General features: G+C 45.3%; 5 protein-coding genes across 5 annotated transcripts; 3 read left to right on the forward strand and 2 right to left on the reverse strand.

Moving 5' to 3' along the window:
- Positions 1-31924: 31924 nt before the first annotated feature.
- On the reverse strand, positions 31925-32992 carry PtA15_9A265 (uncharacterized protein; the record flags this gene model as incomplete). The annotated part of the gene is made up of 3 exons (XM_053172456.1): positions 31925-32698; positions 32796-32908; positions 32983-32992. 3 exons carry the CDS (start codon positions 32990-32992, stop codon positions 31925-31927), a joined length of 897 nt encoding a protein of 298 aa, XP_053023695.1.
- A 491-nt stretch (positions 32993-33483) lies between these two features.
- PtA15_9A266 (uncharacterized protein) lies at positions 33484-39579 on the forward strand (the record flags this gene model as incomplete). The annotated part of the gene is made up of 26 exons (XM_053172457.1): positions 33484-33627; positions 33705-33968; positions 34051-34199; positions 34323-34349; positions 34450-34564; positions 34631-34859; positions 34920-35098; positions 35192-35362; positions 35440-35544; positions 35616-35929; positions 36019-36108; positions 36167-36294; positions 36380-36470; positions 36545-36677; positions 36804-37013; positions 37105-37310; positions 37384-37585; positions 37701-37870; positions 37961-38282; positions 38355-38477; positions 38568-38706; positions 38793-38860; positions 38934-39130; positions 39253-39301; positions 39384-39442; positions 39522-39579. The coding sequence occupies 26 exons, from the start codon at positions 33484-33486 to the stop codon at positions 39577-39579; spliced, it is 3942 nt and encodes a 1313-aa protein (XP_053023696.1).
- Positions 39580-40939: 1360 nt separating this feature from the next.
- Positions 40940-42891, forward strand: PtA15_9A267 (uncharacterized protein; the record flags this gene model as incomplete). Its single annotated transcript, XM_053172458.1, has 10 exons — positions 40940-41001; positions 41082-41374; positions 41449-41562; positions 41656-41744; positions 41837-41930; positions 42012-42056; positions 42136-42244; positions 42314-42463; positions 42546-42675; positions 42844-42891. The coding sequence occupies 10 exons, from the start codon at positions 40940-40942 to the stop codon at positions 42889-42891; spliced, it is 1134 nt and encodes a 377-aa protein (XP_053023697.1).
- A 17069-nt stretch (positions 42892-59960) lies between these two features.
- On the forward strand, positions 59961-62719 carry PtA15_9A268 (uncharacterized protein; the record flags this gene model as incomplete). The annotated part of the gene is made up of 12 exons (XM_053172459.1): positions 59961-60011; positions 60089-60208; positions 60283-60296; positions 60323-60753; positions 60845-60865; positions 60938-61103; positions 61235-61550; positions 61664-61711; positions 61828-61901; positions 62015-62201; positions 62298-62573; positions 62642-62719. 12 exons carry the CDS (start codon positions 59961-59963, stop codon positions 62717-62719), a joined length of 1782 nt encoding a protein of 593 aa, XP_053023698.1.
- Positions 62720-66180: 3461 nt separating this feature from the next.
- PtA15_9A269 (uncharacterized protein) lies at positions 66181-66567 on the reverse strand (the record flags this gene model as incomplete). The annotated part of the gene is made up of 3 exons (XM_053172460.1): positions 66181-66205; positions 66266-66288; positions 66454-66567. The coding sequence occupies 3 exons, from the start codon at positions 66565-66567 to the stop codon at positions 66181-66183; spliced, it is 162 nt and encodes a 53-aa protein (XP_053023699.1).
- Positions 66568-71411: the final 4844 nt, after the last annotated feature.

The following is a 71411-nucleotide window of genomic DNA, read 5'->3' on the forward strand; positions in this document are numbered from 1 at the left end:
TCTATCCAAGCCGTCTCCAATCGTCTATCGTCTGCACACGTTCCGGGGAGACCCTCGCTGCGGCCGCAGCTGCCGACAGGTCTCCCCGTAGGCTCCGGTGGTCCCTACCTGTCAGTAGGTTTTCACCGGTGCCAGTGTTCGGGTCTCGGTGAAGAGCGCCGAGCCTGCTGAGCTTCCTCATACCCGTGGAGTCTCTCCACCTGGAAGGTAGGAGCTCTTGGGTGAGAGCCAGTATGTCTCGATGGCTCTCCTCCTGAAGCAGAGAGAGAAGAGAGGGAGTGGCTGCCGTTGGCAGGTGTGGAAAAGGGGTTTGGGCTACACCCTCAACTCTGGGAGAAGCCTGAGCCTATCCGAACCCCCACACTTCGACCTCTCTTACTTGCCCGAAACATATAAATTGATGGACTATCACACATTAATTGACGTCGAGGGACTCCAAAGCCGCGATAGTAGCCGACATTTCATCAGGTGAGTAATGCCTTATATACAGTTTGTAACACGAAGATTTCCATCGACCTAGAGTGCAAATAGTTGCAATGTCCACGCCAATCGCATTTCTAATTGACGCGCCTCCTACCCTAAAGGAGTGACCTGATATCCCCGTCCTGCCCACGGAAGCCCAAGCCTGAGTCAGCCGTGCGCGTGCCGCGTTCTTGGTTAGATTGACACGGCCGGTCGGTGATTGAAAACCGAACAGGGATCCGGATGCAGCTCCGCCACTATTAAGCCTCCTGTTGATAGCCCTAATCGGGCATAAGATGTTGTTCGTCGCCATCAACCGTAGATATTGGACGTCGCCTGGTCGTGCTGTCTTGGCGAACCGAAGGGATATGGTAGCAGAGGCTCCGTCTGCGGACGACCGCACGTCGGATTTCCGAATCCCTTCGTTTAAGGCCGGTTCTCCAGACCGGTGCGGGTATGTCACTTCGCCTAGCCTGGCCAAACCCCAAAACGATACGACGCACAGATCCAAGAGAGCCAAATCAAAAGCGTCGCCATGCAAGAGTTCGTCGGCCAAAGCAATGAGATCGTAAATCATCACGGCCGCCTTCTTAGCCCGTTTTGGTCTGAGTGAGTCCGTCTTCGCCAATGCCTTCAGGATTAATGCTACTTTCTTTTCGCAACCCAGTGGGTACCTCTCGTCGTGATACACGTGCCAAGCCTTTAGCCCGTGTAGGTATTTCTTCAGGGTACTTGAGGAGATCTCGTGAGTGTCTTCCTTGTCCAACTTCCTGCCAGCCCACTTGCAGAACTGGTAAATGTCTTGTTTTGCGGCCGGGAGGTTAAAGGTCTTATCACCGACCGCCCGTTTGAACGTGAGGAACTTCTTTACTGCGGTATTATAACTACGTAGGGTGCCAATTTACCAGCCGCGTAAGGTCAAGACATCTAAATCTGAGGGTTGTTTGAGTGTATAACCGGTGGAAGTGAAATCTTTAATTGAATAGAACACAGATGGGTTCATGATGTGGATAAGAGGTGAGACAATGAGAATCGATTCCGCAAAGAGATAAACAACAAATCAAATCAAAAAGACCACCTGAGACAGCAGGTGTTTCAGGTCTTCAGGGATGGGGACAAGTAGTTGATGTTTCACGTCTTGACCCGAACGAATACCCCTTGATAATTTGTCAGCTTTGTTCTCCTTGGAGGTCACCCTCTTTGCGACCAGATTAACACCCTCCTTGATCAAGAGCCCCTGAATCATCATCCACTCTTTATTCGCATCCTTGTCTCTCGACTTTTTGTTATTTACTCCGTTCTCGGTAGTTGTATTGTCGGTCCAAACAACCAAAGACTTGCCGCGTTGGTTGCGAAGCTGAAGGACCATCAGAAAACCCAGGCGAATCGCAACTGTTTTGAGGTAGGAGATGCGTGCCGCGGCGTCTCCAGGGTTGTGTAGCCGGAATTGGGCCCAGTTCCTGCCAATCAGCACACCAATCCCAAAGGAGGTTGATGCATCACCAACCCAACCTATATCTACCGGGGGTCCGTAGTTGATAATCCTAGTATGTTCAAAAGTCTCTAGCGTCGTCTTCCATACCTGTAAGTCGACAAGAACGTCTGCCGGAGTCGGGCGCAAAGCCCTCCTGTACTGCCAGGACATAAGCCACCTATATAGCGAGTTGAGGTGACACTTGAGATGTGGTAATATGTACGAGACGTGGTTGAGTCTCCCCACCAGCACCTCCACGTCTTTGTGGTCAAAACGTGCTCCTACTTCTAGATAAGGTTGGATTTGTCCTAGTCTCTTCTGAATCTTCCCCTCCGGTAGGCGTACTGTTTTGTCGACACCGTTCCATATAAAACCAATAAATTTCTGCTTGTTACCGAAAGGAGAATATTTTGTTTTGTTCGTAAGGACTCCTAGTTTAGTTGATTTATCGACTATTTCTTCCATAGTAACTGAGCCACCTTGACGTCTCACAAATAGATTATCATCGACCCATCTAAATATAGTTACTAAATCAAAGTGATTCTTCATGATTAGCTTCCACGCGTCCGCAGGTCGTCCGAAGGATCCGCATCCGGCAACTCCGCCAAAAGTTATCCTTGTATCAACAAGGAAATTCCCGTCAAAATCCTTCACAGTTAAGTATTTCCATTGACTAAGGCCGCAATTATAAACACGTATTTGAGATATTTTTGAAAAGTATTTGAACTTGCCCCAAAGTTCGATCCAACATTTTCTGAAATGTATTTTGTTTCAAAAATACTACAAAATATCTCAAGACCTGCACAAGGGGCGTTTGAAATTTTAAATTCCCAAAAGTCATTTATGAGTACAGGTCAACTGTACATCTGTACCGTGGGCAGGCAGGTCATTGGGAATATCATGTATTGCAACGGCGGAGGTTGGCACTATGTAGATGAAAAGGAACCGCCCACCAAAGCTATCTCCACGCTGCTCCCCCATCCACCATCCACCAGGCCATCTACGCTCTGCTCCACCATCCAACAACCACTGTGCACCCCCAACTACCATGTCCAATCAGCATCATCATGAGATTGAAGGGTCTGCCGCTTATGGCCTTGATCCTGCCCTATTATCAGGAGGCTCCCCTCTTGAGAATCCAAACTCTCCTCAGGACGGCGATCAGAATTTGCCAAACCGTGGTCAGCACACGCCACTCAATCCCCATTCCCCGTTCGTATTGCACCAGATGCCGGGATCTTTGGCGGCCTCAATCAACAACCCCGTTAGGCAATCTGCGCAGGCGTCCTCGGGTTTGCGACCTGGTATCAGCCCCACCAATTCTTTTGTACGTGGGCACGGAACCGGAACCCGTGGAAGGGGATCTAGAGCCAAAGCCCGGGTGGTATCAACGTCGACTCACCGGCCAACTCGCCGGCAGAACCGCACCCGGGTGGAAATCGACACGGCTGAGGCCCTCAAGGCTCAAAAGCAGGCCGATCGGGCCAGGATCACGGCTGAGCGGCTGGAAGCGGTGCGCCTCAAGAACCTACACAAGGGAGCTCGCGCGGCCGTCATAGCGGCAGATACGCCGCCGCCCACGCCTTGGGTTCTGTGGACGGAGGAGGCAACTTTGGAACTATTGCAGTGGTACAACAAGGTCAAAACCGAGTTTGACGAGCTCGAGCGTGTCCGTCCCGGCTACATGAACTGGGTCACCTACTACAATCAATCCACTCCGGCCCGCAACGCTTATCCCTTGATAGCCGACCGGGTTAAGGACAGCCTGGTCCGGCATTACCGTGTTGTTATGGGAGTTTGGAAAGTAAGTTGGCAGCTCTGTTATCCGTGTAGATGGATGCTGATGGTCTCTTGGCCGGGTGGCACTTTTAGGAAGTGTACGACCTTCTCTCCCATTCGGGCAGTGGAGGACTCTATGTAGTCCTTACTCTCAAGAGCTTTCCTGAATCGGTAAGTCTTTGGGGTGCTCAAGAATTGTATGGTATGCGTGGCCAATCAAACCATTCTTTCCAGTATTGGCGCTACATCTCCGCAATGCATGGGGACAACGCGGCCACAGTCGCTTACGGCCATGAAGAGATCAACAGCAACATGGCGGGGTTGGTCGCTGACATAGGCCCTGAGGGGGCTGGGGAGGAACCAAACAACCACTCCGATGCCGTGGACGCCGCCCGGGACCGCCCAGGCGAGGCAGGGTTGACCAAGGCGGAATTGGCCCTCGACCCGCCTTCCGACGCAGATTGTGACGCCCCAAATCCAACTGTGTCTCCGGCATTGAATCACCCTGCGGGGATGATCCCGCCAATCCCTTTGACTCAGCCGCCGACCCGCACCCCAACAAGCTTCCCAATGCCGCCGGCTCCGCAGCCCCCAAGATTGGTTGAATTATCCGCACGACGCCGCGGGCGCACCGAGGTAGTCAAGCCAGATGATACTACTTCAGCCGGGGTGCTCATGATGATGCAGAAGTCACAGGAGACCACGAGTCTATGGATGATGGAGGATTGACGACAACAGGACGAGGATCGCCGCCGACAGGACGAGTTGCGGGCCGATGAACGTGCACACGCCAAGAAGCGCGAGGATCAGAAGGAAGCCACACGGGCGGCGGCTCTCCAGGATACACAGGCCGCACGGGCGATCGCTGAGGGCCATCTGATGTTGGAACGCGAGCTCGCCAAACAACGAGCTCAGGCCCAAGAAGACAATTGTCGTGCGCGTGAGGATGCACGCAGGTATGAGGCCGCTTAGGAGCGTATGGCAGCCGATCGGGCTGCACAGGAGAAATCCCGCCAGCTCTTTGAGACTGCGATGTTGACAATGCTTGGCAATCTCAACAAAAATAACTAGATCTTACTGTTCTGCTCTGAAGCCCTCTTAGTGTCCCCCTCTGAAGCGCATCCTTTCTCTCCTTATATTGTTTCTTAGTGTCCCGCTCTGAAGCGCATGCTTTCTCTCATTATATTGTTCACCAAAGTGATTGGCTTCTTGGCTTCATTACTATGTTTGGACCAAGTCTCTATTCATATTACGTTGGCTCAAATAACATATGTGATTTCCTTTTAACTGGCTTGGACTATGTCTCTATTCAGAATATATGGTAAAAATATATGGTATCGATTATGTGACTCAATCCTCAATTAAGATGGCCTCGTATGGTGCCAAGATTGGGTCAAGTCGGGTCCAGTGCTTGCAAATGCGCCGGGTGTGAGCTGTGTAGACGGTGAGAGGCATAGTCAGGAAACAAGGTGCACAAGTATATATGATATCTGCCAAGATCAGTCGCAATCAATTACCATCAACGGAGAATCGCCTTCCTAACGGATCAATGCCCCAAAGGGAGCCTGCTGAAGCCCAGCGGAAAGCGGCGGCTTCCTTGTAGGATTTCTCGAGGAAGAATATCCAAAGGCATATCTCTACATTGGGGGTTAGTGCGTCAGCGGAGGAAGATGCAAATGAACAGATAACTCGGAGGGCTGACCTGTTGCCTTGCAATTGTTAATCCCGTAGACGGCCATCTCGCTGAGGATCTCCTTGGACACCGCGCGTTTGGCAGCCTGCAATTCTAATCTGTGTCAGCGCCGATAATTGTCTCCCGTGGACATCCAATCAAGGAGTATGGTCATTGAAGGAGGCCCACCGTTGACCCCGTCAGAGCTCCACGAGGTTCCTCAAACTGTTGTCATTTTATGGCTTGTTCCAGTTGATGTGTTGTGTGGGTGAAAAATTGCAGACTATTGACCGGAGGGATGGGAATAGGTGGATGAGGGAGATCCCGGATGAGGCCTTCTAGCTTGGGGAGTCCGGATCCACCCGAACTGTGGGCCACGTGTCATCCCGAGTTTCATCCGATTCTACTAGGATTGACGCCCAGCCGCTAAACTCACAAGGACGCCGCAAAGGGATCATCCACAGGCATGGGCGACACAAAGGACACCACTGGTCCTTCCCAGGCCTCTAGCTCCCAGCCATTTGACCCGGCCAACGACCCTAGCATCCCAGATTCCAATGAGCAGGAGACGATAGCACTTCACATGCAAGTCCTGGTCACAACCGAGCTAGCCACATCAGTAGATGTTGGCGAAGGTCCCCGTCGCCAACAGGGGGATGATAATGGGACCATATTTGAACAGGTTAGCAACAATATTCTGGCGCTGGGCACCAAGGATGCTATAACTGACCATGGTAAACATGGCTAGAATAACCAACCTGTCAGCAGCCCCGTCCTGGTCTCTTCGGAGGGGAATGAAGAGTCCACCGCGGTATACTCCTCTGAAACAGCATGGGGCATCAGTGAGCCCATGTCATCCTGCCATTCCACGGTCTCATTGGACGATTACAACAGCCCAGATGACGTGCAGAGGGCATCACGTCTTGCGATGTGCCGTATCCGCCTTGCCATGGACGCCGCGGGGGCATGGCAAACAGGAGATGCATTAGCCGAAGCCGAGGCTTGGGAAGCCGCGGAGGCATTGGACGCAGCGGCTCAGCAGCCACATCAAGAATAGCAATATTACTTAATACTATCTCCTGATTTATAAGCTAGGTCAAATTAAACAAGCTAGCTACACTAAATGACTCCGGAGCCTATCCCGGATTGAGTTCATGTGTTCAACTTGAGGAATTGGGTTATTCCCAGGTCGGTCCCCTGCGTGGGCATTGGCCGCCGGGACCTTGTTAAAAAACCCTTCATTACTGCTCCTTTGGTCCCAAATTTGAAGATAGAGGGATCCCCTCTTTTGAAGGAGGTTGTGAAGGACCATACACACAAAGGTGTTGTTCCTTGCTTGGAGGGGCCTGGCCTTCTGCGCGGTTAAGAGGATCCGGAATCGATTCTTCAGCTGCCCAAAGGCACGTTCCACGACCATCCTTGTTGAAGAGTGGATGAAATTGAATTTGACATTGTCTGCGCGCGCGAGAGAAGGATACGGTACCAGTATCCTTACGTTGGAAGGATAGCCGGCGTCCCCTATGAGATAAGAGCCGTCCGGTATCATTGGCCTGGCCGGCGAAGCTGGTGATAGACTGTGTCCCAGTTGTGAACGCCGAAAAAGCCGGCTATCGTGCATCGATCCTGGGGCCCCACCGCTCACCTGATTCCACGGGATCATAAAGTGAGCCAATCGGAACGGACGAAGTGGAAGGAAACTATGTAGTAGATGTACATTACGGAAGTTGCCATCTCCGTCTACGACACATTGGAAGACAATGGACAACCAACTCTTCCTGTTGATGTAACCCTTCCAACAATCCTCCGCGGGCATTGCCAAAGGGATGTGGGTCCCGTCAATTGCGCCAACTATGTCGGGGATGCCATGCCTCTCTTCAAATGAAGCCTTGATCTCATCCCATTGTGCATTGTTGTTCAGATCAGGAAAGCTACAATTCAAGCTGTCAGCCAGTCAGGAAAAACCCAATGGAGAGGAGTAGTAGAGTTGAACACACCAGACAGTAGTCAAACGGAAGTTCTCAAGCACGGCAATCACAAACCGCAAAGAAGCTTTATTGGCGGTTTCCTTGCCAATGCTAAAAACATGGCCAATTGTCACATAACTGGCGCCGTGGCCAAGCCAATAAAGCCCAACAGCCACCTGAGCCTCCACAGATAGAGGATCTCCTCGCCGCATGCAATCGAGCTGCAATGAATCTCGTAAGCTATCGGCCAGCCATTGGAAATCTGCCAACGGCATGCGGAAGTATTCGACGAATCGTGTGTGAGGCATGAGAGGATCGTTCCAAGGCTCCCATCGGGGGGGTCGCTTATACGCCTGCCGGGCTGCTCGTGTATAAATCTCCTCGTGCGGTCGCTGATTCAATAACCAGATGGCCATCAGTTGATTTGTTGGGTTCATAAGCGGTAGGGGTATCATTGTGGCGTGGCGTTGGCGATCGAGCCAGAAGGTCATCTGTTCTCAGCAGGAAGAGTCTGGCACTGCCGAGGCCCCGAAGCCCCAAGAGTTAGCAGATGTATGGCTGTATTTGAGCCTGTACAGTATGACCGGCGCAACAATTCAGCCATGTCCTTTCCAATAACGGGCATGGCACGCGTGCATGGAACACTGGCTAGGGCCTCTGACCCGCTTCATGGCCGCGATGCATGGGGAGTTTATACCTGCACCCATTGGTTTGAAATTAATATTAAATGATTTTGAAAAAAAAAAAATGAAATTTCTTTTAATATATATTTTCAAAATGTTTTCAGTTGTTTTTCAAAAATATCTCAGAAATATGTTTATAATTGCGGCCTAATCTTAGTGGGAATTTGGCGGTACGCCTTTTCCCAATCAAATAACGCCAATTCCAGTGGCCCAGCTTCAGCCGCGAAGAATTCCGATACTAGATTAAAGTCATCCCAGGTGGTCTCGAAATCTGACTTATCTACGAAAGAATTCACTGATTGGATAATTGGATCGTTCCTAGGAAACGAAAGATCATTTATTGGTCGAATTGCTCCGTCTCCGTTCACAACCGCTCCCAACGGATTTGACCAGAAAAAACCAAATTTCTCTAGTAGTTGCTCGCGCTTGAAGGGGCCAAATATTCGTTTCGCCGCCAACTCTTTTGCAATTGATTCCTCAATTTTCGGTCTTGCTTTTTCTGACGATCTGTGGTTGTCCGGAGTGAAACAATCCAAATTTCCCAGGCTATGTTCTGGAATCCCCTGATCAAAACCGAATTCGAAGCCGTGCAATACATCTGTGTATTTGGGGAGCAGGCCATTCTCCTCTAGCGCTGCTTTCCATTCATCTAAATTCATTTCACACTTAATTGATGTCGGCCAGATGGCCTCTCCTAGACCCTCGATTCCAATAGGATTAACCTCATGGTCTAAATTTTCCATTGAAACCATATTAAAGTTGTTGGAGCTCAATATTTCCGACCAACTGTTCCACAAACATGAGATAACAAAAAGAACAAGTGGAAATTTAAAATGAAAGATTCATCAGGACCTGCCATGCAACCAACAACCAGAATTATTTCTACACTGAGGTTTGATATTAAAACAAAAAACATCTTCCTCGCACCAAGTGCCGCGTGAAAATCAAAGAGAAGGGAAGAAGCCCACTAAGAATCTTTCTCTTTCGCAGCAGAAGAGTTATCTTTCTTCTTGAAGCTTCTAGAGTGACCTTGATCTCTCCCATAACCGCCTCTTTCTCGATTGTAACCGCCACGGGTACTCCCACCAAAATCGTTACTCCTATAGTAATCGTTATCCGAATAGCCTTGATCCCTTGGTCTTTTATTGTACCCCTCCTCGTTTTGCTGATAGTCTTGATAACCCCCATAGTCGGAATTGCGACGATCTTGACCCCATCGATCCCCTGAACCTCGTCCTCGATAGCCTCCTCTACCACGGCCAGAACTAGAATCTCGCTTGGCCACGTCCCCGACTCCTCCTTTAGAACTATTCGGTCGAGGTTTGCCCGTATTCGGATCAAAACCAAACTTCTCACCGCCTATCGCGTAAGGATTGTCGGTCTCGTCATTCTCATTGAGAGTCAAAGTAATCCTCCATCCTTCCCTCTTGACATCATCCCTAAAAATTGAAATGTCTACCGCTGAAACTTCTCCGGAATCCGTCGTGACTTGGTAAGAGAAAGCGTTCTGTCTAATGATCATATCATATCGAAATGCAGTCATGAAACCTTCGGCCGAGATAATCTTGTCAACATTTTCCTTGTGTAATAAGATCCATTCAGCGAACTCTGGATAGTTATAGAGGTCTCTGAATGTGAGATAGAAGTTCCTGTGATTAGTCGTCCATTTACTAAATGTCTGTGACCATTCGTTCGGATATTTGTAACCGATATAATTCCCATCTTTCTCATCTCCCCGCGTCCTCCTATTTGTATAGAACTGAATGGCATCTCTTTGCCAGTTTTTGTCGAAGATTGTCAATGGGATGGGACCTCTGAACTCCCTGATATTGCGATCGAAATAAGGTGTAAAACCGACATCAAAATGTTTTGGGAGTGATCCCTTGATGAAAACAATAGTCGTCTTATCGACCGCCCGCCTAGCCGCATTCAAAGCTGGATTGACAGCATCGCTTGAGCTTGATCTGAGAATATCTGGCCTATCTGGCGCGTCTAAGGATGAATCGTCCTTCATTCTGGCGTAGATCCTCAAAAACAAATCGGCGGACTTCTTATCGCCTTTCGCGAGAGCCTCCGTCGCCTTATCCCAGATAGCTTGCTTGTCTGACTTCTCGGAAGAGAGTTCTGGCGTAGCGAGAGCGACTGACGAATTTGTAACCTGAAGAGTACCCTCCGGCTCGATTATTTCAGGTACACCAGACAATGAGCTGCGATATCTGGCCGCAGTATCTTGGCCTTGAGCTCCCTTAGTAGGGTTAGGATTAGGTATTTCTAAGAATGATATCGAGCAAATTACGATTCATGAGTATTGTTTCTCAACTACATCTCAGCAACTTAGAGAGTAGTAATGCATCTCATCAACTTAGAGAGCTGTACTAACCTTTAAAGCTGTCATCGCTATCAGTATCGTGAGAGTGGTCTTTATCTTTATCAACCGCGCTTGACTTTCCATCTATTATAGATAGGATCGAACAGATTCAACGTCATCAGATAACCATCCACTTAGGTATCAATGCGGAAGCAATCCTGCGGAAGCAATCCAAACGGTGAGAACTAACAACTTAAGTTCTCCCGCCCTGCTTCTCTCGATTCCATCATATTTTCCGAAGCCAATCTGGTCGGTTCGCCAATCGCCGTACCACCGGTAGTATCTACGTCCTCTACGCCTCCTTGCGGCGTCATGACTGCGGTCTCAGGCGCCTTAGTGAGTTTCTTCGCTGCTCGTTTCACCATTTCATCTACCATGACCTTTGCGTTAATTGACTTTCAGTTTATTCGTGAGGAGACTTTTAGTTGAAAAGATACTGAAAGAACCAAAAACACTCGAAAAAAGATCTGTCGGCGATAGGCGTGGAGAACTGATGAAGGTGGTGCGAGATGAGTAGCGGTATGGGGCAAGGGGAGTCTGGTGCTGGGTTATGAGGGTTCTTGTGGTGGGCGCATGAGCCCAGTCTCAAACCTAATCTCTCATAATCAGACTCCCGATCTTTGGCCCAGTCTGGGCTTCCTCATTCGCGTGCTTGGACCTCGGCAACCTACCCCTGCGGGTCCGGTCACTGTCTAACACACAAACACCATACTCAGATCATGTCATCCATTACATGGACCACTCTGACAGCCTGTCTACCCTTTACATATACCTTACCTCATCAGCTGCACTCATTAAATTGTGCTATGCACATGTCATGCAGTGTCATGCAGTGTTATGCACACTTGATTCAGGCTTATGCCATCTAATGCAGTCTTATGCAGGTGCATGCAGACTAATTTAATACACCACAGGTGAAGTTTTAAAGTTTGAATCCAGTAAAAATACTGGAGGGCAAGAAAAACGGAAAAGCAATTGGAATGCTTCCGGTGTGGTCGAAGGACCAGAATCATTCCAATTGCAATTCAGGTTAAACCCAAACCTGAAAAGATGGGTCTGCACCGGAATGAAGTTGGAATTCCTTTGACTTCATTTCAGGAAACAGACTGGAATCTCATTCCGGTTTCTTTCCTGGATTTTCCCCGGAATAGTTTTGTATACGACCGGGCAAGCCCCACAAATGCAGCCTTATATCCACTCATCACACACCTGACTGCATGGTGTGTCTAGCAGCTCCTGTGGGGTGGATCAGCCAGATGGTGCTGGTTTGATCCCCCTTTTGTTTGACCAGTTGCCCGCTCACATTTTCAAGCCTTCAGCAGCCCGCGCCAACCCGTCACCATTCCAAATAGCCATCAAAAGTGGGGTTGGCAATCCAAAATAAATTTGGAATCCCATCCAGTAAACTGCTGGATTCCTTTCTGGAGAATTGCCAACCGTCAATAGACAGTCCGCCCTTGCAGGCGGGCCAACCAAAAGCATTTTGGTGGGTGATCGAAATAATTTCAATGCGCTTCACCCATGGTGTAGGGTCTGCAGTCTGACAGCTGACAGATGACATCATGCAAGTGTCTAGCCATCAAAAACCCCTCATGTGGCTTGCACATGCCATCATTTGACAGCAGATGACAGACAGGGCAGTACAAATGATCAGATAACCCAATGACATCATAGTTCCAACTCAAACCTCTCACCTTCTCTTTCTCACCAGCTAAATTCCCTCATCATTACATCATGTGACCTGTAAATTGGGCTGAATTCCCTCATCTAAACTGTACCACCAGCCAAAACCCCTCATCTGTAGCCTCAGGGCAGCTAAAATCCCTCATTTCTTGGTGCCCCTGGAGCTCAAATCCCTCACTCTTCTCTATTTAAGGACCAGTTGTAATTTCTTGCAGCAAACTACTTGCACTCCGCTTACCCCTTAAAAGTACAACACTTCCTCACTCGACAGTATTAGCCCCACTCTATATTGTGGTTTTACCCCCCTTACATACAAATTAAAACCTCATTACAACCCTTACACATCAGCTACATCACCATAACACTTGAGCCACCTGCTCAAGAGTCAAAGTAGGCTATCTTTTGATACACCTCCACTATCACTACATTAAATGACAGCTCTGTTTATGAAGCTTAGGGCAAAAACACGTCAAAATAAGGGTTTTTGGGCCCTAGCACTATAACTGTGCTGATGTAAACACTAGTAATGTAAATTACTAAACTTGTTACGTGGTAATTTGGCCACTACAAAGGTTTTAAACACTCTTTAAAAAGAGGAAGATTTATTATGTAATTAATAATGTATAATTATTAATTACAGGGAATAAATTTGGCGTATAAAAGTAGGTGGTAAGCGCTTAAACTGATTGGCTACTTGTCAGAGGCGGAGGTCTTACGGCAACTACTTTTAAGGATAAAGCTTGTAAATATGCTAATAAGGGATTTTTGATATTTTAAAGGTTTAATCCAGTGGATTTTACATGCTGGGGATGGTTTAAAAGGGAAAAGAGGCTACAACAGTAGCAGGGGAGAATATTCACGGCAAACTTACAGTTTATGGGTGGTGAATGGTCTGGGGGATCTTTTCTTGAGGGCCAAATAGGCCTCTATTTATAGAGGGGACTTCAGTGGGCGTAAACACTGAGTCCTTTTCTCCCTATGGGAGTATCCAGGGCTGTAGCCGTGAAAAGGGCTTGGCTGTGGGTATTTTAATTTAAAATAGACTAATTTCCCTGACTCTGTCACATGACATGTTTATAACCAATTGTCATGTGAAAGAGCTTCAGTAGAAGTCTACATAATATTTTCACGGGGTATTTTTACACGAGTAATATTACTCATTATTGTACAACAGTTTAATTTTATGTACTTTAATTGTTTTACTAATTCTTTGTATGTAATACTATTTTTGGGCGCTTTCTGTGGCCAATTCTTATTTATACAATTAGTACATGAAGGAATAGGAATAAGGGGGTAATTTAAGTGGGTGACCCCCCTTAATTTACGATGAGGAATCTGATTCTGAAATAAAATTTTAATAATTATTATTATTTACTGAGTTATTGCAGTCTTTTGGATACTTGATGTATCTCTAAGGCTGACACTCACCCCCTCTAAAAAAGGTTAAATTCTGAAATAATTTAATCTTTATGTTTAGAGTTCTTGAATCTTCTTAGATATTTATCCGCATCTTTAATGTCTTTTTCTGGTAGCCATTCATCTTCATGAATTGGGTTCCTGTATCTTACAAGATATAATTTATCTTTCTCTCCTCTGATCTTCTTGTCTTTCAAGATCTTATGAATTTTCTTCTCCTCTGACTCTTCAAGTGGAGGTACTTCTGCTTCAGGTATTTCCTTGCGTAAAGGGAATAATTCAGCATCTGATTCATTATAGTGTTTGAGTAAGCTTACTGGGAATGTAGGATGTTTCTTTTCTAATTCTCCATATAGTTCCACTTCTACTGCATTTGGTCCATGTAATGCCTTGACTACAAATGGGCCAACAAATGCATTCCTAAGCTTCTTAGGTCCTTTAATATTAGTAAAGTTTGTAGTTGATATTAATACTAAATCTCCTATTTTGAAGCTGGGTACTTTGTACTTTTTGTCCCATTTTTCTTTGCTGTATTCAAATGCATTATCCATGCTTTGTTGAGCGTGTTTTCTGGCTTTGTCCAGCATGTTCTTGAAGCTTGCTGCTGTGGGATGTACTTCTACCAAGTCCTTTTTCAAGCTGTCTTGTGGTAGTCTGGGGTTCCATCCTTTCTCTAGAATAGCTGGTGTTTTTCCTGTTGATGCATGGGTTGATGTTCTGTAGGCTAGTTCTAGGGCTGGTAATAGTGTAACCCAGTCATGAGTAAATCCATCAGAGTCTTTAAATTCTAATCCATAGGCACAGAATCTCCTTATCATGTCTTCCAAGGTTTGAATCATTCTCTCTGCTAGTCCATCAGTTTGTGGATGGTAGGCTGTTGAGAAAGAGAGTTTAGTGCCAAATAGGCGGTACAGTCCTCTCCGTAGATCTGATGTAAACTTGGGATCTCTGTCACTGATGATATTTTTGAATAGTCCTGTCCATTAAATCACTTGTTGCCAAATCATTATAGCTGTGTCCATAGCTGTATCATCTTTGTGACATGGTAAGAATATAGGTGTTTTACTAAATCTGTCTACGATAACTAGACATGCATTATAGTTTTTCTTTCCTCCAGGTGGTAATCCTGTAACCCAGTCCATGTTAACTGTTTCCCATGGTCTAGTGGGTTCTTCTATTTTCATCATATGTCCAAACCTTTTGCCTGTTGCCTTATTTGCTCTCTGGCATCTTTCACATGTAGTGCAGTATGTTTCTACATCTTGTTGCCATGTTGGCCACCATGCTAGGTTTCTTACTCTGTCTTCTGTTCTGTCTGAAGATAGATGGCCAGATGATGTACTGTCATGGCATTCATGTAGTAGTGTATTGATCAATACTCTGTCCATTACTGTTAGTACACATGTGTGTTTGGATCTGTGGTAGATGATGCCGTCAAATAGTTGAAATCTTCCTTCTTGGTATGATTTCTTCCATGCTGTATCTAATGCTGCAATCAGGTCATCATCCTTTGAATCTGTTTTGGACAATATTTGTACTAGTAATGTACAGTTCTTGTCTTGTTTGTAACTATTTCTGATTTCGTCAAAGAATTCATCTTCTAGTTCAGTAATGCTAATTCCCATAATTGGCAGTTCCTCTGGGTCTTCAGGCGCCCAGGCTGGATTATCTGGTGTGTTTGGTAGGGACCATCTAGAGAGTCCATCTGCATTTTTATGCAATCTCCCTTCTTTATGAATTATTGTCATGTTACCTCTGTACACTTGAATGGATATCTGCCATCTAAGCATATGTCTGTTAGAGGTTTTCATATTGATGAGTGATTTTAGTGCAATACAGTCTGTGATGACATCAAATACACTTCCATCTAGATAGTAGTGGAGTTTCTCTAGGGCCCAGACTAAACATAAGCATTCTAGTTGGCTTGCTCCATATCTTGCTTCAGTTTTCTTGAGTTGTCTGGATATGAAACAAATGGGACCTTCCACTGGTTTATCATTGATGATTTGTAATTGATGGAGTGCTGCTCCTAGTCCTTCCATTGAGGCATCAACATATAATACAAAAGGTTTCTTGAAATCTGGCATTAATAATAGAGGTGCTCTAGTCAGATGTTCTCTTATTTTATTAAATGCCATATGTCTTTCTGTGGTCATTTCAAAGGCAGTATCATTAGAAGCTATCTCATACAAGCTTCTGGCCATGGCTGCATAGCCTTCTAGGTGTTGTCTATAGTAGCTGGCAAACCCAAGAAAGCTTTGCATTTCTTTTTTGTTTGTAGGTGCTGGTTTTTGTAACACTGCTGCTACTTTATTCTGGTCTATGCATAATGCTAGTCCTGAAACTACGTGTCCTAGTGCTTTAATTTCTGCAAATCCAAATGCACATTTCTTCAGGGAAATTTTCATATTGACATTAAATATCTTTGTAAGAACCAGTTCTATTCTGCTCATGTGGTCTCCCCAAGTCTCAGAGCATATAATTATGTCATCTATGTATATAATTAGCCATCCCAGTCCAAGTTCTTCACAGAAGATGGTATTCATCATTCTTTGGAAATGTGATGGGGCATTTTTGATTCCAAAAGGCATTCTAAGGTACTCATAAACTCCTTTATGTGTTATAATTCTCAGGTATTTTCTTGCACGTTCTGTTACTACATTCTGATGAAATCCTTTCAAAGCATCCATACTTGTAATGTATTTTGCTTTAGCTAGGTTAGTCAGAGTCTCCTGTATCCTTGGTATAGGATATCTGTCTGGGACTGTGTAGGTGTTCAGTGCACGGAAATCTCCTACCATGCGTGATTTACCATTGTGGTAGGTTATAATTACTGGTGTGGTTATTTCCACTTCTTCATTATGCCCTACTTTTCTAAGGACATTAAGCCTTACCAGCTCATCCAAGTGTTTTGCAAGCTCTTCTCTTGCTCTGGGGCTTGCTGGGTAGGCTGGTCTCCTTAGCAAAGGTGGGTAGGGGCGCTCTATGTTTAATGTAATGTCCACTTCGTGGCCTATGACTGCCCCTAGTGGCTCCTTGTCTGATGCAAATACAGTCTTGTTCCTATACAGCATGTTGCGTAACTGTAGTAGTTGATCTACGCTCAGTTTATCATTAAAATTAGCTTCTGCTAGTTGTTCTCTTCCAAATCTTCCTATTTCTTCATCCTGTATTTCTACTTGTTCCACAGGTAAAGGCTCTTTGGATTTAAATAGGAATTTCTTCTTTTTATTGTCATTCCCAATAGTGAAGTATCTTTCTCTGCTATTGGTTATGTCAAAGCCATAGATATTTAAGTAGTCATTTCCTAGTATGAAGTGTTTACTCACTGCATCCTCTATTACAATGAATTCCACTGTCATTCTGACTGATCCTGTTGGGTGAGGAATTATTATGGGGCATTCAAATACTCCTATTGGTTTCATGGTACTACTGGCACTGTTTATTCTTACTTTTCCTAGTGGTAGAAGAATATCCTTGTAGTCTGGGCATAATTTTCTCAAGTATGTCTCAGGTACTACTGAGCAATATGCACCACTGTCAAGTAGCATTTCTGCTTCTCTACCATTAAATAGTATATGTGTAATGTTGGTTTTACCAGCTGTGTAGCCTTTCCCTCTTGTAGGTTTAGTTTTCATCAGTCTGGCTTCTTGGATATTTCCTATAGGTTGTCCAGGCTGCCATGCTTGTGGTAAATTGTGCTCTGTTTCAGCTTCAGCCACTTCTATGTCTATGTTAATCATGTTACAAGACCCTGATGAGACTGAAGACCCATCATCATGTGTTTCCTCTGTGTCTGATTGAGTTTTCTCTTCTGCTGTTTCCTCTGCCTCTATTTCAACATTGTTAATGTTTTTCTTTGGCTGGGGGCAGTTTGGTGAAGTATGTCCCATTTTACCACAGTTGTAGCATTTCTTATCTTTCTGATAACTCTGGTCTTTTGAAGAGGATGGTTTTTTCTCCTCTGTTTTCTCAGTCTTATCTCCTTGGTATTTGGGCTTATATCTTCTGCCAATGCGTGTACGTGTAGTTATGTCTTCTAAAGTGTTAACAATATCTTCAGTACTTGCATTATAGGGTAGTCTACTTTTAATGGCGTGCTCTAGATCTCCTCCACATTTCTTGAGGATTATTAGGTGGACTTCATTGTCTGTTAAATTGGGCCAAATGGCTTTCAATCTATCTTTCTGAGTTATTACCCATTTAAGTGGATTATCCTTTTCAATATCAAAGGTGCTCTCATCAAATTTATTTTCAATTTTGAAGCGCCATGCTGGGCTTCCCCATTTACTATTAATTTGTTCTTTCCACCATTCCCAAGATTGTTTGCCATTTGCTGAGCGTAGGTCTGTGAACCAGCGCTTGGCACAACCCTTGAAAAGACTGTTAAGTCTTCCAGTAATTGAGGAATCACTCAATTCAAAATCTTCTTGGTACAGATCAATTGTTTTAATGAAGTCTAAGTGATCGTATTCTCCTTCTCCTCTAAATGATGGCCAATCTTTAATTCTAGGTACATCTTTAGAGTTGTCTCTCATAGTTTGAATACTAGGATTATATGATTGTTCTTTGAAGAATGGTGTTGGTGGGACTGTGTACTCCTTTCTCAAGGGTGTTTCCTCTCCTGCCATTCTTCTGAAAGGATTGCTAGATTGATGTGGTGGTACTTCTTTCATTCCTTGTTTGTATGGTGTCTGAACTTGGGGTTGCACTTGTATATTGTTGCCAATTTTTTGTGCTATGTTATCCATGCTGGCCAAAAGTTTACTCTGCATTTCATCAAACTTATTGTTAATTTTGATGATTTCATCTGCCATACTGTCACTGTTGTGTATAATAAGCTGTTCCATTTTATCAACTTTGTCCATTATTTCAAGTATGTTTTCATCTTGAGTTTCACGGTTTTCTGACTCGTGCTCACTATCTATTTTTAATTGGTCCAATTTACTGGTAATGTCCAATCTGTTAATATCAGTATGTATTGCATTTAATTTGGCAATTACTGTAGTTTCTTTAGCATTTGTCTGAATTTCTGTTGTAACTTTTTGTAATTTATTATTATAATCCACAAGTCCTAATTTAATATTGCTGATTTGTTGTATTATTCCTGTAGTTTTCTTGACTTCTGGTACAATATTTTTGATATCTTTAGCGCTTTCTACCACATTTTCTGCTAAGTTTTCAATTTTAAAAGCGCTATCATGTACATTAAGGTGGATAGCATTGATTTTACTATCAATGTGCTCAATGTTCTTAATCAGAATTTGATTAAAAAAGTCTTCTACACGTGCTAGAGGCTCATTTGGATCTATGAGCTCCTCTAATTTTTCTGCTTTATTTCTTTTGTTTATTTCTTTTTGTGGCTTATTAGTTTGTCCCTGCTTATTCAAGCGTTGGATTTCTTGGCGCACAGTTTTTGTTTTTTGTTTAGGAATAGTGTTCATTTCTTTGTCAGTAGCATTGTATGTTGTAGCGTTATGGTCTACAATTTGTTTATCCTCAGAGTTACTCTTATCTCTCATTATATTAGGGTTCTCTGAAATGGGATTGGATTCAATATTTGCTATGACAGGCTCTTTAATAGGAAAGGGTTTCTCTCGCACAATACTAGGTTTATCGGTCAAAGTAGATATATGGACAGAGGACGATGTGACAGGCTTGGTGTTAGTGGAAAAATAATCGCTCATACTATTGGGTTTAAGTGAAGATAATATCTCTCGCTCGGATTGGTTAGTGATTTGAACTACTCCTCAATGGCGTCCTTCACTTCCATCAATACGCGAGCCATTCGGAAAGTTTCTTTCCATTTGTTCTCGCCTTTCTTTGGTTTTTTCTTGTATGGTTTCGAGCCCGATGCTTTTGGTTTGGAACGGTCGAGCTTTGGAATCTTGTAGGGTTTCTTCTTCTTGTTCTCGTTGTTTACCTTTACCTCTTTCTTGTTGTTCTCAAGGACTTTGATATGTTTGCGCTCCGTGTACGGGTTTCACCCGTCCGAGTGCTTCGTTAAGATTTCCTTCCACGGGAGGAATTTCTGAACTACCCGGAACGACAAGATTACCTGTTCCAAGTACAACTTGAGGAGATCCATCTCGTCGTAATTCTTTGCGTTCAGATAAGCGGCCTTCGTCGCTTTGAAGATCGCTATTGCGTCCTCCTGCGCTTTGTTCAGGACTGGGGCCGAGCAATGTTAGTATGGAGTCGTCGATATTAATGTTTTTAGAAGGTGTGTCCACTAACCTCGAGGGGGTTCCTCGGTTATGATCTCGAGCTCGTCCTCCTCGGGCTGTTCCCCTTCTTCTACCTCTTTTGGTGGGGGGAGGGTTCGATGCGTGGTCCTTTCCTGATCTGGTTCCAACCATGGTCAAGGTCTTTTGTTAGTATAGGAAGTTGGAAGTTATCAACGGTTACTTTTAACTCGTACTCACCTTCAAGCAGTTTGAGCACCGCAGCCTTTGGGTCGAATTGTTTTTCGATAATCCGAGCGGGTAACATCGCCGGGTGCGGTCGCTTCTTGTCCTGGTATGGGCTAAGGAAGAAGCCTGGCGGGAGGGAGGCTGTGCGTTCGCCGTTTTTCGCTGGCTTGTCTCCGGTCGCGGTCTTCGGATCAGCGGATTTCTTTGTATCCGGGTAGTTGTCGACTAATTTAGCGGCTGGCACGGGAGCAGACACTAAAGTTGGGGTGAAGAGATAAAAAATGGCAGAAATATAGGTTTTTGACGTTTTTAGTTTATGTACTTTTTATATGTATTTTATTGGTTTTATCTCTACTGCGCAATAAGTCAAAAACAAGGAAAATACTCGTACTTGTTTAGTGGTTTTAATGGGTTTTTATGTAAAATCTGAAGTACTGACGGCAAAAATCCGTGGATAATTGCTAAAAATAAGGAAAAAACTCAAGAAAAAATCAGTTTTTATCCTTGGCAGGTACTTTGGGTAAAAAACACGATGAGGCCCCCAAAAGATAGCTCTGTTTATGAAGCTTAGGGCAAAAACCCGTCAAAATAAGGGTTTTTGGGCCCTAGCACTATAACTGTGCTGATGTAAACACTAGTAATGTAAATTACTAAACTTGTTACGTGGTAATTTGGCCACTACAAGGGTTTTAAACACTCTTTAAAAAGAGGAAGATTTATTATGTAATTAATAATGTATAATTATTAATTACAGGGAATAAATTTGGCGTATAAAAGTAGGTGGTAAGCGCTTAAACTGATTGGCTACTTGTCAGAGGCGGAGGTCTTACGGCAACTACTTTTAAGGATAAAGCTTGTAAATATGCTAATAAGGGATTTTTGATATTTTAAAGGTTTAATCCAGTGGATTTTACGTGCTGGGGATGGTTTAAAAGGGAAAAGAGGCTACAATAGTAGCAGGGGAGAATATTCACGGCAAACTTACAGTTTATGGGCGGTGAATGGTCTGGGGGATCTTTTCTTGAGGGCCAAATAGGCCTCTATTTATAGAGGGGACTTCAGTGGGCGTAAACACTGATTCCTTTTCTCCCTATGGGAGTATCCAGGGCTGTAGCCGTGAAAAGGGCTTGGCTGTGGGTATTTTAATTTAAAATAGACTAATTTCCCTGACTCTGTCACATGACATGTTTATAACCAATTGTCATGTGAAAGAGCTTCAGTAGAAGTCTACATAATATTTTCACGGGGTATTTTTACACGAGTAATATTACTCATTATTGTACAACAGTTTAATTTTATGTACTTTAATTGTTTTACTAATTTTTTGTATGTAATACTATTTTTGGGCGCTTTCTGTGGCCAATTCTTATTTATACAATTAGTACATGAAGGAATAGGAATAAGGGGGTACTTTGAGTGGGTGACCCCCCTTAATTTATGATGAGGAATCTGATTCTGCAATAATAATTTAATAATTATTATTATTTACTGAGTTATTGCAGTCTTTTGGATACTTGATGTATCTCTAAGGCTGACATTAAACCTTCCAATCCAAGATTGGGGGGCTTGTTTTACTGTCTAGTTACCCAGGAAAGGTAGAGGTTCCCTCATTCATCCCTTTCCGCACTCAGAAAAGGTTCTCAGTAACACTTTTGAGCTTTACACCACAGCTGGTTTGGTTCCCAGTATTGTACTCAATTTATGAGTCAGCTACTGTTCACTTGGCCCTGTATTCTCACACCCTCCAGGCGGGGTCCCCCAGACCCTCCTTTCAATAGGTTTAGGCTGTGGTGGGCTGGTATCATACACCAACACTCTGATAATGAGAGGAATCTTGGCAAGTTGGTTTATTACCACCTTGCCAAGATATATATACATATACCATCACTCTTGGCGTAAGCTACAAAGCCATGCCACACATTCCTACTTTTGGCCAAAAGCAAGTGTGAAATAATGAATCCAAGGGGAAATGGGGGTTTTCCAGGGCCCAGGCTTGTCAGCTTCCATGCCAGAATCAGCCGCTTGGGGGAAAGCCTCTCTGTGAGACAGAGATACTGCAGAGCCCTCCTTCAGAGAGGCTTTGTCAGATTATGTATCCACTTAGAGCATTCTTATTTTTTTCCTAAATTCTTGGGTCAAGACAGCCTGATTTTGTGGGCAGGTTAGCTGAACAAGGCTATTGCTAGCGGGTAGCCGCATTTGTTGGTCAGCTTCAGGATAGATGACATGAGAAATGCTCCTTAGGCTAATTTTCAGGTTCATGCTCGCTAAATATACCAAACATAAAACTGATTTCAAGCCTGGGGTCTATTGACCCGTGATTTAGACCAGACCAAAGTGATTGCCAGCTGGGTCAAGTTTCCAGAAATCAGCAATTTAATCTGACAAATGCAAATGCTCTTACCTGCTTTCCAGGAAGTACATGCCCCAACATATAAAGAGTGGCCAACACCTGGCATCATTTTTGAACTAAGAGCATCACCAATGGTCTAAGGGTCAGTTGGCCTGTGTTCCCCGGCCCAAAAACACATTTCACAGCAGTCGCAACTCAGCTCCAATTATGGACTGGCAGTTCAAGCCACAATCCAAGTGACAGATCACTCTTCCAGAACCACCCACCATCTTCTGAAAGCCTCTTCTGTTCATCAAGTGGAGTAGAACATAATCCCCTTGATGACCGGAATGCTCTGGTCATTGGGACACATGCATCTCCATGACCAGAGCAAACCCAGTCATCAAGAGGAGGAAAACTACTCTTGATGAACCAAGCAGACTGTTATGAGCCATGGAATGGGCTCTGAATTACAGGCTTCAATGTACATAGCTTACACATAAATGTCACAGAAGGCACTCTCAAGGTTTGAGAGACCGGAGATCCCAGACTGCTTACTCATCCTGCAATCTACCATACTAGGATCCTGAACCCCAGAATTCCGCTTTCTCTCCCAATACTAGACCATAAAACAGCCCAGTCATTGAGAGGATTTATTTTATACTATACTTTTCTCAATGACCAGTGTGGTAACCCTGTTCCCACTCATATCACCATTCTCATATCATACATATCCTTCACATACCCATCATTATTATTCCAGATTCAGATTCTAAACCTCATTTTACCCCTATTCACTCACTCATACCACCCTGATATTTCCTTTGGATCAGAAGTTATTAGCATACACAGTCTAATTGGTATTTTCCCGCTTCTTACATTTCATCTACATTACATATTCCAGTCATCATCACCATAGCTACATATATTACACATTACATAACTCAGTCATTACACATAGACATTACATAGTGCTCATCATTACTTCACTTCATCATTACATTTCATCATTGCTCATCTTCAGACCTTGTTACATTGTGCTCATCATGATTTCCCCCTTGTTGTGTTTTCTCACATGTATACTCCCCTCTAGATGTTGTATCCAGGCATACACATGCATTTTCTACCCCATAGTATGACCTTTTCACCACACCATTAGATTCACCTTCATCAGTACATATTTCACCACACCATTAGATAACATTGCCATTCACACATCTTATACACTTTCATACATACCAGAAATATATCCCCCTGCATATATCATTTGCACATCACCTTTCATATTTTCCCCCACTACTCCTCCTCTCCTCCTCATACCCTACAGGTACAAGTAGTCAGCTCATAGTATTAGTCAGTCTAATATTAGAGTAGAAAAGCCACACCTTTCTTCTTTTTCTTAGTGTTACACTTATCCCCAGTTAGTCAGGAAGGCAGCTCTTATATCAGCATCCTTGGTATAGCTTACATTAGTACTAGTGTAGTTATACATTTCCCTTCCCAGCTCTATTCTCCCATTTGAGTAGTTCCACACCGGAATGGACCCAGTCATTGAGGGGAGGGAAAATGCTCCTCTCAATGACTGGAACAGACCTTGGTGAGATGCAAATAGGAGTTGGTACATGTGTTCATGATACCGTTGTGTCCATCTTTGTGGGGTATGAAGTTGAGTGGATGGAAGGGTGTGTGGTCAATTGTGGGTGGGAGCAAGGGTGAAAGCGCTGCGCTTCAAAAAGCGCAGCGCAGCGGTTTTGGTGGCCGCTGCACTGCGCTACTGCTTTTTGGGTCTGGCAAGAAGCTAAAAGACAAGTGACTGGATGCCAAGGATGAGGCGAGAGAAGGGATGAAGAAGACAAGAGCACAAGATGCTCAGGGACTCAGAACAAAAGATCAGAAGTCTCCAAAGGAGCAGGTCTGTCTGATATGGGCCCAGAACTGAGTGAGTGTGTATTTCATGAGGGAACAGAAGAAATACACTGTGACAAGGGGCCTAGTTGGCTATGGAACCCTCTGGAAAGGAAAAGAACAACAATAGGAATAAGTCCTCTTCTGGGCATGGGGCAGAATTCTAACAGAAGCGGGGACCTGCTACTTTCAGCGGTAGCGCAGCGGAACCATTGCTGTGCTACCGCTTTTTGAGCTGGCCACGTAGCGCTCCCCCTCTGCCAGCCAAAAAAGCGCAGCGCAGCTAGCTGCTTTGGTGGCCGCTGCGCGGTGCTGAAAGTAGCAGCCCCGCCCGCTGTGCTACCGCTTTTTGGGTCTGGGCAAAAGCGGGGGCCGCTATTTGCAGTGGTGGCGCTGCGCTACCACTTTTTTGGGCTGACCACGCGGCGGTTCCCCGCTGCACTGCGCTAAAAGACCGCTTTTTTGTAGCGCAGCGCAGCGTTTCAGCCTTTCTGGGAGACAACCTGCATAAGAGCATCTCTAATGGAGCCGCAATTGGGCGCTTGGGGGCAAACTTTGGCAGCCCGGGTTCCTTTTTAGCCCCGCAAAACAACCCTGGGAACATTGAGAGTGACATTCAAACCTGAAATCACCTTCTGACTTCTGCGGGTTGCCTCCCAGCCACAATTGACCAGACTAGGGTTGATATTGCCACCGCTAGGTACTGGGTATAGGAGTATGTGAGTGGTAAACGGTATGGATTGCTCCCAGTTGGGCCCGGAGGAGGCTGATGTACACTCCTCCAGGTTGCTGAGCCGCAGCCAAGTACAAACCTGTGACCTTGGTCACAACACCCACCCCCTCGGCAAGGCTCCAAGACACCTGCAGGGGAGGTGAAAACTACATATAAGTTGAATGAGAGCTGAAAGTTGAGTGAAAATAGAGAACCGGATTCAAGAAAATGAAGATTTTAAGGATTTTGATGTCTTGGAATCAAATGGGGACTGATGGTTGTTGAATGAAGGGATTTCTGCAGAGGCTAATAGTAATCCACGCCATAATCAAAACCTCCACCACCATCATCAAAACCTCAGCTGCCATCTTCAAAATTGTTGTTGAAAGCACCGTCTTCAAGACCACTGTTGACAAAACCTTCAAAATTTTCACCAAAAACACAGCTGCCATCATCAAAACCACCACTGTGATCAAAAACACTACCATCATTGAAATTGCCCCCATCATCAAAACCACTGCTTTCAATGAATCCACCACTATCATCAAATATGCTAGAACCGGCGTCATTGTTGTATCTGCAGGCTTCATATTCAAGTTCACGTTGATTTTGATGCGGATTGTGATAGTCAGGGCCTGATGAGTGCAAGTGAGGAGACATGGCTTGTTTGTTAGGTAATATTATTGGCTCATGATGCAAATGTGGTGTCAGCCTTAGAGATACATCAAGTATCCAAAAGACTGCAATAACTTAGTAAATAATAATGATTATTAAATTATTATTGCAGAATCAGATTCCTCATCATAAATTAAGGGGGGTCACCCACTTAAAGTACCCCCTTATTCCTATTCCTTCATGTACTAATTGTATAAATAAGAATTGGCCCCAGAAAGCGCCCAAAAAATAGTATTACATACATAAATTTAGTAAAACAAACAATGTACATGAAATTAAACTATTGTACATTAATGAGTAATATTACTCGTGTAAAAATACCCCGTGAAAGTATTATGTAGACTTCTACTGAAGCTCTTTCACATGACAATTGGTTATAAACATGTCATGTGACAGAGTCAAGGAAATTAGTCTATTACAATACAATTAAATTACCCACAGCCAAGCCCTTTTCACGGCTACACCCCTGGATACTCCCATAGGGAGAAAAGGACTCAGTGTTTACGCCCACTGAAGTCCCCTCTATAAATAGAGGCCTATTTGGCCCTCAGGAAAAGATTCCCCAGACCATTCACCGCCCATAAACTGTAAGTTTGCCGTGAATATTCTCCTCTGCTACATTTGTAGCCACTTTTCCTTATAAACCATCCCCAGCACGTAAAATCCACTGGATTAAACCCTTTAAATCATCAAAAATCCCTTATTAGCATATTTAAAGCTTTATCCTTAAAAGTAGTTGCCGTAAGACCTCCGCCTCTGTCAAGCAGCCAATCAGTTTAAGCGCTTACCACCTACTTTTACGCCAAATTAATTCCCTGTAATTAATAATTACATAATTAATTCCTCCTCTGTTACAGAGTGTTAAAACCCTTGGAGTGGCCATATTCGCCACATAACAAGCTTGGTAATTTAAATTACCAGTGTTTACATCAGCACAGTTATAGTGCTAGGGCCCAAAACCCTTATTTTTGACGGGTTTTTTGCCCTAAGCTTCATAAACAGAGCTGTCATGTGGAGTTTGAGAATTCAGTTGATGTTGTTGAATAGCTCATTGATCAATGTGCAGCTCTGTGTACTTTTGCAAAGATTCCTCCCAAGCTTTGTGTCCCATAGTTGGAAGGTGCTCAAATTCCTCAGCCAAGAGTGTAATAGCCCAGGAATTCACATCTTTGGCAGTTTAGTTGCGCATATTGAAAAAGTTTCTCTGCCCTTTTCCTAGTTGGTTATTGTCATAAGACTCATTGGGACTCTTTTTATATATAGCATACTTGCCATTGGGCTGATCATCAAGAGAAGATTAATTGTAAAGAGTCAATTCTTTGTTGAGAACCAAAATATCATTGGGAGTTGATTGCTTTTTGGTTACCAATTGATTGTTGATGATCAATTGCTCATCAAGGGTGGATTTCTCATCAAAAACCAAATTCTCATCTATAGCAGATTGCATGTCCAGGACCAATTGCTCTGTAACATCACAAGACTGAGATTTACCGCCACTGTCATCTAGAGCTTGAATTTGAACTGAAACTGTCTTTGAAGGAGCACTAAAATTTTTCTGAATGTGGTTTGAGCGGTTTGGCTGTTGTATCATCGGCTGGTCAAGGAAATTCTGATCTGGAATTGGGTAAGCCAGATGTGTCTCAGGATCAACGGACTGCAGGCAAAAAGAATGAAAATCTCCTTGTCTGGGCTTGCTGTGATCTTGCTTTGAGGCACGAGATCCTTTGGTTGATTGATTACACACAATATGTTGCTGAGAAACGTGGCGGGAGACTAACTTTTTGAACAGAAGGCCAGGGTCCAACACTGAAACAAATACAATACATGGAGTGTATCAGCCTAAAAACAAAAAATAGGACATGTGGGTCTGCATCTTCAATGAAAAACGTTTACCAGATACACTCCATGTATTTGCATTTGTTTCAGCATTGTGGGGTCCGGCAAAAGGAACATAACAGCACAGTGCCTAGGATAGGACAATATTCACATTGGCAAGAAAAAGTTGAATCCGTCTGTAAGCACCATGGGCGTTGGGGTCCATCAATTTTGAGTGTTTGAGCATTGAAGGATAAGAAAAAAAAGGAGCTGGTTCCGGGGTTGTTTGTTGGATTTGTAATGCTAATTTTTTTTTATTTGTTTCTTGGGAAGATGAGAATGATCCGGGATTGTTTGTTGGTCAATTTTTCTTCAGTGTCTGGCTGGTAATGGTTAACAAGATGCCTTAAGGGCTCATAACCTATAGGAGCATGTGAGTGGTAAATGTTGATTGTTCCCAGTGGGGCCTGGAGGAGGCTGATGTACACTCCTCCAGGTGGCTGAGCCGCAGCCAAGTACACACCTGTGACCTGCGCATCAGGCGCACACCTTTGGGCAAAAATGAGGGGTGTGCGCGCATTCAACCTCTGCATGAGATTGGGGGGCCCAAGCACCATTCTTGACCTATCTGTGGAGGCTTTCTTGGGGGTACCCACAGGTGAGGTTGTGCCAGGCTTATACTACTCACAGAGGAGTCTGCAGTGTTGTAGCCGTTGACTGTAGTGGATAGAGTATCAATTCTCAGTATAAAGTTCTCTACAAGCGGCTCGGAGTGACTCAACGAGGCTGAAACAACTTCCAGAAGTCCTAAGACCGGGGCAATCCAACTACAAGTTACGAGGAACTCGGTGGGTAGGAGGAGAGATAACAGAAATGTTAATACACCTAGGTCACAAGGTAATCAGAACGGTTGTAAGTTAGGCGTGATAAGTTGTACAGTGAGGGCATAAAGGCTTGCAATAGAAAGTTATGTCAAGGCTAGTGGGTTATGAGACTTAAGAACAGAGGTATTTCCAACAATGGGGTTGATGAATGCTTGGAAAACTGCTTGTAAGGGCGTTTGAGGGTATAACCGTGTTTAGGCAGGATGAAAATGTACTGGGGAAAAAAGGGGAGACTAACTTGTCCTCACTGTCTGTCTTTTATAGTCTTAGGCTCTTTGTTTGACTTGTGGTTGTGGTGAATCCTTTATAATACCTTTATCTTTATCTTACATAAGTGTTACTTTTTTACCTCTCTTCTACTCTGTATTTTACCCTTAAATTCATAGCATTCGTCTTATGCAATTTGAGTCTCTTGCATCCGCGCCTGCGCCACTTGATTCATAATGCAATTTAAGGATTCTTCCCCGCTCTTGTGCTTCTCTTTACTAATGGTGTGTTTGCGGGAGCACTTGTACTGCTTGCTCTCTGACAGGTTGGGAACCACCAGCTGCGGCAGTTTTTGTGGGGGACCCCGCGGGAATTCCCTAGCCAGGAAAAAAATAAACTCCTGATCAGTTCCAAAATACCAAATAAAATCATCAATATGCATAAAATCCTGCCCTCTGGCCTCACCTGGGCGCGCCAGCCTTGTGCCAGCCAAAGGCGCGCCCCTTGAAAGGGTCTTCTAGGTGCCCATTGGCGTGCACTTTCTCAAAGGTGGCACCATCAAGCCTAGACCACACTGGAAGACACACCTCAATCTGCTCAACTTCATTCCCCGCAAAGATGGAAGAAACAGAATATTCAAACACATCCAACAACTCCTACTCAAAGCTCACCAAGCAAGAAAAAAAGAATCAACCTGACTGCACTAATTCTGTTTTGGTCATTGATAGGATTGTTTACTCCTCTTGATGAAAATTTATCTCCATTCATCAAGAGGAGTAAAAAAACTGGTCATCAAGAGGAGCAAACACTCCTCTTTCCCACAATGACCGGTGTTGAAATAAAAGCATGACACCTGTTAAGAAGTGGCACTCCGCCTCCTTTCTAGATAACTCTGGGTTTGTATGGTTAACAGCTCTGGGTTTCCGCAATGTACGAACCTCTTCAGCGCTCCGCTATGAGCCTGATATGATCCGTCTAGTCTACGGAAGATTCAGCCGCTCTGCTTGCCCACAGCAAAACTCCGCAAGTAAGTAAGAATTTGGGTGGTGAAAAATCTCTGTAATGTAGCAATACACAAAAAGCTCCGTAAGTATATTAGTAACTACAGTAATACCATAAAGTGAGTAGTATGTAGAAATGATAGAAGAAGAAGTGAGAGAAAAGCCCCAAAAATTCCCTATTCCTCCACTCCCTCCACCCGCATAACTCCGCTCTCAGCTGATGTTGCTGCGTCCTTCCTTTCCTTGAGCTTAACAAAGCCCGCAAGCACCGCAGGTTGTGTAGGTGCAAGCAGGGCTTATGACCAAAAGGAAAAAGTTCGCATGAGGCAATCTCAAAAATAACTGTGAAGATTCTTGGTTTCCAGCTCACACCTCACCCTTATATGCACTTTGGCTCTTACTTTACGCCAGCTAAGCGCTGGCATCTCGGCTATCTTTTCATCTGCTCAGTTTCTCTCTAACCCTTTTTGTATTTTTTTTATCTTTTTTTGAAATCAACGACTTATTCAAGTCTTGTAGGCCCTTTACCATTTTTTTGCTTTTTGCACCTAGGGTTTTAGCACAAGTTGAGGTAACTGACCACTGCCAACCAGCTGAAAAACCAAAATACAAAGTTTGGAAAGCTCAATCGGGAATGATGGAGAGGGAGTGGATAAATTCTGAGTTGGCAGAATTCACAAGACTATACTCAAGAACCACTGGCCAGGAGGAAAAATGAACTTGGTTCAAACTGTGAGTGCTGTGGTGGAATAACATCCTTCACCACCAAAAATGGTAAATGCTCTCACACCAACATGTGCCAATAATTCATAAGTCCCCTCCACACCGGAGAGATCACAAGTGCTCACATCTCTCCCCGGCCAAGCCGCAGTGGGGACGGGGGCTTAGTTAAGTTTGTCCTTTCCTGCACTCACCAAACTCTGCATGCATCAGTTCCCAGCCTAGTACCTCTCCAATGCCTGTTCTCCCGCACCCTCAGACTAGCCCCCAACCCCAGTCTCTACCTGGCGTGTCTGCCCCAACTTTATCCGCATCCACTGCCCCAGTTCACCTGGTGCCACGTTCAAGAGGCTTAGCTAGGCTAGATGATGAGAGGTGAGCTGGGTCATCGGTGATACATATACCTCTCGGTGAAACTTGGGTGAACTTGGGGTTTTACACGTTTTCACCCCGCGCCAAAAATTATAGCGCACCCACTGCACGCGGCGAGCTCACAAAAGTCGCTGCTGCGAGTTACGATCGTGCTCCCACAAGTCAGCCCTACCTGGTTGGGCTTAAAAATAAGGCTCGGCTCTGCCACCAGTTTGCTAACGCACCTGCGCCTGGCGAATCGATCGGGCAAACCGGTACGCATTTCACACCTTCGCTCCCGCTTCTCCTTTAATGCCCTTCAACCATCAGTTGAAGCCGTTCATATCCGACTCATGATGATACATACTTGTAATTTGCGTTTGATGTGGGCGGACCTGTTCAAGTTTGAACAAAAGAGCGTGCTCGCCTGCATTGCTTGGTTCGCTCATAATGAGACTCATAAAGATCCATTGTCTGACTCTCGACCGAACCTCCTCCCGTCCATCTCGTTTGCTGCTCAATTGCTTGCTGACTGACATTTCTTCCACTTGTTCTGTTTTTTAATCAAGATACCAAGCTGCCCGACACGGTTTTGTCACCGAATTTTCCCTTTTGTGTAATAAATAGTAATTGTCAAGACATAGCTTCAATTCCCCTTTTTCGATTTGTCACTGTCCAGTTGCCAGTTATGGCGTTTGATCAGCAATTGACCAACGCCCGCAATAATGATGACTCTCAGCCATGTTTGAAGGCCAAGCCCAGCCGACCTCCCCGCATTTCAGATTGCGACAAGCTGTCATATCCCTTGAGTGTAGCGGTGACACTCCCTGGAAGCTCCTGATTGCCGGTCAATCAAGTTCTCAAAACCCACCAAGCCTTAGCTTAAGTGCCTACATACATAGCTTAAAACAAGCTTTTTGGGCGTGGCATTGCCCTTTGTAACCACCTTCATTGGCAACATTGTGATTGCGCCAACCGCAGTTACATAACTTTTATCCAAGTCCTTCTCCCCTTTCTGGCGAGCACAGGAGCCTTCTCGAGGTGTGCAGTACCAACCCTCTGAAGCAAATTTTGAAGTCGTCGAGTGTAAAGGTATGTTGGTATCATATGATGCAATAAAGATCGAACAGATTTCAGATCCCATGAGGGATGATCTTAACAGCAGCAGGATCCTTATGAGAAGTTGTTGTTACAGCATGAAACCGGAGTAGGTGAGAGCAGGAGGATAGAAAAGAAACGAAGGGGGGATGTGACGAGAAGAATATTGATGAGGAACTGGCAGAGTACACACACGCAGGGGAATGTTGTATGTAGTAAAAATAGTACATGAACTACATGGAAAATTCATTAGTTGAAGAAAAGGAAGCAAAAACAGTCGATTGGGGGCTGAATACGGGTCAACAAGCAATCAAGCAGCATATCTAGTCCATGTCCCTCTGGTCATCCAAGACTCTTTCTGTTGCCCGAGCAATTGTTTTCCATTGGCGTCTCTAGGTCCGTAAATACTTGAAAGGGTGCTCGAGGATAAGTTGACGAGGCTCTGTTGGGTCTCCTTTTGTATTTCCGTCGTGATTTTTGAGATTGAGCTCGAGTTGATGTTTGAGGGTGGTTGGATGGAAGATTCTTTGCCAGTAATAGTTTTCATTTTCTTGCTAGCCTCTTTCGGTCCTTGATCGGCATCGAAGGCTCCTTCGTCAGTGGATTGGTTATTTTTACGTTTCTTCTGCGCCTTTCTTTCGAGTTTCCGTTTATCTTTCTCTTCTTGCTCCTTGACTCGCTGTTCCAGAAGTTTGAATCGCACATTTTCTTCCTCTTCTGCGCTGGGGTTGACAGTAATTGACTCGGCAACCGGTTTCCCACATACTGGACAATTGTTCCCGTCTACCTGCTTGAGGCCTGGCTCTGTTAAGATACATCCACAATCGACCAGACACAACCATCTTAACTCGAACCTTCCAATCCCGATTCCGAATTCCTTGAGGCTGATTGGGCAGATCCACGAGTTGGATTGCGTATTTTTAGCGAGTTGGACATTGACAACATCTTTCAAGCTCCTCAAGTGTCCAGCGACCTGCTTTCCATCCTGACCGAAGTGATTTCGATCTATCAAGAACTCCAAGACCGATGATTTGTTGTATAGCTTTCCTAAGCGGTCGCAGACGATTGGTTCCTCTAGTTTTTGCTAATTGAATAAGGAAATGATTAATCAGCTTTAAGATAGAACACTTCAGCGAAAATCTGTGAGAGTACTGCTGGTATTAATAAGAGAAACAAGTTACCTTGGAAAGTGAGCACTCCGACCACTTGGTGCTTTGTTTTTCTTGCTCATCAACCCTGCTTTTACCCGCTCTTGTCCTTACTAGGTCATCGCGTTTCGGAATCGAACCGCCATCTGTATCAGAGGAGATGGATAGGATATGTTAGTTTTGCCAGCTCAGGGGGGAGAGTGGATTCGCAACGACGAACCGTTTCCCATCTCGTTTTATCTTTCCAAGGTAGCCGATTCAAGAAGGATTGTTGGATTGTAGTAGTTGCAGTGTTTTTCTTGTTCGAAGTCGTTAGTTACCAGTAAAGTCGAGCGGGCCAGGCTCAGGTGTTATCGGACCGGATTATGTAAGCAGTGTATGGACAGTCCGAAAGCTCTTTTTGACGGGCAATTGCTCGGGCTTTCTGCCAGATATCCACACCCGTGTATACACATAGCCGGTCGCGAGACGCCTTCCGTCCCATTGAACACGGTTCTCACTGGCAAGAACAAGCTCAGATTGATATCCACGAAGACTGATACATAACTTTTCCTCAAGTACAAACAAGCCGTCCTATAACGAACCGAAGAAGGATAGACAGGCCCGCCCGCGAAACAGGTTGCGGCCCCAACCAAAATGTAATTACTCGTCCATCAATCGCTTCTTGGTAAAGATACCATGGTAATCAAGCCAGAATAGAAATATTTACGACCAACTAATCATGCAATGGGAACTACACCATAGGTCTCAAATCGACAAATTAGCAATACGAGGGATTAGAAGTTTCGACAACCAGTCGATAGCGGTCATCCAGTTTTATTCTCCTTTAACTGTCATCGTTGGCCACAATGGGAGCGGGAAAACGGTTTGAGTCGACTCCTTCATCCAGTGGTTCCACCTTGTCGATCAAAGCCTAACTTGCTAAACTGATCACTTATTCAGACTATAATTGAAAGTTTGAAATACATCACCACCGGGGATTTGCCGCCAAATACCAAAGGTGGTGCATTCGTACACGATCCCTCGATTGCGGGTGAATCAGTGGTGATGGCTGAAGTCTTGCTAAGGTTCAAGAACCTGGCGGGTGCCAAGTTGATCGCAAGTAGAAGGCTGCAGGTGTCCAAGAAGAAAAATACTGCACTTACGATGAAAACACTCGAAGGCACCCTGTCTTACAATGATGATAGTTCAGCTCCCAACTCCAAGGTCTGTCTCTCTGCTTGAAGTCTTGATAGAAGAAGCGCAACTAAAGCTAAGAAGAATCCTGTCGTCCTTCTTTCTTCAACAGAGAAGGACCATTTCGACCAAATGCGCAGAGATGGACTCCGAAGTGCCGCGACATCTAGGTATCTCGAAAGCTATCTTAGAAAACGTCATATTTTGTCATCAAGAGGAGAGTAATTGGCCGCTCTCCGAACCGGCAAGTTTGAAAAAAAAGTGCGCTTTTCTCTCACTTGTTCAGTCATTTCATGTGCAATATTGATCAAAGAAAGAAACTGACACATGGTCAGGACTTCCTTTCGAACTCGCGCTTCTAAAACATCGCCATTGTAATTGAAGATTTGACGAGATTTTCGAAGCTACGAAGTTCGTTATTTCCCCCACATTTAAAATCCATCACCTTTAACTCGAAAAGGCGAAAGATGAATCTGAATATTTTCATTACTCCTTTGTTTACATAAATTAGGTATACCAAGGCCCTCGATAATATCAAGTCAATCAAAAAGGACGCAGCCATTGAGTTGAAAGTGGACAAAGAAAAATATGCCGCTCTGGTAGTTGACAAGAATCGCGCCGAAAAAGTGATCTTATTTTCCCTGTTAAAATAGACTCAATCAGTTGATTACTGATTGCATCATCAACATCAGCTCCAAAGCACTATCGATAAACTGGCTTCCAACATTTCAGCCAAAAAAGAGCAGTACCGGGAACTAGAAGCCAAGGTCAAAGACCTGAGTGAATCGAACAAAACTTTCTATGCCCAAGCTGCTCGCTACCACCAGGTTGTCAATGACCATTCTACACTTTCCGAGCAAAAAGCGAATAAAGCCAAAATTGCCGCAGACCTTAAAGAAGATATGGTGGAAATGCCTGATGGTAAGTTCTTGTTCTCAAATCACTTTTGATAAGTACTGACACTATTTTCACTCGGAGCAGCAACCTTATCACAATTGCATGAAGAGCGGGAACGATCCAGAAGCAGTCTTTCCAATCATGCGGAACGTCTAGCACGTACCAACGCGGAATTAGCGACAGTCGAAGGCGAACTGACCAAACTGCGTCGCCAGCACCAAAGCAAGCTCACTGAATTAGGTCAACTCAAAGCCCAAGCCGAAGTATGTACTGAACACCCAAAACCAAGTATTACATCAGTCGACTTCCATACAAACATGTTTAATAACTCTGCGTTTCGGGTCTGGTCATGACAGAGAAAGTTGGCTGCGCTGGAAGAGCGACAGAAAATTATAATCGCCGTCAGCTCAACGCACAACATAGCCGAATTCCGACCGCAAACAATGGAGGAAAGTAGGGTTACCGAGTTTTCCAACTTGTTGAGAGATCGCCAAAAGGTCGTTGTCGCCAAGCTTCAGAGCGCCAAGGTAAAACAGGGTTTTATCTATTGCTGATAGTAAAACCAATCGTCATATAACCCGTACCGTAATAATTTCGTTTCCAGGCCGCAGGTAAAAAAACCGAGGAAGCAAAACAGACGGAAATATATGACCTGAAGAGTCAAAAAGCATCTGCTCAACAGCAAAAGCAAGCTACTTCCGATCGCATAGTGCGTATGAAAGGGTTCTCATTGTCTCGCATGTTGCATTTTCTTGCGCTAATCAATATAACATCCGACAGAGTGAAACCAGAGGGAAAGCTCGGAGCTTAGATGATCAGATTGAAGGTATTAAAGTGACTGAAGTTGACATCAAATATCAGACAGCTGAACTCGAAGCTAAACAAGAGAGTTTGACCAAACTCAATGAGCAAAATGCGAACATCGCTCACGATCAGAAGATTAAAGCCAAGCAGGAAGTAATTAAACAGCTGGAGGACAAACGAGAGAAACTTCACACTGAACTAGTCGGACTAAATCGTGAATCCGATACACGGGCCAAGCTGGCGTTGAAACGTGCGGATGTCACGAAGAAGCAGCAGGGGATCGAGGTTTTGTTGAGTATCTTCTCAAATCCTTATCTCAGCCTCGAAACTTGGACGCGCACGTATATTTGACTCATCAAGTATCGACGTAATCACGCAGGATTGAGACACGCGGCACAAAGTTTCGGGAATTAGTGAAGATGGAGTTCGCACCAAAGACTGCCGAAAAGGAAATCATCGGGGTTCTCCGGTAAGTCAACCCAAGCCGCTTGTTGATAAGTAAAATTCACTAACCGTGTCATAATCAGTCAAGCAGAACGGAATCTGTCAGATGCCATGCAAAGTTGGACGAACGTGACTAAGGAAATGCAAACAATCGACACCAAATTGCAAATGAGCAAGTCCAAGTTAGCGTCAACTACGCAGGAGCTAGCGAGTCAGTCTTCTACAATTTGTCGAGTTCTTTTCTACACTATGTCTTGGAGCATTGTACTCAAACATTGACCTCTGGCGGCTTTTAGCTCTTGAAAAAAAGATCTACCGCGTGGCGAGGGGCTCGACGGTCTCCTCATTGATTGAAGACGCAGAAGACTCCATTTCAGAATTACAAAAGTACAGATTCCACTTCGGAAATTTCTTCTGGCTGATCCCATAACTGAAATTGCATTTGCTTCTGGGTATCAAAGGGATATAGTTTCTGCAGATTTTGTCGCCGCATTCCATGAGAGCCTACTCAGCAAGGGCAGAGAAAGCAAGAAGTGCGGAGCTTGTATGCGAATATTCAACAGTGATGACGAAATGGCCGCTTTCGAGCGCTATGTAAGTTTTGATTGTTTGCTCAAACTTCTACCTCAAGTGAAGCAATCAGGGGAAAGGATCCAATGGCCTTTGGATCAAGCATCCGGGAATTGATACCAGTGCTCTTGATCAATGTCAACTCAACAGTGTAAAAACACGCTGGACAATATCCCTAATCAGAAAATCAAAAACGAGAAAGAACTAAAGCACTGTAAAACTGAGTTGGAACGTATCAAGACGGCCGTGCCTTGGGAGATATCTGCGGACAAGCTTCGGGTTATTGATATCCCAAACTTAGAAAGAGACATAAGCCCCCTCGAATCACAATTCGACGCCTCTAACCGTAAGGCTGAAGAAGTTGCGCATCAATCTTTTTGCCTGAATACACATTAGAATCTTGGGTTTGCTAATGTCCGACGAGTTATCTGTATTCTTTACTTCTTAACAGGCGAAGGTCGAGGTAGAAAAACTAAAAGATATAATCAGTGAATTAGAAATATGCAAGCGCTCTGCCATTGATGCAGGTAGAATGTCTGAAGAGATTGATGAACTCGAAAACGAAATCAAGCACCTTGAAAGAGATTTGGAAAGCTCTGGAACTACACGCACAGCGGATCAGGTTCAAGAACAGCTGGATGATCTGCAGTTGGACCTGTGAGTTTTCCCGTGGCTGAAATTCAGGCCCCTGCTAGGGTGGAATTTGATTTGATCTATATCCTTCTGAAAGTGCGGAATCGAAGAGAGAGTTCGAGTCATTGATTACTGAACGCGACCGAAAACGGGCGACGATACGCAACCTGGAAAGTGAAATTCACCAGTTAGAATTAAGCTTGAACAAAAAACGACAACAAAAGAAAGAAAGAGATGTGTTCGAAGCTCAGAAAGAGGGCCTGAAAAAGGAAATCGTTAATCTTGAAGAGAAGTTGGAAGTATGTTCATCGCCTTTTTGTTTCAGGCTCCGCTCCCCTCCAAAGAACCACTCACTCCCACATAACCGGGCAATAGTCAATGACATACGAGCTGACTATCACAATCCCGTAATAGACAACTGAAGAAAAATTGAAGACGTACGCTGGACCTTTGCGAGCTAGGGAGGTGGAATTGGAAGAGATACGTGCGGAAAATGTGGCTACCGAGGCTGAACAGGCAAATGAATTGCAAAGTTACAACAAAAGTCTGAGTCAATTAGAAACTATCAATGGTGAAATCCAAAGGTATGTGAATTTGAAACTAGACCAATAGGCATGGTTGGATCCATCCGAAACTAATAACTGTAAACCATGCTTGGTCGTTTTGATATGGAGATTTAACAAAATGGATATCGCTGCCAATTCCGAACGCTGTCAAAACGACATTCAAAAACTTAACGAAAAAATGAAAACGAGCGCCCAACAGATATCTGAATTACAGAGTAAATTAAATGATCTGGATAAGGAGCAAGACCAAGCGAAAGCGACCGAGAGGAACATAACTGATAACATTCGCTACCGAAACTACAAACTTGAGATTCAACAATTGGAAGAGAAGATAAGTGCAATAGATGTTGGAAGGGCTAAGGAAGCTTGTCAAAAATACGATGCCGAGTATGACAAAGCGGAAAAGTTGTTGGCCGATCTCAAGGCTGAAGTCAGTTTCTGCTCTCTTCAATTCATAATCCAACCGCTTGAGTTGACTGTCTTTTTTCGATATTGTTTTCAGCAAGCTAAGCTGGGTGGTGAAATCGGGATGGATAAAAATAATCTGCAAGACAAAATGGACGAACGGGAATCTGACTTTAAGGATATAACCAAACGACATCGGGCCCAGCTAGTCAAAGTTAAGGTTAGGAAGCCATCTCATTATAGGTTTTCCTCACACAAGTTTTTTTTCCTTTGCTCAAAGCAATCTATTTTTTTCTGGTGGTACACAAAGACTGTCGAAATCGCAAATCAAGATTTAGATAAATATGCTAAAGCTCTTGATCAAGCGATTATGAAATATCACTCTCACAAAATGGCCGAAATAAACGATACAATTCAAACATTATGGAACAAGACCTATCAGGGAACAGGTTAAGTGATCCCTCGCATATCTGCTTGTGCCTGGATTACCACGGGTTGTGTGCTGATATCGTGGACCCATTTCTGGGCTATTTAGACATTGACAACATTTCTATCAAATCTGAAAATGAAAACGCCAAGAGTAACCGATCTTATAACTACCGAGTAAGTCACTCCTTATTTCCTTTACTAATGTTAATCTTGCAGACATAGCTTAACCGACTTGGAGCCCTTATAGGTAGTAATGATGAAAGATCAAGTCGAAATGGACATGAGGGGTCGTTGTTCCGCCGGCCAAAAAGTCTTAGCATCGATCATTATCAGATTAGCATTGGCGGAATCATTCGGTACGAATTGTGGTATTCTTGCCCTCGATGAACCGACCACCAATCTGGATAAGGATAACATTGACGCCTTAGCCGATTCCTTAGCTGAGTAAGAACCCATTCATTTCTGTTCCAATCCCCGCTATTATTGTTTGGCTGCGGCTTCTACATGTGATGGAAGCTGAAAGGCTGGTCACGAAGCTTACTAAATCGCATTATTTGCGCTTTCAGAATCATCAGGGAAAGAAGGGACCAGGCGAATTTTCAATTGGTCGTGATTGTTAGCATTTTTTTCTGCGTTTCTTCGAATTAATAAATCTCTTGATTATCCAATTAACCTCTCAATACTTCTTTTTCCAAAGACTCACGACGAAGATTTCCTGAACAGATTAGGCCAGGCTGATGTTTTGGACAAGTATTGGTTAGCTTTTTCTATATCCATCCTTCAAACAACCCAACAGTTCAATCTCTTACCTGTTTCTATGATATATACTATGCAGGCGTGTCAGTCGAAACCAAGCGCAAAAATCGATCATTGAACGACAACGGATGATTTAAACTTTTTCATAGGCTCTCCCATTTGCTCGAGATATCCTCAGTTTTTCTAAACTCTATCCATCGCAGCGAACTGCCGCTGCTTATCAGCAAGCTGACCAGGGCTCATGTTGTGCAAGACTCAAAACCGCAACTATGACAAGGTCTACATATGCGTGTTTGTTCAATATATGTATGTTATGTCAAAAGAACTATCGGTGTTTTGGCTTTTGCAATTACCATCGGGTTCCAGCGGGGCCCGGAAGAATATTGTCTTCTCTCGTCAGCCATTCTCACATTGTCTCAGACAGTGTGATTTTCCCATTATCCGAAGGGGACTCGTATATGGACTATCTGATTTATTTGTAGCTGCATTAAGTACATCTTCTTGTTCCGCAACAGCCAAGCAGCGTTCGCTTAGGCTGGCTCCTTGATGAGGCAAGAGCTTTCCGTTTTCTTACAAACACCCAGATCCCTAGCTTTGAATATATAGTGACTTGCCCTCTGTCAAACAATTGGTCATTTTACCGTTACTCTCTGAATGGGTGGAATAAATAAACTGCTGCTGTTTTCCATCTGCAGTACTACTTTTTGGGGGGTTAAGCGACGTTCAAGAATTGGAGAAATGACTCCCAAAAATTCTCAGCGCCCCGTGACCGTTGCAGGACGTGACTCCTGCGACGGCGGGGACTAAACTTTTGGTAAACTTAACTTAGCACAAGTCTGCTGCTGCGGGGGGCGCAAGCGTGGCTGGTTAGTCCTCGAAAAACTCCCCGGAGAGTTGTGCCTTTGGGACGTGCTAGCCGGGTCTTGTTCGGAAATTAGTAGCTCACGGATTTTACGATGCTGTCGCTCTGCTAACCTCAGCTCGTCCTTTCAGCGAGGTCCTCCGAGCATGAGGGACCTGGGAGATGCGCTTTGGGCTGTGATTCACGTGGCGATGGTCATCAAGCCGTCAGGGCCGGCCAGGGACCAGGGAGCCCCGTCCGCTCGTCAAGCTAACCTCGCTATGCACCGCGGTTGATGACCGCTGCATGTTTTGCACCGCATGGCGCATGGAGCAAGCACCTTCAGGATTCCAAGGCTGTGAATGCCTCTGATGATGGTGATGCCTACAATAATACATATGACGCCAGAATCGGCGAGATATTCGTCATTCAGCCCAGAGACTCTTGTGACGTACAGATCGCTTGTGTGCCGACTCCCGAAGTCCAACGCCTGCTGTCGATCCTCAAGGCTAGGATATAAGAAGGATCGGCCGGGCTCTCGAGCCTGAAGATGTGGTTTTCACTCTCTGGTTACGCTCCACATTGTTCTTTCTTCGACTTGATTCCCTTGAAGACTTGAAATCTTTGCTGAAAGACATAGGTTTCGTAAACCAAACATGGGTCCCATTGAAGTTCTCTCCCAACCGATCCAGTTCAAGGGTGGTCTAAACGCTCTTAAGTAAGTTTTTGTTCATGCTGGACATGCTGAGGGCAAAATCGATGCAGCTCTTGCCTGACACATTCTGATTTACAATTCAGCCGGACTTTGAAGAGTGCCATGACCGAACGTCTCTGTACGTATGATGACGTCGATCTCGACGCTCGAGGAAAGCCCACTCCGGAATACGAAGAGTTGTATCGCGTTTGGAGTGAAGGAAAGATTGGAACCATAATCTTGGTGCATGGATGCTTCTCTTACATCTTAATTGTTGAGGACGGTGTTCATAAAGCTGACCTCAAAGCCAACCCTCCCATACCAAAGGGCAACATACCCGTTCACCGCGAGTACCTTGAGGCCAAAGGAAACGCTATTATCGACAAGGATTCCCCATGTATGTTTCCATTTATGTTTTCCTCTTTGTTCAACCATTTTCTGATTATCTGAGATTTGTTCGTCCACCACAAGGGGACCCGGTGGAAGCTTTCAAGCCCGTCATATCGGCAGCGAAGGCACACGGCTCTTTGGTGATAGGACAATTGACTCACGCGGGTAGACAGACACCATTTCAGGTCAATCCGAGTAAGTCAATACCAGTAGTACTGCTCTTTCTTTGAAAAGTAGCAAGAGTCCGGGATAAACTGTCTACAAACTCACCACTTCTTGCCGCTTTAGATCCCGTATCAGCTTCAGAGACCCAAAGTCCCCCCTCTTTCGGGATGAACTTTGGAAAAGCGAGAGCGTTGAGCGTGGATGAAATCCAAGTAAGCTCCAAGAATGTAATACAATCTTCGAGAGAAAAACGCGGTCTACGCCAGTCATCTCAGTAGACTATTTTTTTTTCTTTTCATTGCAGGATGTCGTTGACAGGTTCGCTTACGGAGCCGAGGTGCTCTACAAAGCTGGGGCAGACGGCGCTCAGCTACATGGGGCTCATGGGTATCTACTGTGTAAGTACTCATAGGCGCATCTCTTGCAGGTTGCGAATCACTCATCTACCAAGCAAATTACGTTTCCGCGGATTTGTTTAGCTCAATTTCTGTCTCCTCGGGTTAATAAGCGAACCGATCAATACGGTGCGCCTGGAGAGGAACCTTATCCCGAATCTTGATGACCATTGTAAAACTAATCTCAGTCCCGCGTAATCATTGACAGGTGGATCCTTCGAAAATCGTAGCCGAATAGTGTTCGAAATTATCGATGCTGTCAAGAAAAGAGTGACTGATCCGAAGTTTATTTTATCCATTAAATATAACTCTCATGAGTGAGTGCCGTTTTCCTTAGCTGTGAATGAAGGTTTTCTAAGTGAGCTTGAGCTCTTTGGTCTACACAGCTTCATTGAAGGCGGATTTACGAAAGAGGACAGTCAGGTGATGGCCAAAAAATTAGAGGCTGCGGGAGTTGAATTGATTGAGCTATCCGGGGGCACTTATGAACTGTTGCCATTTGAAGAAAAGAAAGAAAGCACGTTGAAAAGGGAAGGGTTAGTCACACTCCGAGTGACTTGTCCTATACAGCAACATGAAATCATTAGACAGCTCATTAAATGATTGGATTTCTTTCAGATTTTTCCTTGAGTTTGCCGATCGCATCCGCCCTCATTTATCCGGTGCCTCAGTCCTCGCGGTGACGGGCGGTTTCCGAACGCTGGACGGGATGGCTTCAGCAGTCTCCTCCAAAGACAGAACGTGCGATGTGATCGGTCTGGCTCGGCCCTTGGTTTTTGAACCACACTTTGTAGCCGATTTGTTGGCAGGCAAGACAAAGAAGGCTAAGGTTTTGGCGTTCGATTCCATGCTCCTTCCCGTCGCCTACCACGTACTCCAATTGATTGGTCACAAACAACCTATTCCCAATCTTCAGGACGAGAAATCTGCCAAGGAGGTCATCGAGTTGGTAACTGCAAAATAGAAAAATTCTGGCAGACGTTTTTATCAACCATCATTAGAGCCTTAATGCCTTGCATAATCTTATCAGCGCCAACTTGCCAAACCTTGTGCACATACTTAATTTATGGCACGATTCGTTCATATCACATCTTTCGCAGACATTTTTTCCCTTCCCATATCGGCGCGACCCTGCAGTTTCCAAAGTTCTTTAAATCTTAAATTTTAAATCCTTCCACTTCCAAAATTCTTAGTCGCTATTATGGTTGATAAGGTCACCAGAGCAGGAGCTGCAAACCGTGGAGGCGTGACAAGAGAAAATACGGATTCATCATTAGTAGAGGAATCTTAACCCCTCCTGTTCCTCCGACCAACACTTCCACTGCGCAAGCCAGCACTGAGAAGGTCAGCACTGAGAAGGTTAGCACTGAGAAGGTCAGCACTAAGAAGGTCAGCACTGAGAAATTCAGCGCTGCGAGCCATGACCCTTGACGTCGAAGATGAATTTCACTGCCCTGATCGAAGGCATGTGAATTTAACACCATTACAAATTGAGCAATAGCCAAAATCTATTTGTGTGAATCCCATGAAAGTTACACCGTCGCGCTAACCATTATACGGCAGCATCACTTTGTAGAAAAAGGGAGGAAGGCAGGAGACACGGCAGCGGAAGCTATCGTAATAGATTCGATTACCGCCCTGTAAGCATATGTTTGTCAGGCATTCCTTCGAGTAGCATCAGGAATCCTAATTTTTGACTTTGATGACCTTTTAAATAACTCTAAGAAACCATCGATAGGGTATTGAAAAAGACAAACACGGTGGGTTGAATAAAACCTAAGTGATTCTGAATGCAGGCTCCAGATGATCACCCCTAGCTAGGTGAGTGACCTGCCTACCCATACTTCTATGATTGGCCTTCACAGTAGTAGTAGGGTGCCTGGCCAACCAAACGGGTACACATTTGTGCCGACTTCCCGGAAACAAATTTTCTTCGGCTTGCCCGCCGGTGTCTCCCGGTTCGGTGAGGATGGATAAGGACCTTGGCAAGCAGGTTTAACCCGGCGAGTTTAGATTTCCTTTGGCTTCTCTCAGCCTACTTGACAAGGTCCAGCAATCATCTCGGGCAAGCAGGTGCACGTTTAGGCACGCCAAAAAATTCCCAGATGCACGCCAAAAAAGGTGTGCACTCCTGACCACTCCAAGATTTTTGGAGCGCAGGATGGTTCACTCCAAAACCAGCCCCCATTTGGAGCGCACAACCCTGCACTCCAGGCTGGTATGGAGTGAACACCCGGGCACTCCAAAACCAGCACTCAATGGCCGGTCTCACCAGGAAAAAAAAGTAGTCACTTGATGGCAAGTGACATGATGCAGCTTTGTTTTCAGCTCCAACACTGCTCCAATGCTGCTCCAATGCTGCTCCTCTCCACCAGCACATCTAGGGCTCACATGATAGGTGTCAGGATCAAAGCACTCAATGTGAAAAAACCAGTTGATGCTCAGCTTTGGCCCTGGCCCAGCTGATGCTCAGCTTTTACCCTGGCTCAGCTGATGCTCAGTTTTTGCCCTGGTCCAGCTGATGCTCAGCTTTGGCACTGGCCACCTAATGATCATCTTTGGCCCTGGAAAAGCTGATGCTCAGCCTTGGCCGTGGCTCAGCTTTGGCCCTGGCATAGCTGATTTTCAGCTCTGGTCCTGTCCAAGCTGATTCCCATCTTTGTCCCTGGCCTGGCTCAGCTGAGCATCATCTGGTCAGCTGGCCCAGGACTGGGTCAAAGCTGAGCATCAGCTGGGACAGGAATAGGAAAAGGCTGAGCAAGGACTGGTAAAATGCTGAGCATCAGCTGTGCCAGGATTCACCAGGGGGGAAAGTGTTGCACTCTCTAGAGAGTGCCAGGCCATAATTTTGTATTTTGTGTTGTCTGATGTGAGTTCAATGTTAAATTTACCTCTATGTTTAATTTTTTCCCAATACAATTGTAACTGTAGTTCAAGTCTTTGTGAAATGATGTGTAACTCAATTCCAACACACAAACATCTCTCTGCTGAAGTTTTGTGTTTGTTTCATCATGATTACAATTGCAGAAGTGAGCTTTATTGCACACAAACTTTTCAAAGAATGTACCTATCTTTATGCTCAAATATAATCTTAGCCAAGTGCCAGGGAATATTTTGATTTGCAGAATTTTTCATTCAAAACCCACATAAAATCACATTATGGAACATACTTGTAAGAAATAGCAAATTCAGAGGATCTGCCAACTGGCGGATGAATTGTTGTGGCATATTTATGACATGCCAATTACCCTATCAAATTGGCAGGAAAGTGGTTTGACATAAGATTTCTATTCTTCAACTATTAAAACATGTCAAAGCTAAGAAAACCTGTGTAACATGCAGTTGAACTCTCAGCAATATGAAATGTGAAAATACCGGATTCAGATTTCCCTACCATATTTACCAAGGGATCAACCATATTTTTTTGAGTGTTGAGTGTCAATCACCTGTGGCACTATAATTCTTCGGCTTTTAGCCAAAGAAAAATGTGCATTTTTCTTCGGCTAAAAGCCAAAGGAGCGCTGGAGCTGGCCGGGCTGGCAGAGCTGATTTCATAGGAACCTAGCCACAAAACCTGGTCAGCGCAACCAATGGTTGTTAGCCTAGTGGTTTGCAGCTGTGCTGCAAACCTCCTTACAGCAAAGTTGCCGGTTCAATTCCCACTGCCCCCATGCCCCATTTGGGGGTTAGGGGGCGGGTTTTTGGGGGTCGGGTTTTAGGGGTTAGGGGTTAGGGGTTAGGGCAGTTTTTTTAAAAAAAAATGTGGCAAGGTGTATAGTACATTGTATTGGTATGTATTGGATACGTATCGGTATGTACCGGATACGTATCGGTATGTATTGGATACGTATCGGTATGTATCGGATACGCGGATACGTATTGGTATGTATTTTCAGTACACTGTACAGGTATGTATTGGATACGTATTGGTATGTATTGGATACGTATCGCTATGTATCGGATACATATCACTATGTATTTGTATTGGATACAGTAATGTATCCAATACATACCAATACCAGCGCCAGCCAGCGCGCCAGCTCCAGTGCTAGCCAGCGCCAGCCAGCGCGCCAGCTCCAGTGGAGCTGGCCCGGCCAGCTCTGCTGTCCTTCGGCTTTTAGCCAAAGAAAAATGCATTATTTTCTTCGGCTAATAGCCGAAGAAAAAAAGGGACAAAACTCATGTCAATAGCTGTTCATTTTGGAATATGCACCTTGCCTAGTACATGACCACAAATTGTACACTTTTGTAAATTTAACTACAACTAACTAAAAAATGCAGTGTAGAATTCTCATGAAGGCTGCTCAAGGGAAAGGGGGTAGAGTAGTGGATAATCAAAGGTGCACCAATTTTCCCTTGCTTCTGAAACCAGCTTGAGAAATAATTCAACAGCTGGTCTGAGAACTCCAAATTGAACAGTCACTTCTTAAATCCCCACGCAAATCACAGTATGGGTAGCACCATTTTTCTTGTAGACTGATAATCTAACATCTTTTCCCCCACCATTTTCCATTAATTTTCTTTTATGTGTAGAATTAGTTCATCACAGGTCCCTTTGTTTCCATGTGCATGGTGCAACAACATGGTGTGTATTTCCCTCATAAAATGGTGCTAAATGATCACTGGCTGTTATTTAAAGACTTCTGGATTGTGTGATTTCTGTATCCAGTCCACTTAAAATCATTGGCCATGGGCCAGCAGCAGTGACACAAATATGTGAGGAAAAGTGTTAAAAAAATTGTGTCTGGGGGCTTGAAGGTTGTCACAAGTGAACTATGGACATGTGGGGAAACACAGATTGGCTTAGAATCCCCCTGTTTCCCCGGGGAGGGTTGATTTTCTTATGTAATGTCCACCCTTATATTCAGGCAAACATTGGGGTGGACATGGTTAAAATATCACACTTTTCCCCGGACTTGATGAACAGTGGGTTTTGTTCATTGCGCTGCAAGGTACCTTCTCATTGGCCACCACAAGCTGGTCATCCATATGGGCTTTTCTGAGCTCTGTGGACAGCTTATACTGACTCACAAGCTTGGAAAGGCCAGCGCAATGACCAGTATGTCCTGGTCATCGCAAGAGGGCTCCCCCAACTCGGGGACCCCTCTGTTTTGACCACCCTATTGTTTTGCCATACAATAGGGTGGACAAGTGTGGAAATCAATCCACTGCCTCCCCAAAGCCAAATCCAATGACCAGTACCTACTGATAATCACATGAATGCCCTATCCTGAGGACCAGCCCATACTGGTCATCAAGGCAGCCTTCCGAAGCTCCCAAGGAAGCATATACTGGCCATCCAGCTCGCAAAAGCCCAGCCAGATGGCCAGAATCTACTGTGTATTGATCTGGGAGTTCCCCAGCACAATTGATAGGAATTACTGGTTTTTCAAGATCATAAAAGCCCTTGTTGATGAATATCATGTAATTTCATTTAGCTTGGCGGCTCACAGCCCAGTAAACTTTAATCAAGTGTATACCATCAACGCTGCAACAATTACAATATACATGTATTGTATAGGCTATACATTGTATTTTATTTTCATGCAGATACATTCAATTACAATAGGTACGTTTTGTATTGGTTTCATCAAACAATTCCAATGATACATATGTACAGTTTTTGGAAAAAATTACAATACAGATACATTTATTTTGTTATTTTTCCAATATGATACAGTGAAATACAATTACATGTATTGTACTTGTTGCACCGTTGATACCATCTCCAATCAATGGCCGGTATACACCAGTTATTGATATGAGAGTCCCTTAACTCAATGGCTATACACAACAGCCATTGAGTTGAGGATTTCTCAACTCAAATTCTGGTATCAACAGTGCAACAAATCCAATACACGTTGTGGTGACCAATACAGTGGTCAAGCTCAGTTCTCAGTTTCCGCTCTCACCGGCAACAGACTTCAAGTTTCAGTTTCAAGACCCTCAAGCTTCAATCCTCAAGACTTCAACTTCTTATTCTCAGCCTTTTTTCCCTTCTCTTTTTCTCCTCATCTTTTCCATTTCTTGCTCCTAACACAGAACTGCCTGTGGGTTTATTCCTAGTTGTTCTTTCTTTCTGATTTTTGTTTATTCCTTGTCTTTCTCAGTTATGTTTATTTCCATTTCTCTTGGTTCCTTTCTTATCCCTTATGGTTCTTATTGGTTTCATGCTTTCAGCTCTTGGTTCTATTTCTCTGCCTTTCTTCTGGCAGCCGGGCTACTATAATAAGTTAGAGCCCGGCTAACTATTGTAGCATAACAAAAATTATATGTAATTATAGCGGCGCAGAGCGCCCCGTACAAAATATAGTTCTTTCTTGTAAAAAGACCTAGCTGCGGCGCAGAGCGCCACATACATAATAAGTAAAGGTTCCTTAGTCGAGTAAGGAAAACTAATCTCCGGCCAAAGAATCGGCAAGAGAAAGAACATTAGTTCAAACCCGTTCTCAAGCCAAGAGAATGGGTCGCCAGACACTCTCAAGAGACTACTGAACAAAGAGTAGTCTCCACGAGAAATAGAAGAACTTTGGTCGGGGAGGAGAGAAACAGAATTATACTACTCCTCCTCCCCGGCCGATGATGGAACATAAAACTCGCTGTTCCTCAAGCCAAGGAATAGCAAAAAGGACCAGATGACAAATAGAAAATGAACGGGAGCGAAGGGACTAGTATAATCTCCCTTCACTCCCGTCACCCTTGTCAGAAGCAGGCTTCCTCCGGCCGAGAAACCGAGGAAGCCTGTGCAATAAGAGCTACAACCCTACCGGTTGTAGCCCAAATATATAAACGAGGGCCTTCGGGCAAAGGAAGGCCCCTCAGATACCTTTCATAACCAGCTCGAAGCCCAGCCAGTCTCGCCACTCGTCCCACCGACCAGTACGCCAGCCTGCCTTCGCCTTGACTTCGGTTTTTATTGGATTGCTTGTGTTTTTTTTGCCGCAGACTTCCTTTTACAAGTAAGTCTGCATTTTTTTTCTTTCTACCGGGATTTCCATCCCTTTATATCTCCTGGGAGCGTTTCGACGCGCAAATACCCCCTTGTTAAGGGCCCCAGACGCCACAGGTCACAAAACCCCTGCGCATTTCGTGCGCAGGCCCTGTAAGAACTGCGGAGGGCACTAAAACACCCCAGGCGCCCCTGGCCCCTCCGTTAAACCTATTTTTTCGGTTCATTAAAAATAGCTTTCTAAAGCTATTTCACACTTTTTACCGCGCTTTTGCTGCGCGCGCTACTGTACCGTGCTCTGTCGCCGGCGTAGCTAGAAGAGCACTCGTGCTCTTGGCATCACCGAGCCTGACATCTTCAATTTGTGTTGTATGTTTCTTTTCTTTTCTCTGTTGTCTGTGTTGCATGCGCGCGCATGGCGCGCAAGGAGATGATGACATGCTTGTGACAGGCCTCCAGGAATCCAAGTTCCGGGAGAACTTGGAGGATGGGAGGCCATAGCACCTGTTCTGATCCAAGTCAGGAGTTGTCAAATTGAAGATCTTTTCCGAGTCCTGAGTCCCAAGAGTCCCCTTTCAAGAATCCATTCCCCCTTCAAGAATCCTATCAACAAACTCAACCGCCGCCGAGGATCCAAACCATGGCAAAAAAATATCAAAACCACTTCCCCCAGCTATCACTTCAAATCCCTACAACTCCTTTCCGGACCATCCAAGGAGAGGCAATGCGGCAACAGCTGCGCTGCACATAGCGGAGAGCGTAGCAAAAGCGCAGCATTTTTGGCCTTGCTTTGCTGAGCTTTTAGCAGCGGGTAGGCTGCTTAGCTTTTTGCTTTTTGTTATGAGGAGAAAAAATCATAGATTTCAGCGGCTGGCAGCGGGTTTTTGCTGCGCTGACCGCTGAAATAGCGGCAATTTGCTGCACTGACCGCTGAAAAGCGAGGTGATTTTGGCTAAAAAGCGGGGGGAGGGGGGCGGCTATTTGCAGTCAATCAGTCATGTATGATACTAGATAAGTACTAGAACAAGTCTAAGTACAACCAGAGCAGTCCAAGGTTCAAGCAAAAGAGAGACATGGGGGAACAAGAAGGAAAAACAGTGAGGGATCTGATTCATTCAATTTACAATATAGTAATTGGAGCCTGGTTGAATTTTGGATTTTTGTCTGCAGCCTCAAAAACGGCCAGACAGTCATCAAACTCACTGTGGGCCATGAATCCTTGGCGGATCCAAAGGTGGCTACTGATGCACTGCTCAATTGTTCTAGGTGCGAGAGCGCTGCGAGCACTTGTAAAGATCTCGGAAGCCGTGGAGAATGTTTGCTCCACTGACACCAAGCTGCTGGCACAAGCTACATAGTCTCTAGCCAGAGACAATAAGACTGGGAACAATGGAGCTTGGGACTGAATTGCTTTCTGGTCAGCATGTGAAATCTGACTTCAAAGAGGAATGAATGGATTGATGAAAAACAATATAATGTACCTTCCACCAAAGCAATACATTGCCCTTGATTCCTAAGGAATACTTAGCCTTGTGGTACCGGTTTAGTTCCTCTTTGCTTTTGTCGAGGCCGGCATTGGCTGGATAAAATTTATATTCATTGTCATTGTCTTCAGCATCAATCCGATTGGAAGAATCCATCATTGTTGGTGGGGTTAGATGTTTTAAAAGCGCTTGGTGTTCCTTAAATTTTTTCGAGAGTAGAGCTTCAGCCAAGCTAAGATGAGAGGGAAATTTGTTGGCAAACAAAAATAGGCGCCAAGCCGGATGCATAATTGTGGCCATAATGATTGGTTCAGATTTTAGAGTGAGTTCCTTGTACTTCAAAGCAACCTTGATCATCAGATCAAACATATCCTCCAAGAGACCATCTTCACTATGGCTTTTCAACTGCTCCAAGTTTTTGACTAGCCAACTGTATTTGTAAAGGACCATCGAGCAGGACGGTCCATCTCCTTCCATTTTCTTTGTCAAATACAAGAACTCCTGCGGTAGAGCAAGCATAAAATCAGCTTGTATAGTACTAGAATGGATGGTCTTGAAAGGTTTTTAATAGTCCGATCGTACCTTAAGGACCAAGTTGAGAATTTTAATATTCTCCCATTCTAGTTACTGTGCTGAACTCATAGCCTCTAAAGTATTTCCCCTTCCCGTTCTCGGTCTCATTCACCAACATTTGGGTGATAACCTAGAACGGGAATAATGACATGATTGGGAAAGCAGATGATTAACACAAGACTGTGAAATGACATATTCACCTTTCTTGCCTGGTAAGCTCGGTTCTGGCTATCATAGGCAATATTCCACCGTATGCCGTAGCCACCAATGATACCAGGACCATCATAGCATAACTTGCGCGCCCATACCTTGAACTCAGCTTGTTTCGCCGGCGAGCTGCAAATGCAACGGCAAACATAGTCAATCTTTTTCAAAGAAAAGAAAAGTCAGTTAAATGGAACAATATACATTCAGTGGGAATGAATGTCACCTTTTTCAACGTGAATACAATACCACTGTTGGCATACTTCCCTTGACTTTTGCCAATTTTGGGTCCCTCTTGAATCACATCCAAATCGTAATCTGTCTCGCGGTTGGAGACATCGTTGGGATCTATTTCTTCTTCAGGAGCCAATTCTCCATGGTCATCCCCAGCACCAATCAGTTTGCCTTCTTTGTTAATTGTTTCCAGAGTTGGAAACTGCTCAGGTTTTCGGGTTATTGGGCCCTTGGATGTTGATAGATTTAGGGTCTTGGAAAAACGACTCCCAAGTTTTGGGAAAACAACTCCCATACGTCCGCGCGACCGTTTTTTGACCAGCGCTCGACTTTGACCTAGACCCTTTTTTTGGGAGTCGTCAACCCAAAAAAAATCATTTTTGGGAGTCGTCGACCCAAAAAAAATTATTTTTGGGAGTCGTCCGCACTAATTTTTATGAATATTTTTATTATTTTTTTCTTGGGGGGCTTGGGAGTCGTTCACCCAAAACGAGTGCCCCCTGCGTTATTTCGGGAGTCGGCCGCGGGGGCCACGGAAGCCCCCAGGGAGTCGTGATGACTCCCCTTCAAGCCCCCCCACCCATCACACAAGTCACACACCACAACCGCCACACCAACCGCCCGATCACCGCTCACCCGTCCACACCAATTGCCCGATCAATCAAAGAATATGATTAACCCAGCCGCCCCCGCCGCTGTCCAGGACCAGGACTCCCAGGCCCCTGTCGCCGCCATGGAGCACGCCGGGCCCTCTATGGCTGCCGTCAAGCTCGCCAAGCCCCCTGTTGCCGCCATCCAGTACGCCAAGGCCCCAGTGCCTGGCGAGCACGCCGAGGAAACCCCAGCTGCAGGGCCAGGTAAGCTCCCTCCCCTGCTGACTCCCCCATCCAAAATGGAGGCACTGAGCCCCCAACACCCTTGTTCACACCCTTGATCCTGCCCTTGATCCAGCTGCCAATGAAGACGCCGCCAAAGGCCCCGCGAACGGGTCTGGCATTGACACCGACTCCCTTGCGATCGCGGCCGACTCCCTTGCGATCGCGGCCGACTCCCTTGCGATCGCGGCTGACTCCCTTGCAATCGCGGCCGACTCCCTTGCAATCGCGGCCGACTCCCTTGCGATCGCGGCCGACTCCCTTGCGATCGCGGCCGACTCCCTTGCGATTGCGGCCGACTCCCTTGCAATTGCGGCCAACTCCCTTGCAATCGCGGCCCAGGACCACGGAGCCACCATGGCCATTCTAGACCCCCAAGGAGCCGTCCTAGCCAGCGGTGCTCAAGGTCTAGCCCCCGCCGACTCCCGTGATCAAGGTCTAGCCCCCGCCGACTCCCGTGACCCCGTCGACTCCCCACGTCCCGCAGCCGCCGACTCCCAACCTCCTGCAGCCGCCAACTCCCAAACGGCAGCCGCCAACTCCCATTCAGCCGCCGACTCCCAAACCGCAGCCGCCGACTCCCAGGCCATTACCGCTGTCGAAGCCTGCATTGAGACCACTGAATCCCTTCAAGACGTCACCCTAGACCCCCTCCTCCTTCAAATTACTCAAGAAATTGCCAAAAAAAAACTAGAAAAATAAATCCACAAAGAAAATGAGGAAGAAGTTGAAGATTATAGCTTAGATAATCCAGACAACAAGAAGACACTTGAGGAATATGTAGAGCTAGCCAGAGAAGAGAAAACCATAGAAGATTGTATTGTAATGTTAGAATTAGATGAAGATAATACTAACAATGATCCATACTCTGGAACGGTTCCAACTGAAAAAAACGTAGAAGAAATTGAGAAAATACTTGAGAAAATTGCTGAAGAGAGAACTGAGAAGGAGCTCAAAGAAATGGAACTTGAGAACGAGAATCAACCGGATGATGAAGACTCAGTAAATGAAGAAGGAGAAAGGAAGATCTACGGCAACATTCCTGCGCCGCCAGCTGGAAATTATGACGACATTGAATTGGTTAAGGAGGCCATCCAAGAATTTGCTTGTGCGCATGGCTATGGGATATTGGTCAAACGCTCTGTTCCTGGAAAGAGTGTCCATTTTAAATGTGTCAGGTCTGTTATTTCCCACTTCTTTTTCATTCTTCTGTTAGTATTGACTGACATTAAATACACATTGAAATGATACAGAGGAGGTGATCCTGCAAAAAACAAACGTAAAGGTGATACTCATGAAAATATATCATCTCGATTGATTGGCTGTCCGTTCGCCGCTGCCGTATACAACCAGAAGAAGAAGGGCCACTGGAAATTCACAGTCTCCAACTCGACTCATAATTACCGCCCCACCACCGCCATCGCCACTGTTCACCGTAAGCTCAGCGACACTCTCTACAAAGAAATGAAAAGACTTGGCAAGGTCGGATTGCGACCAGCACAAACACTTGAATGCCTCAAGAAGCTGCACCCCGACAAGACAATCCTGGCCACAATTGATACAATTTACTCAGCACAAAAGCAGGCTGCGCAAGAGATGTTGCAAGGAATCAGTCCCATCATTCACCTGAATGAAATTCTGGCTGGAACCGATTTCACAACTGTGACAAAGGTCAACAAATCTGGCAAGCTCAAGGGCCTTTTTTTCTGTCATTCCCTCTCTGTGAAGCTTCTCCATCAGTACCATTTGATCCTTTTCCTTGACTGTACGTACAAGACGAATAAGTATCAGATGCCTCTCCTCCACATCACCAGTGTCACTGGAGCCAACAAGTCTTTCAGTTTGGCATTCTGCTTTCTTGCCAAAGAGACACAAGATTATTACGACTGGGCACTCAAATCCCTCCTGACAGTTTTCACCTCAAACAAGATTCCCCTTCCTGCTGTTGTTCTGACCAACCGAGAAGAAGCTCTCATCTCCTCTCTCCAGTCCAATTTTCCCGATTTGACCCACATGCTTTGCACTTGGCACATACAGAAGAACTTGGTCTCCAATGACGCAAAACACATCAAGAACAAGGCGAAGGAGTTTGAAATGCTTCAACACTGGAGCAACTTAATCAAGATGACTAGTCCTGGTGATTTCCGTTCAAGCTTCAGTCGGTTTTGCACAAAATACGGCAAAGCTTTTGGAGATTATATGATTGAGACATGGCTTCCGGTGTGTGAAAAGTATGCTAACGCTTGGACAAAGGATATACCTCATTTCGACCATTGGTCGACGTCTCGAATTGAATCATCACATGCTTTCATCAAATCTTATCTCCTGGGCCCCAACAATTCTTTTGCCGCCGTCATCAAGTTAATCACGAATGCGCTTGAAGCTCAATCCCACGAAATCTCCGCGGCACATCACAAGGAGAAGATTAGAAGCCTTCGATCAATAGGGAAGATTTTCTTGCTCTGTCACGGCCGGATCACCCACTTTGCTCTCCGGAAGGCGCAGGATAACCTGAGAGCAAGTGTTGACCTGGAGAATTGGCACAGGTGCAACGGGTGTTACAAAAACCGGATGGGAATTCCCTGTAAGCATACACTCCGGCAGCGCGCAATGGATGGCAAGAAGATACTCCCCAAGGATTTTCATGTCCAGTGGCACATGAAGGTAAGATCTGGGTTTTTTTTTATCTTTTTATCATGTGGGGGGGCCTTGGATGGCCGGTTTTTGTGGACAACTCCCGTTTTTCCTATGACGACTCCCATTTTTCCTATGACGACTCCCATTTTTCCGCGGACAACTCCCATTTTTGCGCGGACGACTCCCGTTTACCCCCGCGCGCCCCAGGGACAGGAACGACTCCCATTTTCCGTCTGTGCGGCATTCCAATTGGGATAACGACTCCCAACGACTCCCAAATCCCCCAGCCGCGGATCCTCGATTGGAAGAACAACTCCCGCCGACTCCCATTTGTCCGGCCATTGCCACCGCCCCTCTGCCACCCCTAACTCAAATTTTTAACCTCCCCTGCGCCATTCCCTTACTAACTGGAGTCTTTTCATTCCCCCCAGGATCTTCATGCTCTTGACACCAATGCTGATCTCACCCAATTCAAGCAAGTCAACCGTATCCGCGAAAGGCTTCTGCAGATGAATCCCGCGCAGATGGCGGCCCAGTTACAAGCTATCAACAGCCTATTGGAAGGCTCTGGAACCGTCGTGACAATCCAGGAACCAACACAAGCTCAGACCACCCGTGGACGTCCAAAAGGCGCGCCAAACAAACCAAAAACTACAAAAAGGGACCCCTCTGCCTTCAAATGTGTTGAAAATAAAAGGAAGAATGAAGAAGGAGCAATGATGAAGTCCAAGAAACAGGAGCTAGCGGAAACCAGAAAAGCGGAGAAGGAAGAAATGAAACAAATGAAGAAAGAAGAGAAGGAGCAACAAAAAAGGAAGAAAGAAGAGGAGAAGAAGAAGAAGCAAGAAGAGAAGAAGAACAAACCAGCGCCCAAGAAGAGGAAACTCCTGGCCCAAAAGTCAAAGACCGCCAAGAACGTCGCTCTGTCTCCTTCTCCAACTCCTTCTCCGTCGACGTCTCCATCACCATCACCCTCCTCACCTGTGCTTCCTCCTCCTCCGCCTCCAAAAGCCCAAGTCCCAACAAAGCGCTTCAAACCGGTCCGCATTGCGCCTAAGAAGCCAGCTTCCCCTTCCCCTCCTGTGAACTCCACCTTGTCTGCCGCCGCCCCTCCGCTGCAACGTACGTCCCGCGCCGCTGGGAAGATGCGAGCTCTGCCTTCCCCTTCCCCTCCTTTGCAATCAACCTTGTCTGCCCCCGCGCCTCCGCAGCAACGTCCGACCCGCACCACCGCTAAGAAGCCAGCTCCACCTTCCCCTCCTGCTCAATCAACCTTGTCTGCCCCCGCCCCTCCGCCAAAATCAAGCCGGGTACCTCCTCCGCGAGCCACGCGAGTCCCTCCACCGCCAACAGCTCCAGTCCCTCCACCACCAACAGCTCCAGTCCCCCCACCACCATCCAAAGAACCAGTCGACCGACCGAATTGGCTCAATCAACTCCCAGTCATCATCAGAACCTCGGTCAAGCGGATACTTGATGTCGATTCAGATGGCCATTGTGGATTTCGCGCGGTGGCATGGTGCTTGGGGAATGGTCAGGGCGCTTGGAGTGCAGTACGAGAAGCTCTAGCCGACGAAATCAGCAAACAAGGCAACTGGTACGTGAAGTTGGGACATTTTCACAACATCAAGTCGACTCTGCCCAGAATAAACTTTTCCGGTACCAAAGGTTGCGGTATGGCTCATTGGATGGCAATGCCCTCCTCCGGCGAAGCACTGGCCAGTTTTTTATTTCACTGAAGAGTGGTCTCAAACTTTCCTTCCCTCCTTCTGCCCTCCTAACCAAAACCCCCCGATCTTCTTGGCTTTCATCCGGCAACTTGATCACTTTGTGGCCCTAGAACTATCCTCCCCTGACATCTTCCCTGCCCCTTCCCTACAAAAGAGCTGGAAGCTAAATGCCAACCCAGAGGCACGAGGTTGGGAGGCAAGATACTCTGATTGTTTTGCTCAAACAGGTGGAAGAAAGCTCCTCTTTCCTGATAAGAGTGGTAAATTTTACTAGTATTTCCATTTGTAGTTTTCATGTATTGGTGGTTGTTCTAGTCTTTTTTGAATAAATATTGTGAATATTATTCCTCTCTAGTATTTTTTGAATAAACACTTTTTATATTTTCTTGTCCTCATTATTTCTGGCAGCTCTGAGAGTTTGTGTCATCAAAAATGAGGTACAAATTGTGCGCTGGTAGGGAGCATGTCTATTGTGGAGCTGCACCCCTCATATCTCATGTTCTGATGGCACACTAATGCCACAAACCTTATAGCGCAGAGGAGTTACAGTCTTGAAATATCCCTGAAAATTTTGGACTGTTTGGGTGTGTAACACAAAAGTTACACAGTTAGCAGTCATTTCCTACTGAGCATTCGGCACGCCCCTTATGTGTCATGTTCTGATGGAACAATAATGCCAGAAATTGTATATCACAGAGTTTATGCAGTCTTAAGATATCCCTGAAATTTGTGGACATTTTGGGTGTGTAACGCAAAAGTTACACAGTCAGCAGTTATTTTCCTACTAATTTTGGCGCACATCCCTTATATATCATTTTCTGATGGGACAATACTGCTTAAACTTTAAGTATTTTCTTTTTATGTATGTTTCTCTGTGCTCTCAAATTTTTATGTCTCTAGTACATGGAACAAAAAAGTTATACATATTAAAAATAATAAAAAATAATACAAAAAATTAGTGGGGACGACTCCCAAAAAAGCTGTACCCAAAAAAGGGGTCTAGGTCGACGTCTAGCGCTGGTTGAAAAATAGTCGCGCGGACGTATGGGAGTTGGTTTCCCAAAACTTGGGAGTCGTTTTTCCAAGACCCTAGATTTAATGCCGACAGTCCTGCGCCTAAGATCAAAGCTAGAACATGGCAGAAGCAGCAATGATTGTTGGCTGATTCATCCCACATAGTCCCATTGTGAGCTGTAATAAGACGCGAAACTTCCTTGATCATGGTGAAGTTATTTGAGCCAGAGTCTGTTGTTTTGGCAAGGATGTGTTGAGTAAAAAAATAAAGTAAGATAATTAATCTGTTGGAAGATGGGATCAGGATGAAAGTAGACTTATCTTTTGATGAAGATTGTTCTTGATGAGAACCTTGGCAAAAGAAGCGGCAAGGTATATGCCCTTGTGGTGCCAGGATATATATTTCATTGCAAGATGTTGATATTGATATTCCCACTCCTTTGTTATGTAACAAACCAATATACCCAAGAAGGCTTTGTGGCCACCTTTGGTAGTCCACACATCCAACACTAAGCTCATTTTCAAATCAGAATTCTAGTGCATTGAAAATAGAAAAAGAATATCAATCAGCCTACAAGTCTGAAAAGTTCAGTTAGATTTGAATAAGATGAATATATATAAATCCCTTACATTAATATCACTCAAAACTGCACGTTTGAGAGAAAGGTAAAGGTTTTGAGCAATGGTTGCTGCCCAAGTTCAGGAATGAAGCTTGCTGTTTGGATTCCAGCCGTCAAAGCAGATGCAAAGGGTTTGATCTTCAAAGCAAGCCCATGCGAGGGAGTGCTCAAGCAGCCAGAAAACCATCATCTTGTTGAAGGGGCCTTTGGTAACATAAGCAGTGATCGTATTGCCAGATTTCTTCTTTGATTTGGAATCAACCTGTGCAATCTCAGAGGCAGTTGGTGGTAAATTGTGGCCAGCAGAAATGGAATTCATTTGATTTGCACAAGCGGCTCGGATGGATCCCTTGATGTTGGTCCCATCGCGGTGGACCTTGAGATTGTGGTACAAGGTAGCGGAGGCCTTGACTGTCTTTGAACAACAAATAAATTTATAGGACAGAGTATTGTCAGTTTGTTCAAAATATATCATCACACTATCCGACCCATCTTTGCGCGGAGCTATCTTCTTTTCTTCCTCTGTCTTCAATGAGCAATGAGATGCCTTTGCATTTTTGTTGTCTGAGTTTTGTTCAAGATTGTACAGAGATTCGGGGTTCACAGAGCTGGCAGTTTCTTGAGTCAGGTTAGTCAAAGGATCCTGGAACAAATCATCAATTCATAAACCATTCCAATCTTGAAAATCACCGGTAAAAGTAAGTAAATAAGGACTGACCTCAATTCTAGGCATAGAGCTTGTGGATTTATTGACTGAAGTGCATTTAGAGATTACCGCTGTACTACTATTTGAGAGTGCTTTCCAGGAATCAGCCTCCGTCAGAACAAAGCCTGGGTTCATTATGGGATTTTCTTTTTGAGCTGATTTACGGATTGGGATGGAGGGATTGGGGCGGGCAGGATTGCAGTCTACATGGGGATGCTCAATAATTTGCTCGGGGGTGATGTCTTGAGTCATTTTGATGAGTTTGATGGGTGCAAGTGGAGGATGGCAGATTCTAGTGAGAAATACTGCCAGGTGAAGGTACTGGCATTCAGCACCCTACCAAAAATGCAGAAGATACCTACACTTGGGACCCTAGAAATAAGCTTAGCAAAGGTTGGGCGGAGTTGTGGGTGAAGAACCCAGCTTTTCAGCGCACAAAAGCGCAGCGGTGCGCTGGGCTATGCAGCGGTGCGCTGCGCTATCCACGCTTTTGGCAGCAAAAAGCAGAAAGTAGCGCCTCTAGCCGCTATGCCGCTTCAGCTGTGCTATTTTGCAGCAAAAGCAGGAAAAACACTACAAACATGGATGAATTTGGGAAGGCATATCCAAGTTTATTAAATCCACACAAACGTGGAAACATAGATCTAAGTTTTGGCGTGTTTTATTGTGAAACACCACAAAAATATCACACACAAAATAGACAAGTTGAAAGAATTCCCAAACACCTGAAACAGGCACCTTGAATTGACCCTCCAGCCGTGCCAAAGCAACAAGCAAAAAAGGGCCGGTTGTGAAGGACTCTGTGAGGAGCCATCAAGGAGGGGCCTAATCAAGCAATTAGGGCGCCTCCAGGGAGGGGGTGGGACGAAACCAGAACCCCTGGGGGACAGCGGACACAAACCTCACCCCCTTTAAATATTCAAACATCTCGCATCACGTGCACCAGCCTTGCCTCGGTCCAGCGCCACGCCAACCGCATCCTCGCCAGCGCCATGCCCACTGAATCCATGCCAACGCCCACCGTAGCCTCCTCAATACATTGTCCAACGCTTGTTGCCGTCTGTTGAGCTGTCGCATTGTTGCTGCCTCTGCCTTGGTGGCGCCACAAACCTCCAAACTCACCTACCTACCCCAGCTTGAAACACCGAAAAACAATCAGCCACTAAACCAGACCCCGGCAGCCACTCCGCATCTCAGTGGACACATGCATCATACCACGCTGGCAGTGTTTCACCCCCGCGTTCGCAGACCATTTGTGAGTCTTTGTCTCCACTTGTCTTCCAATTAGCTACATCTGTACAAAAAACTAACCCACCCTCTGTTTGCTAGAATAACCTGCTCAAGTTGCTGGACAAGGACGCTAAAGCAGGCTGCCGTCAACTGCTGATCCATCCACCACCCCATTGGATCAAGCCAAACGAGCGGCCCCGACCAAGCCCATTCTCCACCTGCCTCCCAAGGACGACCAACAAGCTAGCCAACCACCCGCAAAGGACAGCCCGAGCCACCCGCCCTCCTCGGCCCTCTCTCTGTTCCATTCCCAGCCCTGTTCAACCGAGCTGGCGAAGGAGGAGGACGACATACTGCCGGAGTACCTCCACTCGGAAGGCCTCCCCGCCTTGACCAGCAAGCCAGCAGACAAAAAACATGCCGTTGTCAGCACCTTTGACCTCTTCTCCATCGGCATCGGGCCCTCCTCCTCACACACCGTCGGGCCAATGAGGGCCGCTAAAATCTTCACTAACGACCTCAAGGAGGCCGGCGTCCTGGATCGCGTCAAAACTCTCAAAGTCGCACTCTGTTCGTCCCCTCCCTCTCTCCTCATTCACTTCCTCACTCAGTTATGCGCTGGCGCTGACATTAGGACCTGTTTTTTCCCGTTCCTCATCAGACGGCAGTTTGGCAGCCACTGGTACGTTACAACCCTCCTTAAAATAAAAAAAATGATGAAAAGCTAAAAAAAAATCAAGAAAAATTTGAACAGGCAAAGGGCACTTGTCGCTGGAAGCGTTGATTGCCGGCTTCGAGGGCCACAGCTGCGAGACCGTTGACAAGGCCTCAATCCCGACCCGCTACTGCTCGGTGTGCAAGAACAAGTCGATCAACCTCGGGCTCGCCCTTGACCCTGACGCCATCGGCCATCCCGTCCAGTTCAATATTGAGAAAGATCTTGTATGGCTATGGGACTGCGTCCTCCCCCAATTACATCCTAACGGATACACCTCCCTCTCTTTTCTCTTGAATTTCATGATTCCTAATTTTGAAATATGCTACATAATAGGATGTTGTTCTCAGTGTACGACGTCAAAGGCAATCTGATCGCCAACAACACCTATTTCTCGATCAGCGGGGGATTCGTAGTGAACACAGAGACACAGTTCTCGGGGGAGAACCTGTACTACAAGCAGATTGACAAGCGGAAGGCCTCGTCCAGCCGGCTCGACCCTTTCAAACAGCTCCAGCCGCTCGTCGACTCGCTCCCGCTCAGCAGCCAGCTCACCAGTGTACTCCCATCCATTGATCCCCCTCCAAAGGAGGGACCTCCGTTCCCCTTCCATAACTGCGATAGTCTCTTGGAACTCACTCGCAAACATAACGTATGTCTTCCCGCCCTGTTTGTAGTCTGCTCACATTCATTGATTATTCCTTCTGAAAACCACCATCCAGCTAACAATCGCCCAAATCGTGTATGTACAACAACGAACGCAAGTTCTTCTTTGATGACGAGATCAGGGAACGGATCCTCAAGATCTGCACAGTTTGTCAAATTTTCCCGTCTTTTTTTTGTGTGGATGCTGGAAGCAAGGAGGAATATTGAGAGGCTCTTTGGTCTTCTTGGACACCACTTGGGTCATGGATGATTTGATCAAGCAGGGTGTCTGTTCAGAGGAAGACGTCTTGCCCAAACAATTGAGGGTCAAAATACGAGCCCGGAACCTCTACCAAAGGTCACTTTCCATCCCTTTCCCCATCTCCCCCCGGGGTGTCACTTTGAAGCAACCAGAGAGCTCTTGAAAAAAAAAAGCTAACTGATGCCGGCCAAATGCCTGGACGCACAAAGCTATCAACGCCCCCATGTCCTCCGCTACCCAATCCGCATCGCCATCCAGGCCTCCTTCATTGTCAACTGTCTGCTGGCCGCCCTCCAGCTCTACGCGGCCATCTCCTCGCTCCCGCTGTCCTTCTTGGCCACCGCGCTGGATGCGGTCTTCAATCCCTGTGCAAACTTCACCCTCAACTATGCGCCTGTCTATCTCCCTCTCTCTCTCCCCAGAACAACCCACTAACTGCATGTGTGTGTGTTTGTGTGTAATTATATGAGCAGACACTGATATGCGAGCAAGGTCAATCTGTGCAAGTATCCGAGCGGCGGATCGCACTTTGAAACAATCAGCAACATTGTCTATTTGAGCGTGATGGGCTGTGCGTCCGTGGTCCTGGTGGTCGAGTCGATCAAGAGTCTGGCCAAGGGCCCCGCCTCCGCCGACCAGCGCCTCCACATCCCCGCCATCGCCGCAGTCTCTGCCTCTTCGTTGCTAAAGCCGTTCTCTTCTTCTATTGCTGAGCCGTCAGGAACCAGGACGGACAGGTCCGGGTGCTCTGGAAGGACCATTGCAACGGTCCGTTCAGATCCACCTCCCACTTAAACTAATTTTCTCCACGCTCACTAACCTCTTGCTTTCCGTAGATCTCTTCATCAATGGTCAGTCTTCTACCCCCGACCATTGTACTGTCTTCTCATCTCGCAGCCTTAACCTCATCCTAACTACATGGAAAGCCTTCGGGATCTTCACGAACGCCGCCGGGGCCAATATCCAATGGTGGATCGACCCGCTGGGCGCAATGCTTATCTCCCTTGCCCTCATCATCCTGTGGGGCGTCAGCATTACTCAAGAAGTCCGTCCCCTTCCTCCCTTCTTCTTCTCCCTAGCCATCTCACGCTCCAATTGTTGATCCTCTTTCCCCCTCACTCTTGGAAGCGATGGCGGTTATTGAAGATGTTCTAATGTTTTTGTCTTGTTACTGCTGTCGTTACTGGTAAGGGTTGTCCATTACCAATAGTTTTTTCTCCCTTTTTTCTTTTGTGCCAATATGGTTTTTTCCTGCATGTGGGTGGTGATTTGGACTTGATTCCTTGAAGGGAGTAATTTACATTGAGTTCAATACAGTCATGACTGTTGAGCAGAAATAACAAAGTGAGAAGAAATAACAAATCCCACTGTAAAACCACTATGTTTTGATACATGTGTTTTCAGTCATACCTGTTTCATCAATTCAAAGGTAATGATAAAAGTACTCCTGTCACCTGAGTCAATCATAATACATTAGTTTTTGGATTTTCTTGATCTTCAGTTCAAAAATGGGCTGTGTCATGAGGTTATTTAGGTTTAAACAGTGGGTCAGTGTGAAAAAAGGTTTGTTTAATGTAAAGGGGAAGAACAAGTGTGGTAAGAGGCAAGAGTGGTGATGAATGTTTGATCTGTACCTGGATTCATACCCCAACCAAGGTGGTGCTGGCACCACTTTGCTTGTTTCTGCGGACTGACAGATGATGCCAATTGGCCCAGTCTGATTCCGGTTTTTGTTTATCTCAAGCTGTGGTGCCCTGGTGGCAGGAATCTGACCTTTCATTGGCCCCATCCAAGTTCATGAGCAGTAGATATTCACATTTTCTATTAGCACCAAAGAGTATTGGGTCTCTTACCCCCCAATTATTATAATAAAGTCCAAATCACCACCCACCTGCAGGAAAAAATCATATTGGCACAAAAGAAAAAAGGGAGAAAAACCTATTGGTAATGCACAACCTTTACCAGTAACGGCAGCGGTAACAAGAAAAAAACATTAGAACATCTTTAGTGTTATTGTATGAGCCCAGTATTTTCCTAATCCAAGTGTTCACATTTCTTGCAGGTTGGGTAAGATGAAAATCTTGTGTGGTTCACTACATTCAAACCCAACAGAAAGAGGCTTTGTAAAGATTTTGACTTGAGAAAGATCAAAGTGGTTGGGTCCAACCCCCCTCCCCCCCACAAAAAAAAAAAAAAAAAAAAAAAAAAAAGGAAAGAAAGAAAGAAAAACAGAAATAGAAATTATAAAACAATGATAAAAATAAGGGCTAAGCTGTCACTGGACTAACCTTCCAACCCTGGGTTACAACTGAAAGAGAAGGCCCAAGGAAATACATGCAATGACCAGAATGGCCTCTGGCAGGTAAGATATTGGTGGTCTGATGACTGGGGCTAGAAGTTAGTGGGTACTGAGATGCAGCGGCGTTAGAGATGGCACTTGGCACCCGCCGGCGGGTACCTGCCACACTTCAGCACATAATTATTTGCGCTTGCAGGTACCCATTGTGCGTGTGCAGCTCCCTGGATGTATTTTTACTAGAATGGAACCTCTGGCACCCGCCATGGGCGCCTCCAAGCGCATAGAATTATGTGCTGAAGTGTGACAGGTACCCGCCGGCGGGTGCCAAGTGCCATCTCTAAGCGGCGTAGCCGCCTTGTCCTCTAGTATTGATCAATATGGCATATATTGATCAAATTATATTGATTTTTTTTTTTTTTTCAAAATTTCTCTTTAATTTTTTTCCTTCCTGCAACATCATAACCCTTCTATCATCTTGCTTTCTCTTGATTTCCCCCTGTCTTAGTTTTCAACCATAGTAAAAGCTTCATTTTGTTGCCAGATCAAATAGGTCATTTTTACATACTGATATGAACTAGAGGCCAAGGCGGCTTCGCCGCTGCAGGGAAAAGAAACATAAACTTCATTTTTCCAAAATATTACAATTGGCTCTGCTTGTATCTTGAGTTTATTCTCCTCCTGGGGCAAAGATGTGTGAGATGTTTGGATTTTTGTTCAGTTGAGGCTCAAGCCATTGTGATTTTCCCAGTATTGTCCAAGGAGGGATTGGTCAGTGAATGATATCCAGCTGGTCCTGCTTTAAGTTTGACCACACAGTATGAGGGGACTCAACCAGAGGGGCTGGCATGGGCTACCAGCCCCAGCCCCTACACTATCTGGTTGTTGATCAACACAAACCCAAAAAAAGAGGCAAGCCCACACCCTTCCCACATCCGACCATCTTTGATCACTTGGCTACTGTTGTTGGTTGACATTGCAGGTTCTAACAGTAAGGAACCTGATATTGACATGATTCTTCCATCCAAATCACAAGCTAGTTTGACCATCACCAAGACTGCTGGGGTTTGAACTCCAGCATTAACCACCAACAGCCTTGACAATTCAGCATATGAATCTCAATCAAGGAAAATAAAACTAACAAGTGAAGTTTGGGAACACTTCACCAAGATAATTGGTTAGCTTAATTGTCCTCTCTTCAACAAAGAGAACTTGAATCTGAATGCTCATCTCCACAGCAGGAAAGTTATTGTCTTCAGTCGTGTGCATGATAATTACAGCTAGGGGGTGTCCTTGCTAACATCACACAAATTCCTCACTGCGCGCCATCAATTTTAAAATGAAGAGTTAGTGGATGGAACTTTGATTCATGTGCTGCATTTGGCCTGAGGCAGGCCATCCAACCTGTGTGGCAATTTCCCAGCTGCCATCCTGACCAGAGGGTGCTTGCACCCCATGAGCACCTTTCTGGTGCACAGGAGGGACTTGTATTTCTCCTTGGCTGCCCCAATATAAAAATAAACAAACTTTTGATTGTGGAGCAAACTAAATAAAGAAAATATTTTTGTTTATCTGATTCTCTTGAGTTGAGTCAACTCCATGTCATAATGATTCACAAATGCTAAACTGATCCCAACCAAGACATATTTGAAGGTCATAAAGAACAATGAAAGTTCAACTTATCTACAGATTTAGAGGGTGAGGGTGACTGTACATGTACTGGTTTATGCAAACAAAGATACCAGAGAAGATCCTCTGGCGACCTTGATGGGGCTTCCGGCGGACAAAAGGTCCTTGACAACTACATTAATGGTGTTAGTGTGTGGACGGAAGGAAGAAGTCTTAGTGGCCATGGCGAGGTTGATCCGGGCGGAGAACGCAAACCAGGCTGGCTCAAGGGCCTCAAAACTCAACCCGGTCGTGCTGTCTTGAAGGTTTTTGACTATAGCCTAGAAAGGAACGGAATAGTTGGAGAAGGAAAAACTGTTGATTTCCGACTTGACAACCGCAAGAATTTTCAATCCACCAAGGATCAATTTTTTCCCTTCAACACGCAAGATATACCCTGGCTGGAAAGTCTCAAGCATCAAGAACTGCTGCAGATCTATGAAGATACAAAGCTCAAGTATCTCGGGCTTTGTGAAGAACTTAAAAAAAGACCAACTCCTCCAAAAACTCCTTGGCCAACTGGAGATCAAATCCTTCAAAATCAGGCCGTAAAAGAAAAAGTTAAAAGTTTTAGCAAGGTCCCCCTAAGCAAAAAAAAATTGTCTGTCAGTTTTTTGGGAGATAAAGGGGAGGGGAGTGGGTATGCAGGAGTAGCAGGAAGGAGAGCAGGCCAAGGGCCATGACCCGGGTGAACCATTCCCCAAGACAACGTCTCCCGGCCAAGAAGTCTCTGAGTGCGGGCTTGTAGAGGGGTCCAGCGCGGCCAGTCGCTGGGACAGTCTGTTGGGCAAAGGCCATGCTGTGCGTCTGGGCACTGGGCGCTGTGGTGTTGGAGGTGAGATTGGCGTAGCGGGCATTTGAGGCCTGGTCTGTGGCGCGGTGTGGAACTACGCAATGGGGAGAATAGAGCTTGGAAGGGAGATGTATATAAGCAACACTAGTACTAATGTAAGCTATGCAAGGGTGCTGATGAGACTGCCTCCCTGACTAATGCTGAGGGGATGAGAGTAACACTAAGAAAAAGAAGAAAAGGTGTGGCTGATTTCTACTTGATCTTAGGAACTAGTACTATGAGCTGACTACTGACTACTGAGGGTGAGAGGGTTGGAGCAGTGATGAGAAGAGGGGAATGCAATGGCAAGGTTCAATAGCAATGGGTTCAGGAGCAACTGCACTGATATCAATGGGTGATGAGTAATTTCTAACTATAATTTCTGTATCTATAATTCTGCATAAATCTTTAATAGGCTGGCTAGGGTCTCCTCTGCTGGGGTACAAGTGAGGGGGGGAAGGACAGTTCTTATATGAAGGAGGGATGAGCACAGACAATGAGGAATTCTGGCTATGGGAATATAGACTGTACAAATGGGGAAGGGTTCTGGCTGTGGGAAGAAAAGACTGTACAAATGGGGAAGATGATGTGAACATAGTAACAACTTGTAATGATGAGCACTACTGAAAGAGGTAAGCACAGATCCAATGATGTAATTTGTACAATAGCCATAGTACATAATGAGTAATGTATGTAAAGGGTTTAGTATGTGAGAAAGTATCTGTAAAAAGAATGTGATGTAATGATTCAAGCAAGTTACTAATGAAATGGGTATTGTAACTAATGAAGACTGTAGGGTTTCTGTAAGTCTTATATCCTCTATAACTATTGAACCATTAAAAATAAAGTCAGCCTACGTGATGCCAAGGATATTATCCTTCTAGCTACACGTGGTGCAAAGCAAAAGATTAGAGTTATAAAACTCTAAGACAAGGTTATAAGGGTTAATTCCAACGTAATTGTTGGGAATTATGGCGTAAGAATAAGGCAAGTTGGGCCAATTTGGGCCAATTTGACGTAATAAAATAAATATAATTAATTTTAAGAGGGGCCTGATAAATCAGGGGTGTTTAATCCCTCTAGAATGAAGAACTGGGGCCTGTAAACAGGGGTGTTTCGAATCCCAGAAAGAAATAGCGGAGAATCTCAAGAGAAGGGGCTTAAACTTACTAGTATAAGACCCTAGGGGCACTTGAGGTTCTTCAGGTGTGAATTTGGGCAGTTGGAGGCGCTCAGAAGAGGTAATCTTGAGGGCAGGGTGGTTACTGGACAGCTTCAGGGCGGAAATTGGGGCTAAAAATCACAAAAGTAGGTATTTTACCTGGCAAATCACAGGCTAAGGAGGCTGTTGAAGGCGGGTAAAATTCTAGTAGGTAATGTAAAGCTGGGGAATCTTCTTTTGGGCGGAGAAAGGGCCCTTTTTATAGCCTAGGCAGACCTCCAGGGGCGCCCAGGGGACAGGGGGACACTTGTGGGCGCATTCTGAGGCAATTTTGTGAGCCTGAGCCTCTATAGTGGCTACAGGACACAAGAAAAGGGGGGACACTGGTTGTATTTCTTGGGATAAATAACTACAAACAGTGAGAGAGAGAGGAAGAGAAAGAAAGAGAAAAGGAAAGAGAAATATATGATCTGGAGGGGGTCTATCTACTCCTTATAGGAGGATCCTCAAAAGTCAACTTGAATCACCTGGAAAAGTGATAAGGACAGCTGTGCCAGACCAACAGGGGCTACAGCCTCCGCGCGCACCAAGGAGACGGTGGGGGGACACAGAATAGTAATACTAATCTGCTCTGATTTTTAGACTGAGTCTAGGATTAACAGAGTAACCTGTGATCTTGAGCAGAGTTGAAGTGAAAGCAAGACAGAGGAGCAATCAAGAGACACAGAGAATCACTCTGGATAATCAAGGTTCAAAGGAAGAGTATACTTACTGTCAATAACCTAGGCGCCTGTGACGGTAGGTGTACTGGGAGCAACGTTGTAACAGCTGCGCTGCTTTTAGCGCAGCGAAGCGGTTAGCGCAGCGGTTTCTTGTGCCGCTGCGCTAAACGCTGCGCGCAGCGGCCAGACCGCTGCGCTAACCGCTTTTTGTTTTCCTGGGAAAAAAAAGATAATTTTAGCGCGCTAAAAAAAGCGGTCACATAGCGCTGAACCGCTGCGCTTCAGCAGTAGCGCAGCGGTTTGAAAAAGAAGAAAGAAAATGGTCTAAATCATGTTAAAAGAGGTTTAACATGCAGTTAAATTCCGCTATCCGCTAAATTAGCGGATAGCGCAGCGAATTTCCACTTCCGCTGCGCTATCGCTAATTGCCCTGGGTGGGTAGCGGTCAACCGCTGCGCGTAGCGAGTAGCGCAGCGGTTTTTTCAACAGCTTCCGCTACTTGCCTCTGGGACGTAGCCATGTGACCGCTGCGCTGCGCTAAATGACCGCTTTTTTTAGCGCAGCGCAGCGTTTACAACGTTGCTGGGAGCGTGGTATCCTCTTGTAGGGTGATCCTGGGTTATCCACGGCGTGGTTCTGGGTGGTCTGAAGTCTGTGGATCCTCCTCAGGCAAGGGGGATCCTGACTTCGAAAATTTTCACAGTTTGCTTATGTAATTACATATGTACATGTGGTTTGGCGCGCCTGGTAGCGCTGACACGTCACAACTGTGCATGCGCGCCACAACTCAAGAACTCAGGGAAGGGGTAGAGTTACAAAGAATCTTTAAGTTGTAACTAGGGTTAAAATTGCATGAGGAAACAGAATATGAAGTCAAAACAAAGATATCTCTTAAGATGGAAAAGATATAAAGCAATTCATATGTAAAAGTAGATAAAAGGCAGACTTTAGGTCAGCTGTGATGACTCTAAGGCTGACAAATTTGGTTGCGCTAGAAGGCGCTGTAGGTCGTGGAACCTTGGGGATTGGATACAAGGGTTTCCAAGAGCCTTTTAAAGAGGTTCTGCGTGTTTTTACACATGCCTTACACGTCATGGGGGCTGGTTTGGGGGTTCTGTGACGCTCATTTCTGTGGAAATGTGCCACAGAAGGTACTAGAACTGGCTTCTGTAAGCAGTGCTTCATACATGTTCTGGAGGCGCTTATTAAGTGCTCCAGTTCATTTGACCCCTTCTACATATTTACTACAGTTGTAATTTACACATAGTGAGGCTTGGGAGAAGCTGGGGCGCTTTCTAGTGTCACCTGTGCACGTTGCAAGAGCCTTTTTCCATCTAGAATGTTTTGATGTTTGAATGATGTGGTAATTACATCTTGTTTGGTGATTAATTACATGTGTACAAGACATATAACACATGTAATATTGCTATTGGGGCGTATTCTAGCCCATTCTTACTTACTGGTAACCTGAGCGCTTTGGTTGCGGGCTAGTTTATGCATTATGCATATATGTACACTAGGAGCGCGGGCTTGAGCTCTAGACAACAGAGCACGCGGGCTTGGGTGCGCCACGCAACAAACAAAGCCATCTTTTAAACTATACACAACACGTCAGTTACGTCACTGAAAATGGGTGTAAATATATGTACTTAAATATATATGTGCATACAAGTGCATCCACGCGGGGCGTGATGCACTTGCGCAAACTTTGAAGTTAGTTTACACAAGGAAGGGATAATAATTAAGGGTACTTGTAAGTGAGGTACCCTAGGTTATTTTCCCCTAGAATAAGAATCTTCTATAATATTTTACATATTAATTACATAAAGCTGAGTAATTAATTATTTATATATGTATTTAATGTTTTTGCGTAGTTTTACATATGTAAGAGTAATAACGTCTCTTTCATATGTAAAACTAATTTTTATATTTTTATTTGTCACGGTGGCTCTGCCATAGTAGCCAGCTGACAAATAAAGGGGTACTATGTATGAGTGACTATAGGTGAAATGAGGTGTAGAATCTAAATATGCAATAATAATGAGGTATTTGTGAAGGTTTGATGAGGTAATAGGCAATGTAATGATGAATATATGTAAAAGAAAGCAATAAAAATACTACTTATGGTTTGGAATGGAGCACCACAGCGGGGCAGGATGGTGTGTGTGAGTGGGAAGCTGTAGAAAGAGAGAGGGGGGACGGCACATGCCTTTGTAGACCTGGAAGCCCAGCCCGTTTTCATCTTTGTCGCTGTTGTCGTTGGGGTCTGCGCGAAAGGCATGCGGGTTCTGGGGTGCCGCTTTGCCGGCAGGGTGTGTACAGACTTGATGGTATAAGTGGGGGGGAGGGTGATGACACTAATTGAAAGAGGGAAGGTCAGTGGTAAGCAGGATGGGCCAGTGTGCTTGTCATGCTGGGGCAGCAGGCGGTGTGGTGAAGGTGTAGCGTTGTGTGGCGATGACCGCACGTTGTGTGGGTGTGGCTTGTGAAGTGGTGCTTCAAGGGTAGAGGCACCACCGAGGCGGGTACAATAGCTTAGGTGAAGGGTGGTGTGGCTGGTTGGTAAGCGGGCAACGCGGTGAGATGCACCAGGAAAAAAAAATAGTCACTTGATGACAAGTGACATCATGCCAGCTCCAGCGGGCTACCCACCATCTACCCATCATCTACCCACCATCTACCCCCCATCTAACCAGTTTAAGAATTTCCACAGGAGATCCTCAGTTCTTGCTGGGCACCACTGATCCCCATTTCTGGTCAGCTGATGCTCAGTTTTAGCTCCCAGCTTATGCTCAGCTTTGGTGCCCAGCTCATGCTCAGCTTTGTTGCCCAGATCAGAACCAGTCCTGGCCCAGCTTATTTTCAGCTTTATTCCAGTCATGGCTCAGCTTAGACTCAGATTAGGACTATCATTGGCCCAGCCAAT

Source organism: Puccinia triticina, chromosome 9A (assembly GCF_026914185.1).
Source record: "Puccinia triticina chromosome 9A, complete sequence".
Taxonomy (NCBI): Eukaryota; Fungi; Basidiomycota; class Pucciniomycetes; order Pucciniales; family Pucciniaceae; genus Puccinia; species Puccinia triticina.